General features: G+C 36.5%; 1 protein-coding gene across 2 annotated transcripts; it reads left to right on the top strand.

The window, feature by feature from the left end:
- The first annotated feature begins 21,732 nt into the window (after positions 1-21,732).
- Positions 21,733-46,794, top strand: SLC5A7 (solute carrier family 5 member 7). 2 transcript variants are annotated; one of them, XM_070511515.1, is made up of 9 exons: positions 21,733-22,192; positions 23,497-23,726; positions 27,991-28,104; positions 28,852-29,007; positions 33,039-33,187; positions 33,943-34,086; positions 39,114-39,267; positions 41,370-41,587; positions 42,632-46,794. In XM_070511515.1, exons 2-9 carry the CDS (start codon positions 23,549-23,551, stop codon positions 43,256-43,258), a joined length of 1,740 nt encoding a protein of 579 aa, XP_070367616.1. In that variant the 5' UTR covers positions 21,733-22,192; positions 23,497-23,548; the 3' UTR covers positions 43,259-46,794. The 2 variants fall into 2 exon arrangements, with proteins under 2 accessions (XP_070367616.1, XP_014693968.2); XM_014838482.3 differs by lacking the exon at positions 21,733-22,192 and having other exon boundaries at positions 23,370-23,726.
- The last annotated feature ends 25,295 nt before the right edge of the window (positions 46,795-72,089 follow it).

Genomic DNA, 72,089 nt, shown 5'->3' with positions numbered 1-72,089 from the left:
ATCCATGTTGTTGTGAATGGGAGGATTTTATCTTTTTTTATGGCTGAGTAGTATTCTATTATGTATATACCATATCGTCTTTATCTAGTCATCAGTTGATGGGCGCTTAGGTTGCTTCTGTGTTCTGGCTATTGTAAATAATGCTGCAATGAACATAGGGGTGCATGGAGCTTTTGGAATTGCTGATTTCAGTTTCTTTGGGTAGATACCCAGTAGTGGGATGGCTGGATCATATGGTATTTCTATTTTTCATTTTTTGAGAAATATCCATACTGTTTTCCATAGTGGCTGCAACAGTTTGCATTTCCACCAGCAGTATATGAGGGTTCCTTTTTCTCCACAACCTCTCCAACATTTGTTACTTTTTGTTTTGGTTATTTTTGCCATTCTAACAGGTGTAATGTGCTATCCTAGCATAATTTTGACTTGCATTTCCCTCATGATCAGTGATGATGAGCACCTTTTCATGTGTCTATTGGTCATCCATATATCCTCTTTGGAGAAATGTCTGTTCATGTCGCCTGCCCATTTTTTGATCAGGTTGTTTGATTTTTTGTTGTTGAGCTGTGTGTGTTCTTTATATATTATGGAAATTAACCCTTTATCAGATAGATGATTTGGAAATATTTTTCCCAATTGGAGGGTTCTTTCTTTGTTTCAATCCTGTTTTCCCTTGCCTTGAAGAGCTCTTTAGTCTGATGAAGTCCCATTTGTTTATTCTTTCTATTGTTTCTCTTGTCTGAGAAGACATGGTGTCCTAAAAGATCCTTTTACGACTGATGTCAAAGAATGTACTGCCTATATTTTCTTCTAGAAGTCTTACGGTTTCAGGTCTTACCTTTAGGTGTTTGATCCATTTTGAGTTTATTTTTGTGAATGGTGAAAAAGAATGGTATATTTTCATTCTTTTACATGTGGCTGTCTAGTTTTCCCAGCACCATTTGTTGAAGAGACTTTCTTTTCCCCATTGTATGCCCTCAGCTCTTTTCTCAAAGATTAGCTGTCCATAGATGTGTGGCTTTCTTTCTGCACTTTTAATTCTGTTGCATTGATCTGTGTGCGTGTTTTTGTACCAGTACCATGCTGTTTTGATTACTGTAGCTTTGTAGTATGTTTTGAAGTCAGGGATTGTGATGTCTCCAACTTTTTTTTTCCTCAGGATTTCTTTAGCAATTCGGGGTCTTTCGTTGCCCCATATGAATTTTAGGATTCTTTGTTCTATTTCTATAAAGAAAGTCACAGGGATTCTGGTTTGGATTGTGTTAAATCTGTAGATTGCTTTAGGTAGTATGGGCATTTTAACTATGTTTATTCTTTAAATCCATGTGCACAGAATGTCTTTCCATCTTTTTATGTCGTCATCAATTTCTTTCAGGAAAGTCTTGTAGTTTTCATTGTATTGGTCTTTCACTTCCTTGGTTAAATTTACCCCAAGGTATTTTATTCTTTTAATTGTGATTCTGAATGGGATTGTGTCCTTGGGTTCTTTTTCTGTTAGTTTGTTATTAGAGTATAGAAATGCTACTGATTTTTGTAAGTTGATTGTATACCCTGCAACTTTGCTGTAGTTTTTTATTATTTCTAGTAGTTTTCCAATGGGTTCTTTGTGGTTTTTCTATATATAAGATCATGTCGTCTGCAAACAGCAAGAGTTTCACATCTTCCTTGTCTATTTGGATTCCTTTGATTCCTTTCTCTTGGCTAATTTCTCTGGCCAAAGCCTCCAGTACTATGTTGAATAAGAGTGATGAGAGTGGAGTCCCTTGTCTTTTTCCTGTTCTCAGAGGGATGGCTTTCCGTTTTTGCCCAGGGAGTATGATGTTGGCTGTGGGTTTGTCATATATGACCTTTATTATGTTGAGCTACTTTCCTTCTATACTCACTTTATTGAGAATTTTTATCATAAATGGATGTCAGATCTCGTCGAATGCTTTCTCTGTGTCTATTGAGATGATCATGTGGTTTTTGTTTTTCATTTTGTTAATGTGGTGTATCATGTTGATTGACTTGCGGATGTTGAACCATCCCTGTGTCCCTGGAATAAATCCCTCTTGATCATTGCATATGATCTCTTTAATGTATTGCTGTATTCTGTTTGCCAGAATTCTGTTGAGAATTTTTGCATCTATGTTCATCAGTGATATTAGCCTGTAGTTTTCCTTCTTTGTGTTGTCCTTGTCTGGTTTTGGGGTTGGGTGATGTTGGCTTCGTAGAATGTGTTAATACTAACTTAATTTTAATAATTTACAATAACGTTGATCCTATATAGCTTCATTCCATTCCTTTTCTCTTGTACTCCTATTGTGATAGAAAGTACACTTTATTTATTGTGTGCCTATTAACACAGCTTCATAATTGTTGCTTTATATACTTTTACACAGATAGGAGAAAAGAGTTACAAACGAGGTACATTTATTCTCTCTTTTATATTTATGTAGTTGTCGATACCAGTTATTTTTATTTATTTATGTAAATTCAGCTTAATGTCTTGTGTCTTTTTATTTACTATTTTAGAGCAGGTCAAATAGTGACAAAGAACTGAGTTTTGGAGGAACTCCACAATGTTCTGCCTATTCAGAGGCTACTAGGCTGTTCATTTTCACCATAATCATAAAACTATTGTATGAAAGGCTACCATCAAGTAGGCGAGAGACATTTGGACTAGAGAAAGTTGAAAAGCAAGAAAGCTTGCTGTTCCTACTGAGATTTAGCCAATTTTCTTGGAAAGATACTCCCCAGATTGTTGGTCAATTTTCAGAGTTCTGAAATAGTTTACTTGGAGAATTTTTCCCAATGTTTTTACTGATTTTATGAGCAAAAGAATTTTGGAAGTCCTTGTTCCACCATTTCTTCTGAAGTCAGACCTTTGTTGTTTTTTGACTATATTTTTATTTATTTTCTTAATTGTTGTTTAGGAATTACAATAAATATATTAATTTTTCACTATTTACTTCAGATTATTACTAACTTCAGTCCAGTAAAATACAGAAACATTGCTCTAATATAGTGCTGTTTTCTCCCTCCTTTGTGCTATTAAAGTCATAAATGTCTTTCTATATATTATAAACCCAACAATACAGTTTTATAATTGTTGTTTATGAAATCTAATATATTTCAAACAAGAGAAGCAAGGAGGAAAATATCTTCAGATTATCTTTTATAATAATGTACATATTTACCATTTTTGGTATTCATTTTTCCCTTGCATTCAAGTTTACCATCTGATATCATTTCCTTGTTTCAATATAGCCCCATTCCCTCCAGCCAGCTTTATCAGATTATAATCACATATATTACTTCTTTATATGTTGAAAGTCCCAACAACACAATTTTATAATTATTGCTTTATACAATTGTCATTCTTAATAATTACCTATGTAATTACTTTTACTAGTGCTATTTGCTTGTTCACATGGATTTGAATTAAAGCTTTCCATCATTTACTTTGAGTTTTATGAACTTCTTTTAGTACTTTTTAAGGCAAGTTGACAAGCAACAAATTTTCTTAGTGCTTATTTATCTGGGAATGCCTTTATTTTTGAAGGATAGTTTTGCTGGATATAAAATTCTTGGTTGAAAGTATTTTTGTCAACCTGCACTTTGAATATGTCAAACTATTGTCTTCTGGAATAATTTGTTTCTTACGAGATAGAGTCAGCTATTAATCTTATTGTGGATCAATTGTACACAACAATTCGTTTTTCTTTTGTTACTCTCAATATATTTTCTTTGTTATTGCTTTCATCACTCTGATCAAGACGTTTTTTAAGGTTCAATTCTTTGTATTTATCCTATTTGGACTTTGTAGGGCTTCATGACATGTATATTAACGTTTTCAGTCAAATTTGGAAACGTTTTGGACATTATATTAAAGTACGTTTTCTGCTTTCTCCCTCTACTCTCCTTCTAGGAGTCTCATTATGGGTATATTGAGGTCCCTGGGGCTCTGTTCATTTTTCTTCACTTTTTCTTTCTGTTCTTCAGTGTCAGTGTCATCTTGTATTCATTTCACTATTTAAACAAGATTTCTCATAGTTCTTGGAATGTATTTACAATATATGCTTCAAATTCTTTGTCTACTAAGTCTAACACCTGGCTCTCCTCAGAGACAGAATATATTGATTCCCATGTGATTTCTTGTGTATAGGAAACACTTTTCTGTCTTTGCATGTTTCACAATTTCTTTGCTGATAACTGGACATTTGGGATAACATTATTGTAGTGGGTCGAACAATGACAAAGAAATGGACCTCAGAGGAACTCCACATGTTCTGCCTGTTCAGAGACAGGTATCTGGATGCTGATGCCCCTAGAGATGGCTATTATTGATGGTCTTATTTGTTTGTTTAATGACTTGTTCAAATTAAGCCTGTGGAGTCTGTTTCTCCACAAGGTGTGACCTATCATGACTCTACTTTAAGCTTTAAAAATCATTCTTATTTTTATTCTTAAGATAGCTTTCTAAATGTCACTTTTTAGAAAGGCCTCTAATCTTAAGTCAAATCATAATAACAAATAATGCTCTGTGTAAAGGGCAAATTTCTCTGCCTTCACAGGTAATTTTGTAATTGGGATAGCAGCTAAGAGTAAAAGAAAAAGTCATTTGATTTCTCTATCCCAAACTGTTTTTATTTTTTTTCTTTTCTTTAAATAAACAGTCTTGAACTTAGTTCTAAATCAGCATTGTAGCATCTGTCTTGACTTACGAATATGATGAATATATAACAAACAGCAGAGCCACAGATCCCCAAAACATATACAGCAAACACCGACAGAATTGAAGGGAGAAATAAACAGTTCTATGACAATAGTTGGAGACTTCAATAACCCACTTTCAATAGTGGCTAAAACAACCAGATTAATAAAGAATAGAGAACTTGAAGAACCATATGTGAGTCAGGCCTAACAGACATAGTCAGAACTTCCATATACACTCTTCTCAACTGCACATGGAGCGTTATCCAGGATAGGACAAATGTTAGGCCACAAAAAAAGTCTTAATAAGGTTAGAAAGATGAAAATCATTTAAAGTGTCTTTTCTAATCACAATGGAATGAAAGTAGAAATCAATAAGAGAAGAAAACTAGAAAACTCACAAATATGTGGAAATTAACATAATCTTAAACAACTATGAGTTAAAGAAGAAATCAAAAGAGAAATTAGAAGGGGCCAGCCAGGTTGCATAGTGATTAAGTTCGTGTGCTTCACATTTGGGTTCTGGGGTTAGCAAGTTTGGATCCTGGGCACAGACCTGTGCACTGCTTATCAAGCCACGCTGCGGCAGGCATCCCACATATAAAATAGAGGAAGATAGCCACAGATGTTTCTCAGGGACAATCTTCCTCAGCAAAAAGAGGAGGATTGGCAGTGGATATTAGCTCAGGGTTTATTTTCCTCAAAAAAACAAAAAGGGAAATTAGAAAATAATTGGAGACTAATAAAAGTGAAAACACAATATCACAAAACTTATGGGATGCTGAGGAACGACATCAGCAAAATGGTGGACTAGGAAGCACCAAGCTTATGTTCCCCCAGAGAAACATAAAAAAAAAAAACCAGAAACTCTCTGAGCCAGTTTTTCTGAGCTCTGGAAAACAGTCAAACATTTAGAGCAACCAAGTAAACACCGAATCAAGAAAAAGCCATTTGCAGAATGGTAGGAAAGTTTTATGGTGTTTTTATTCTCCATTCCTTCGCACACACACACATCCTCATGCAGTGGGGGTCAGGGTCTTAAACAGGCAGCAGCCCAGTTTCCAAGTACCTTTGAACCAGAGGGAGAAGAGTACATTTATTTGAAAATCGTTGTCTACATCTTTTCTAACCCATCCGTAGGATACCTGAATTGTTGATGCAAGGTGCTTGTCTTTACTTATTGTAACTCAGAATGCAAAAGAGAAAAGGGGCAGTCACTAATTGTAAAAACTACAAGATAATTACAAACCCACTGATGCCTGGGGCAAGAGGCTATCGGTGGAGACATACAACAGACCATCTGAGATTGGAGGAGAAGCAAGGATGAGATGCTTTAAAATTGGGACATTCAAGGGCAGCCATGTATATGAAAGAATTGACAAAGCTAAGCACATGCGTAGACAAAAGACAAGATGCATTCCCAGAAAAGCCCTGAGAAGATCTTAAGCTTTCATCTCAGGCTGATCACTAGGCTCAGAGCAAGTCAAGCTAAGTGGCGAAGGAGTATACCAGCACAGAGAAAATCTACAGGTAGCCATTCTCTCTCTCCTTTCTGTCTCTATCTGTCTCATTCTCTCTCTCTCTTTCTCTCTGTCTCTCTGTTTTTCTCCTTGATATCTCTCGTTTGTTTGTTTCTTTGTTTCTGTTCCTGGCATTTAAGGAAATCTCTGTCAAAACATTAACTAAAAATGAGCTAAAGGAACAGAGTCTTCAGTTATCACACACAACAAGGAATAAGACTGTACAAATAGTTTGGAAAACTCTCCAAAAAATTGACCACTATAAACTTGAACAATCAGAATAAACAGTAAACCTTAGGGAAGGGGGAGAATCTAATTTCCAGTTTCCACATTCCAACTGTCAACAAAAAGTCACAACACATATAAAGAAATAGTAAAATGTGGGCAATTCAAAAGAACAAAATAAGTTGACAGAAACTATCCCCAAAGAATCCAAGACATCAGACTTGTCAGACAAAACCTGTAAAACATCTGTCTTACATAGGCTCAAGAAGTTAAGGAGAAAGATGTGAAAAGAACTAAAGGAAACCAGGAAAATTATATATGACCAAGATGAAAATATCAACAAAGAGAGGCTGGCCCCATGGCTGAGTGGTTAAGTTCATGTGCTCCACTTCGGTGACCCAGGGTTTCACTGGTTTGGATCCTGGGCACGGACATGGCACCACTCATCAGGCCATACTGAGGTGGCATCCTACATGCCACAACTAGAATGACCCACAACTAAAATCTGCAACTATGTACTGGGGGAATTTGAGGAGAAAAAGAAGAGAGAAAAAGAAGATTGGCAACAGTTGTTAGCTCAGTTGCCAATCTTTAAAAAAAAAATCAATAAAGAGATAGAAATTCTAAAAAGCAGCTAAACACCAACTTGGAGCTGAAAAATATAATAAGAGAACTAAAAATTCACTAGAGGAGTTCGATAGCAGATTTTAGCAGGTGGAAGAAATAATCTGTAAATTTGAAGACAAGATGTTTGAAATTATCAAGTCTGAAGAGAAACAAAAAGAATGAAGAAAAAACATCATCATCAAGTGGACCAACAGAAGCACTGTGGAAATCTAGAAGAGAAAAAGAGAGACAAAGGGGCACAAAAATTATTTCAATAAATAATGACCAGAAACTTCACAAATTTGACATTTATTTCTCACAGTTCTAGGGGCAAGAAGTAAAATCAAGGTGCCAGCAGGATTGGTTTCTGGGGAAACCACACATCTTTTTTCTGTGCCCTCCCATGACCTTTCTCTGTGCATATGCGGAGAGAGGGCCCTACTGTCTCTTCCTCTTCTTGTAAGGACACTAGTCCTATCAGATTAGGGTTCCATCCTATGATCTCATTTAATGTTAATTCCCGCCTTAAAGACTTTATCTCCAAATATAGTCACCTTGGGGATTAGGACTTCACATATGAATTTTGGAGGAACACAATTCAGTCCATAATATTCCACCCTCTGGCCCTGCAAAGTTCATGTCTTTCTCACGTGCAAGATATATTTATCCCATCCCACTGCCTCAAAAGTCTTAATCCATTTTATCATCAACTCCAATTCCAAAGTCTCATATAAATATTGTCTAAATCATGTCTGAGTGAGACTCAAGGTATGATTTATCCGGAGGCAAAATTCCTCTCCAGATTTGAATCTGTGAAACCAGACAAGTTATACAATGTTATGCAAGTTATTCAAAATACACTGGTGAGACAGGCAGAGGACAGATATTCACATTCCTAAAGAGAGCAGTTGGAAAGAAGAAAGGGGTGATGAGATTCAAGCAAATCCAAAACCTACCAAGGCAAATTCCATTAGATCTTAAGGCTCGAGAATAAACCTCTTTGGCTCAATGCTCTGCCCTTCAGGCCCACTGATGCATTGCCTCTATGGCCCTAGATGGTGGGTCCTTCCTCTCAGCTCTGCAGGTTGACCTTACCCCTGACGCACTGGGTAGTGACATTCTGGCCCACTGAAATGGAGGAGTTGGCCCCACCCTCTGAAACCAGATAGGAAACAGGCTTGCCACTTATTCCTGTGGTCAAAGAGCAGATTTGATGATCTGTGAATCACCTTCAAAATCATTCTTCTCTTTTCTTGAAGGATAACCCTTGTCCAAAGCCTCATAGTTCTATTGTCCATCCTGCAGCATCCCAAGAGTCCAACAGGCTTTCTTCATTCTGTTTCATTGTCTCTACCCTCTTTAATCCCAGCTAATAGTGTTTGTACTGAAATAATCCGATCTCTATTCTTGGCTTCAACTGAGACGGCAGATTAAATCCATGGGTAATATCTTTACAAACTGACTGTGCAGCCATACTCTTGGTGTTGGTTCCACAACATGGGTTCTCATTTTTGCAATATGAATAAGCTGAGAATTTTTCAAATCTTCAAGTTCTAGTTCCTTTTTGTTTAATAATTCCTTCAATTTATCTCTTTCCTCTTGCATTTTAGAATAAGCAGTAATGAGAAACCATGCTGTGCATTCAACACTTTGCTGAGAAATCTCCTCGGCAAAATATTCAATTTCATTGTTCACAAGTTCTACCGTCAATAAAATACTAGAACACAATTCAGCTGTGTTCTTTGCCACTTCACAATGAGAGTCACCTTCCCTCCAGTTTCCAATAGCACGCTCCTCATTTATTTGAGATCCCACTAGAAGCACCTTTAGTGTTCATATTTCTACCAACATTCTGTTCATGATGATATATGTATTCTCTAAGATGATAGAAGTTTCTCTATAGTCCTCCTTTTCTCTTTCTGAGTCTTCACCAGAATCACTTTTTACCATTCATGTTTCTACCAACGATCTCTTCAAGGCAATCTAGGCTATTTCTAGCATGCATCTCAAAACTCTTCTAGCCTCTACCATTACCCAGTTCCAAAGCCATTTCCACATTTTTAAGTATTTGTTAGAGCAGCACCCTACTTCACAGTACCAAAATCTGCATTAGTCAGCAGAGTTTCAATAAAAGAACCACAGACTGGGCAGCTTAAACAACACATATTTATTTTATCACAGTTCTGGGCAATGGAAGTCCAAGATCAAGATGCCAACAGGATTGGTTTCTGGTGAGGGATTTCTTTTCTTGGCTTGCAGAAGAACATCTTTTCACTGTGTTCTCACCTCACATTTTATCTGTGCACTTGCAGAGAGAGAGCTCTAGTATCTGTTCCTTTTCTTATAAGGACATCAGTTCTACCAGTTTAGGGCCCCACTCTTATAACCTCATTTAACCTTAATCATCTCTTAAAGGCTCCATCTCCAAATCGTCACTGGGGATTAAATCTTCAACATATGAATTTTGGAGAGACACAATTCAGTCCATAACAGAAGGGAATCAAACATGTCACTACAAAAACTCCACTAAACAAAAAGTGGGCAATAATGGAGGAAATGAGGAACAAAAAAGCTGTAAGACATAAACAAAAGAAATAGCAAAATAAATCATTCTCAAAGAATAGTTGGAGACTTTAATATCCCATTTTCAACAACTGTTAGAATAACCAGACAGAAGATCAGTAAGGAAATGAAGACTTGAACAACACTGTAAACCAATTGGACCTAACACACGTATACAAAACATTCCACTCAACAACAGCAGAATATACATTTTTCTCAAGTTTATATGAAATGTTCTCCAGGATAGGACATATGTTGGGCTACAACACAAATCTTAATAAGGTTAAAAATATTTAAATCATATAAAGTATTTTTTATAATCACAAAGGAATGAAATGAGAAATTGATATAAGAAAAAAAATGGAAAATTCAGAAATATGTAGAAATTAAACAACACCCAAATAAAAATACAATACGTCCCAGAATAAAAAACAAAAAAGATTAGAAATAATTTGAGATGAGTAGAAACCAAAAGATAACATACCAAGATTTTGGGTGTACAATGAAAGTAGTGCTCAGAGGGAAATTTATAGCTATAAATGCCTACACCAAAAAGTAAGAAATAATTCACAACAATAATCTAACTTTAAATTTGAAGTAATTAGAAAAATAACAGCAAACTAAACCAAAAGATAGCAGAAAGAAGGAAATAATTAAGATTAGAGTGGATATACATAATACAGAATGTAGAAAAGAATAGAGAAAATCAATGAAACCTAGGTTGATTATTTAAAAACATCAACAATGTGACAAGTTATAGCTATATTTGCTCTTAAAAAGATAAAAGACTCAAATTACTATAATCAGAAATAAAAGTGGAGACATTACCACTGATTATACAGAAATTAAATTGATTATGAGAAGACTATGAACAATTGTATACCAGCAACTTGGATAACCTACATAAAATGGACACATTTCTAAAAATACATAATTTACAAAAACTGAATCATGAATAAATAGAAAATCTGATTATGCTATAACTAGTAAGCACACTGAATCAGTAAGCAAAAAATTTCCTAATAAGAAAGGCCCTGGGTAGATGATTCCAGTGGTGAAATCTACCAAACATTTAAAGACCTAAACAATCCTTCCCACACTTCACCAAATAATTAAAAGATTCCTTACTCATTCTATGAGGACAGCATTATCCTCATACTAAACTCCAACGAAGATGCTATAAGAAAAGAAAACTATCAACCAAAATCCCTTATGAATATGATGTAAAAATATCAAACCAAATCAAAGCAAATGGAACTCAGAAACATATTAAAAGGGCTATACATCGTGACCAAGTGGAATTTATTTCCACAACGCAAGGAAGGTTAATTGTAAGAAAATCAGTTCTTTTAATATGCCACATTAATAGAATGAAAGAAAGCCTACACAATCATCTCAATTTAACATAAAAAGCATTTGACAAAAGTCACTATCCTGGGATGATAAAAATGCTCAAAAACTAGGAATATAAAAATTCCTCAACACAGTAGCAGACACATTAAAAAACCCTTCATTAATATTTCCTAGTAAAGACTTAAAGCTTTCCCCCTAAATCAGGAACATGACAAGGATGCCAACATTAACCATCACTATTCAACATAGAGTTGGAAGTTATAGTCAGAGTAGTTAGGCAAGGAAAAGAAATAAAAGAAATCCTGAGCCAACCCTGATAGTGGTTAAAGTTCAGTACACTCTACTTCAATGGCCCTGGTTCAGTTCCTGGCCATGGAACCACACAGCTCATCTGTCACTAGCCATTCTGTGGCAGCCACTCACATAGAAGAACTAGGAGGACTTACAACTAGAATATACAACTATGTACTGGAGCTTTGGGGAGAGAAACAAAAAAAGACAGAGGAAGATTGGCAACACATGTTAGTTCAGGGCAAATCTTTCCTAGACAAAAAAAAAAATGAATGGAGGATTGGTGACCTCTCTCCTCACAGATCTTCAGGAAAAACCGTTAGATTAAAAAAAACAAAAAGACAAGAAATAAAAGAAATCCAAATGAATATGAAAAAATAAAAGGATTTTTATTCTCCTGTGACCTTATCCTATATTAGAAAATCCCAAAGAACTCACACACACACTCACTTAAAGATAAACAAATTCAGTGAAGCGGCAGGGTAGTATAGCAACACACAAAAATCAGCTGTGTTTCTACACACCAGCAGTAATCAATCAGAAAAGGAAATTTATAATACAGTATAAAAGAATAAAATGCTTAAAAATAAATTTAACCAAGGAGCCAAAAGATTTATACAATGAAAACTACAAAATATTGCTGAAAGAAATGAAAAGAATCTAAATAAATGGAAAGATATCCTACGTTCATAGGTTAGAAGACTAAACATTGTTAACATGTCAATATTACCCAAAGTGATCTACAGATACAATGCAATCCCTATAAAAATTCCAATGGCCTTTTTTTTGCAGAAATGGAAAAGCCAATTCCCAAATTCTTATGAAATTACAAGGGACCCTGAATAGTCAAAACAATCTTAAAAAAGAACAAAGTTGGAGGACTGATACCTGTCAATTTCAAAACTTACTACAAAGCTACAGTTATCCACACACCGTGGTACTAGCATAAGGATAGACATATAAGATGAATGGGATAGATTTGAGGGCCCAGAAATAAACTCACATATGTATGGCCAATTGATTTTCAAAAAGATTGCTAAGACAACTCGGCGGGGGAAGAGTAATCTCTTCAAGAAACGGGTCTGAGACAACTGGATAACCACATGCAAAAGAATACAGTAGGATCCCTACCTCACACTATGTATGAAATTAACTCAAAATAGGTAAAACCATAAGTCTTTTAGAATAAACATATGGGTAAATCATCATGACCTTGGGTTTGGCAACGGATCTTTAGATATGACAGCAAAAGCATAAGCAACAAAAGAAAAGATAGATAAATTAAACTTCATCAAAATTTAAAATTTAGTGCATCAAAGGACATTATCAAGAAAACAGCCTATAGATGGAGGAAATTATTTGCAAATTGTATATCTGATTAGAATCTAGTATCTATGATACATAAATACAAAAAATACATAATACATAAAAAACTCTTACAAGTCAAAAACAAAAAGACAAACCACCCAATTAAAAAATAGACTAGGAACTTGCAAAGACATAGCCCCGAGAAGATTTACAAATGGCTAAAAAAGCAAACATGTAACGATGATCAACATCATTACTCATTAGGGAAACACAAACAAAACTACATGGAGGTACCATGTCACACGCCCACTACTATGTCATAACTGAAAAAAAAATGTGGAGAAATTGGAACCCTCATCCACTGCTGATGGGAATTTAAAATGGTTCAGCTACTGTGGAAAACAGTTTGTGCTTCCTGGCAAAGTTAAACACAGAACTATCATATGACCAGGCCATTCTAATTCTAGGTATATAAGAAAAGAATTGGAAACAGACTCAAACATGTACGTGTACATGAATGTTCATAGCAGGACTATGCACAATAGCTAAACAGTGGAAACAACCCAAATGTCCAACAACAGATGAGTGGAGAATCAAATCATGGTGTATACATCTAACTACAATAGAATGTTATGCACCCATAAAAATCAATGAACTACTGATGCACACTACAGTGTGGACGAACCTCCAAAACATTATGCTACAATGAAAGAAGCCAGACACTAGGTCATATTTTGTATGATACCATTTATGTGAAACTTCCAGAATAGATAAATCCATAGAGAAAGATTCCAGATTTCCAGTTGCCAGGGGCTAGGAGAAACGAGAGAGTGGGGAGAAACTGCCTGCTGGGTAAGGCTCTAGAGTGATGGAAATGTTTTGGAACAAGATAGAGGTGGGAGTTGCTCAACATTGTGAATGTACTAAATACCACCGAATTTTTCACTTTAAAGTGGTTAATTACATGTTGTGTGAGTTTTACCTCAATAAATTACTTTTGAAAAGAGAGACAAAGCCAGTATTGGGATATGAAAAAATTATATAAATAAAGCAAAAGTCTAGAAGATCCATATGGTCCAGGATACAAACTAAATTACTCAAAGTGTGAAGCAATGAAAAATGTGACCAATCCCTAATAGAACAGATAATAACAGGACAGAAACCCTGGATGACCCAGATGTTGCCATTAGCAGACAAGGATACTAAAGCATCTATTAATGCTTGACTACATAAAGAAAGTCTGTCATACTGATGGAAAAGATAGGAAACTCAGCCAAGATAACCATTTAAAAGGAACACATAGAAGTTCCAGAACTACAAGAGACAATATGTGAAATTTAAAAAGCACTGAATAGGGAAATAGAAGAATAGAAATGACAGTGACCATAAAGATGTATCAGTAAAAGTTAGCGAATCTGAAAAACATGAGGAAAAAAGACTGAAAAAATAAATAGAACCTTAAGAATCTGTGAGACGAATTCTAAAGGTCTTGTACACGTATACTTGAAGACACAGAGGAGGAAGGAAAAGAGTATGGGGCAGAAAAATATTTTTAAAAACAACAATATAAAATTTTCATATTCGTACACAAAAAATTAATTTGAGATAGATCATAGAACTAAATGTAAAAACTAAAATTATAAAGCTTTTCAAAGAAAACGGAAAATTTTGACTTAGGATGATCAAAGGTCTTAAGAGAAGGCATTGAAACTAAAGAAAATAATTAAATTAGATTTGATCAAAATTGAAACTTTCTGATCCTCATTAAGAAAGTAGACAGACAAGCCACACACAGGAAAAAAGTATTCACAGAACATGTGTGTGATAATGACTGGTATCCAGGATATATAAAGAATGCATAAAACTCAGTAGTAATAAAAACAAGTAACCCATCACAAATTCGAAAAAAAAATCAAATACACACTTCACAAAAGAAGACATACTATTATAACTAAGCACATGAAAAAGTGCCCAGCATTATTCACCATAAGGAAAATGCAAATTAAGCCCACAATGACATACCTATATAACAACCAAAATGGCTTAAAATTAAAATGAAAAATATATTAAAATTATTTTCTAACAAGATTGATAACACCAAACGCTGGCAAGGAAAATCTTATGCATTGTTGATGAGAGTGTAAAAAGGTACCACCACTTTGCAAAAGATCTGACATTTTTAAAAGTAATTTATTATTTATTTATTTGCTGGGGAAGACTTGCCCTGAGTTAACATCTTTTTCTGTGACCCAGAAATATCACTTTTAGGTATTTAACCAAGAGAAATAAAAACCTGTATCCCCAAAAACCTTGTTCATACTAACTTTATATGTAACAGTCAAGAATTGGACACACCCCTGGTGCCTATCAATAGGAGCATAGATAACCAACTGCGGTATATTCACGCAATGGAAAATGACATCCAAAAGAGGAACGAATTATTTATCCACTCAGAAACATAGATGAATCTCAAAAACAATATGCTGAGTGCAAGTATATACTGTATGATTCCATTTATATGAGGTTCTAGAATAGGCAAAATATAAGAAAAATTAGAACATTGCTTGCCTCTTAGGGACAATGGCAGAGATTGACTCAGAAGGAGTATAACGGACTTTCCGGGGACAAAAGTAATGTTTTATATCTTGATCAGGGCTTGAGTTACACTGTTATTTGTGTTTATCACAAGCTAATATACTCTTAAGATTCATACATTTCGTTACATGTAAATTTTACTTCAATAGAAAAAAAATCCTATAAAAAATTCTCAAACTCTAGTTAATGACATACTTGCTCAAGGAGGAACTGTACTTATACCATTTACTTTGAATGCATCAAGTAAGTGAGGTTAATTGATGAACAGATAGAGAGATGTACAGACTGATATAAGACAAAGAAATGTTAATGATAGAATCTAGGGGGTGGTTACACAGGTGTTAACTTTGATATGTATTTCAACTGTGATATTCATTTAAATAGTTTCATAATAAAATATTAGAAAAATAACAAATAGGAGAACTGCTACTACCAAGAACTATAGCAGTGGCTGCACAGAATGACTTTGGCACCACAACAGAGGGAAATCATTGACCCTAAAGTACATTATTCATCACTGTTAAAATTTTTTTAACTATGATGAATTTATACAATTGGATAATTCCTATGTTACTTCTTGTTTTAAAAGTATGAACATTTAGTGATCATACACCATTTATCACAAGGAGAAAAGAAAAAACTTGGCATTTGTTGGACAATTGCTTTTGATTCTAATTTATTTGTATCCAAGTGATTAATTCTAGTCATTGTTATTGTCAGCACACGGAGGTCTATTCTAATGTGCTCAGGTCTTTATTCATTTTGTGTCTCAATTTTTCCTTCTGTAAAATGATAAGGCTTTTCAGTTCAACTAAATTTTTGCTAGTAGATTCTAGGTATAGTGCTAAGTGCTGAGTATATAAAGATGAATGGAATATGATCTTCTCCTAAGAAGAGTTCATGGGCTAGTGGAGAAATAGATGTATGCTATGCAAACAATTGCGATGTAGAACTAAGTGCCGTGGGAGAACAGCCTGGAAGCGGGACACATTATCCAGTCTGGGCATAAACAGGGAATCACAGAGGTTCTTTTGGATCCATGTCTGAGCTGAATCTAAAAGAATGAAAAGGAATTAGCCTCATATAAGGTGGCCAACGTGAAGAGGGTGTTGCTGAAAAGTTGCTGGGAACTGTTGGTGAGAACAGAGTGTCAGGCAGAGGAAGAAGAAGCTGGATGTCTCTTCCACATGTGTCTCTATGAAAGTGGATTGTTGCCACTCCCCCCAGCCCCACCTACAAAGGCACAAATTGAGTTAGTAAAAAATTGGTCAAGAAGTGGAATTTAGACCTTAGTCTATGATGTGGTTCACAGAATTTATGAACTCCTGAAGTACCCCTGAGCTCATTAGTAAAACATTTCTCTACCATTAAGTAAGGAAATAGGCAGAGACATTTATTTACCACAGTAGTTATATAATTAACTGCCACCAGAGGCTGGGACATCAACAGGTTTCAATAATGAATCAAAGCAACAATAACAGAAGCTGATGCAGCAGCAAATGCTTACCAACACATACTGAGCGCCAATGGGAAAGTATGTGTTGCACTTGGTGTTTTAAAATATCCCATCTCAAGTAATCCTCGCACCCCTATGAGATCAACAGTAACTTTGCATATTTTTTATTTCCACTTTAAAGAAAATTAAAATTCAAAGCAGAAAACAATTTTCTGAAGATCCTATAACTAGCAAATATGAGCTAAAGTTGTCTGTTTTGACTTCAAAGCTCTCTCCACTCAGAAATGCAGCAGGATCCCCCAAACTTGGCTGACCATCAGAATCATCAGGGAAAGTCTAGGGAAAAAAAGGGAAGATTCCTCTTTCCTATATACCTGCAATGAATAAGTGGAAACAAATTAAAAACATAATATCCTTTACATTAGCACAAAAAATGAAATGGGTATAAATCTAACAAAATATACGCAAGACTTATATGAGGAAAACTACATAACCCTGACAAAAAAATCGAAGAACTAAATAAGTGGATATTTCACGTCATGAATAGGATAGGAAGACTCAATATCGTCAAGATGTCAGTTTTTCCCAATTTGATATATAGATTCAGCAAAATTCCAATTAAAATCCCAGAAAGTTATGTTGTGGATATTGACAAACTGATTCTAAAGTTTATATGGAGAGGCAAAAGACCCAGAATAGCCAACACAATATTGAAAGAGAGGAGTAAAGTTGGAGGACTGACCCTACTCGACTCCAAGACTTACTGTAAAGCTACAGCAATGAAGACAGTGTAGTACTGGTGAAAGAACAAATAGCTCAAAGCAAAGGATAGAGAGCCCAGAAATAGGCACACATAAACAAAGCCAACTGACCTTTGACAGCACAGTAAGGGCAATATAATTGAGCAAAGATAGTTTTTTCAACAAATGGTGCTGGAACAACTGGACATCTACATGCAAAAAAAAAAAAAAATGAATCTAGACACAGACCTTACACCTTTCACAAAAATTAACTCAAAATTGATCACAGACCTAAATGTGAAACACAAAACTGCAAAACTCCTAGATGATAACATAGAGGAATACATAGATAATCTTGGGAAAGGAGATGACTTTTTAGATACAACACTAAAGGCACAATCCATGAAAGAAATAATGATCAGCTGGACTTCATTAATCAAAAATTTCTAATCTACAAAAAATATTGTCAAGAGAATGAAAAGACAAGCCGTGAACTGGAGGAAAATATTTGCACAGTACACATCTAATGAAGGAGTTTTACCCAAACGATACAAAGAACTATTACAACTCAACAATAAGAAAACAAAAGACCTGATTAAAAACTGGACCAAATACATTAAAAGACATCTCACCAAAAAAGATATGCAGATAGCAAATAAGCATATGAAAAGATACCCCACATCATATGCCATCAGGGAGATGCAAATTAAAATAAGAACTCAATTCCATTACACATCTATTAGAAGGGCCAAACTTCAGGACACTGACAACACCAAATGCTGGTGAGGATGTGGAGCTGGTATGAATGCAAAATGGTTCAGCCACTTTGGAAGATAGTTTGACAGTTTCTTACAAAACTAAGCATACCTATACCATGCAATCCATCAACCACACTCCTTGGTAGTTCCCCGAAGGAGTTGAAAGCTTATGTCCACACACAAGCCTGCACACAGATGTTTACAGCAACTTTATTCATAATTGCCTAAACTTGGAAGCAACCAAGATGTTTTTTAGTAGGTGAGAGGATAAATAAATTGGTACAACCAAACAAGGGAACATTATTCAGCACTTAAATGAAATGAAATGAGCTACCAAGCCATGAAAAGACATGGAGGTAACTTAAATGCATATTACTAACTGAAATCTGAAAAGGTTACTGTACAATTCCAACAATATGACATTCTGGAAAAGGCAAAGTTATGGAGACAGTAAAAAGATCAATGGTTGCCATGGGTTAACGGGGAAGAAGAGATGAGTCGGTGGAGCATAGACAATTTTTAGGACAGCGAAAATGCTCTGTGTGATATTATAATGGTGGATACACGTCGTTATACACTTGTCTAAACCCATAGAAAGCATACCAGGAGTGAACCCTAATGTCAGCTATGAACTCCGGGTGATGGTGTGTTCATTGTAACAAAGGTACCCTCTGCTGGGGGATGTTGATAATAGTGAAGTCTACACATGTGTGGAGGCAGGGAGTACATATGAACTATGTTTGCTCAATTTTGCTGTGAATCTAAAACTTCTTTTAAAAACAATAATTCTATTAAAAAAAAAACTTCTGAACTCTTGCCCAAGATTTACTGAGTGAGAATTCTTGCTGTGGGGCTCAAGGATCTTCCATTTTGAAGCAATCTATGATTCTGAGATCACTCTGGTTTAGAAATGACAGACCACAACTGCAATTGAAGCTGAATGTAATCAATAAAACACTATGAAAAGTTCAAGTAAAAATTGCATGAGGAAACTGGGACATTATGAAAGAAAATGACTTAAGGAAAAGGAATCCCAAAAAATCTCATTATGCATTTTCATTCTTATCTGAGTCATGTTCAATATATGTATGCCAAGTGATGTCCTTCTCAAATTACCAACGTTGTTAAAAAAAAAAAAGATGATGCTGACACTATTGTTCCATGCATTATACTTCGAATAACAAGACTGTAGACTGTAAGCTTATTAAAGATGGGGCACTTTTTGCTCAGTCACAATTCCCGGCCCATAGTGGGTGCTCACCATGTGTTTGTTGAATGAATAATTCTCCCTGTCCTCAAAGAATATCCTAGTCTGATTAGGGCCTTCTGTCTGTGTTTTCCCTTTAATCTGTGTGTGTAGATATGATGCATCTTTCCCAGCGTTTACAACAATACACTGAAGCAGAGCTTTCGCCAGTTTGTTCCTTCCTTCCTTTCACTAATGATGGATTGCTTAAGGGCAGGGGCTCTATAATTTTCTACATGTTTCTCAGTACTTAGGACAGTGCTTGGAACATAAAAGGAACTTAGGAAATGTCTATTAAATAAATAAATGATTTGAAAAGGCAAAACCTGCTTTTTATCCCCGAAAGCTGCAATTGATTTCCCACTGAGATGTATTTCTCCAGCTCCAAGCATGATCATATATTCTCGGGAGAGTGGAGGAAGGCGCATGCTGAAGACAAAAGATGAATGGTTGTCTGGGAGGGTACCCGAAGGAGCAGAAATTCACAAGCAGCGTCATCCTTAGATCAGACCCAGGAGCTCAAAGGACTCAGAAAATGAGGAAATGTCTCCAGAAAAGTAGACTCAATACATCAACAATTGTTATTTTCAACCGGTGCTTTTCGTCATGAAGGACAGCTGCTCCGCCAGATCAGAATATTTTTGGCCACCTCCAAGGTCATTGTACCTTCCCCGATCTGGCACTGAATGTAGAGTCTGGCAAGTCTGGCTTCTTAAAGTGGATTAGGCAGGCCCCACAGAGAGCCTCGTGTCCTGGCTACATTCCTGATTCTTAGACCTAAAAGCCCTGGTGATATGTTTCTGAGGACAGTCACCTATTTCGTCCTTCTTTGGATATAAGTCCAGATTCCTGACCTTAGCCCTGTGCACTGTTTCATACACTGTCATTGGCCATCCCTGCCCTCCTACAACCGTAAGCTTTTTGTCATCATCACCTTAAACATATTCTGGCAGGAAAGACATAAATTAACCTGTGCCCAAAGCATAGAATCAGAAACTGAGTTATAAACTGTCCAAAACAAAATGAATGAATGAATGAATGAATCTCTGTTTAAAAACACTTGAATTATATGAAATTTTATTTCTGTTTTCCCTAAGTTCCCTAAAATTGCTTAAATTCATAACCTTTCCACGTAAAATGGAGCTATATTCAAAGGTTATCTAAGCCTTTTCCAGAAAAGCAATGAGCTAATCATATAAACCAGATGAGGGAACTGCCCCATGCGGGCCCTTCTCCCTGTCCTAAAGTCTGTTTGAACTCCATGGGCTTTCTTATCTCAAATAAAGTAGTTGGATACCATGATTGTTCACACAGAGAATAAAGAAAGGGAGTAGTGACAGAAATTTGAAAGTTCATTTCCAAATCCAGTGTGAGAAAATGGGGGATGTTCTGATATTTTGCCTAGAGAGAGGTGGACAGTAAAGAAATACTCTTACTTATTTTATCAGTTATTAAATTTTCATATTTCACTGTTTAATACACTGGCATGGTGGAATAGGGAAAGAAGTGAGAAAGTGGCCAGAGGGCTTGTGGCTTTGTATTTGTTACTCTTCTATACTTTCTCTGTCCATCTTTTTCCATAAATGCACATGAACTCAGACATATGTATGTAAATACACACAGATATCTATATCTACCTAAGATGTACATATATTAATATAGCTCTGTGGAAACATAGCTATAGATATATATATAACTATATCCATGGATATATAAATAATGTAGACATTAAATATAGGTATCTAGGTGAAGATAGATATTTCAAACTTACATAGCAATTTTTTGTAAGGGTGGAATAGGATATTTTGGTGGGCAAGCAACCTAGCAGGCTCTACAAGGAAAGCTATCTCATCTGCTAATGTGATAACTTCATTGTTATTTTCAACAACTCCTAAAGTCTTTCATTTTGATCTTATTTTTAAGTGGAAGGGGTATGAATTTAAAAATGACTTTCGAAAGCTTCCTGAAACGTCTCCTTCGGAGACCCCACCCAGGGAAGCCGACCCAGCCTCCAGCCCAGGCCTGCGGGAGGCATTGGGAGAGGGTCCCTCTGGTCTCAGTGAGAGAAACCTCGAGAAACATTCCAGGCAAAGTCTAGGAAGACAAGAACCCTGGATTCCTCCTCTCATTGGACTTCCAGCTGCTCCATTTGAAAACATAATTCTCTGAGACCCTCCCAGTCTCCCCATTCTCTGCTTCCAACCAGAGTCGTGGGAAGTCAGAATTGGAAATGACCCTAGGGAGTCTCGCCGTCTTTCCTGGAGGAGGGAAGCGGGAGTGGCAGAGACTTGCCCCGCATCCGTCAGGGACGGAGATGTCACCGTGGCGCTGGCCCAGAGCCCAGGCTCAGCCCCAGTTCCTCAGGCCCGCGGTCCCTTCGCACCCCCACACCTCCCTGCTCGAGAGGGCACTGTCTCCAGCACCCGCCCCAGCACCACTTTCCTCTGACGTCCGTCTCCCAAGCTCTGACGATCGCCCCCACCGGCCGTCCTTATAAAGGGGACTTTTGCCAATACTGGGATCGATCACCGCCTCGTCCCGCGCCCCGCGCCCTCCGCCGGCGCCCACACCTGTCAACTCCGCGCGCGCCCAGGTTCTTGAAGACACTGGGCGAGGAGCAGTCCAGAAACCGACCCCGGTCCCCTGGCCCTGCCCCTGCCCCGTCCCACCTCACCCTTGCGCGCGCGCGCACACACACACACACACACACACACACACACACACTCTCTCTCGACGCTGCACCCTTGCAGCCCCCCCATCACCGCAGTTCCCGGGGACGGCGGTCCCGGGAGGAGCCCGACCCGGCGGAGCGCTTCGCTGCGCGGCCACCTCTCCAGGTAGGAGCAGAGCGGGCATCCCCGGCGCGTCGGGGCCCGCTCCCTCGGGGACGCGGCGGGCGCCGAGCTGGGCGTTTGTAGAGCCGAGGGACACGGCTCTTTTCCCTCTCCGTGGGGATGCGCGGGCGGGGGCACTGTCAGGCACTCATGGCTCTTGGGATGCTAGGGGCTGGAAAGTCTGGGCTCAAGAGGGACCAAGTCCTGGCGCAGGAAATGGGTAGAGGGGACCGGGAGGGACAGCGCGGGGCCAGGGAGCACTTGGCTGTGGCCAGAGAAAGAACTTTCCGGCTCAGTTGCTCACAAAGGCAGAACCCTTCCAGCCTGCCTGTGCTTCTTTTGCTTCCCCCTGAATCCAAGGGAGGCTGGTTCTTTTGCCCAAGGTCTCATTACCCACCTGCGTGAACAAATATCTGAGTTTCCCCCAGAAACTTGTGTCAACTGAGGTGCATGAAATAGCCGTGGTCACAAAGGGAAAAAATAACAGAGAACAAGAATTCCAAAAAGTGAAGGCATGAGAATTTGACATGTCACCTAAGTGTCTTGTTTTTAATCCCTTTGACTCTCTGTTATGTTTTTAGGCAATTCTGTATTTTTAAACCGTTTTCTTGTATATACCATTGGCGGCAGGGAATAAAAGGAACAAAGGACAGCAGATGGGGAACAAGAGTTGATCGAGAGGGTGGACCCTTTACACAGCATAACATCTTTATTTGCTGCAGTAACTTGAGCTACAGGCACTTGTTGAAAATTGGAATTGATGTGTTTTTGAAATAGATTTTCCTGAAGCTTTTTTCTCCCGGATATTTGCATGTCACGTTACTGTTGGAACTGCTCCCTGAAATTGTTTGAAAGGAGGGATAGAAGAATGAGTGAATGAATATGTTAGAATTCGCAGAGTGGCCTTTTATGATACACTTACATTACTGAATAATTCTAGATCAAATAGTAAGTCAGTTCCAAAAGCAAGCAGACATCCTCTTTGTAGGTGATTCCTTGGCCAACTTACTGAGTTAAGATACAAGATTAAATTTAAATTGAAAGAATTTATTAAATACAAAATGATCATGATTACATTTGTTAAACAGAATTTCGGATTTTTTTCTGTTTCAACTCAAAAGAATGTTAAATTGTGAAGTAGAAATATAATGATACGATGGGCACTTGTTGGCAACTACTACTTTAATATACAATTGCAATGTCCTTTTTCTTTAAGTGGCACAGGATCTCTCAGGAGCCAGCAGGTTTGTTTCCGGCTGCCTGTGCATGCTTGGCTGCTTTATAATGCATCACTGTATTTTCTTCAGAAGTCTTAATGAAGTAGCCAGCTGTGAAAGAATCCAGACCCCCCAGATAAAGATGACATTCCATGTGGAAGGACTGATAGCTATCATCGTGTTCTACCTTCTGATATTGCTGGTTGGAATATGGGCTGCCTGGAGAACCAAAAACAGCGGCCGGGCGGAGGAGCGCAGCGAGGCCATAATAGTTGGCGGCCGGGACATTGGCCTGCTAGTGGGCGGATTCACCATGACAGGTAGGTTCCGACGCTGCCCGGTCCTCCTTGGCTTCTCAGAGTAACAAAGCAAGTGTTGCTTTTTGTCCTTTGGGGATTCTGTGTGTTCACTACTTACATATTTTTTAAATAATTTTATACCTATTTAAAACAAAAATAAAATGATTTCAACTCAGTAGTACTTGAACAAAATGATTTTATAATAAATCACTGGACAGAATATCAATGAGACAGATCTGAGCTCTCTAGGCTGTTTAGTGGGTGTAAACAGAATTCAAACAAAGAGGTGGCAGAAAGTACAAAAATCTCTTGGTCTTACAAGTTATGTCTCTGTTAATGTGATAAAGTCAGTGTCTCATCGTGTTCATTAATACGGGCATGACGTTGCGACTTAAAGTTGTCTTAAACGATGAATGCCAAGGAACACTGGCTAGTGATGGCTTTAAACCTGAATAAATCAATTTGGAGGCAACACAATTCCAAATTGATTGATACCCTGTTCTGAAACCTAATTCTACCAGGTAATAAACTGATTTTCTCACAAGAAGACAATCACTTGTTAGAAATCCACAGCACTGAAAAAAGAGATTTCCAGGAAGCTTGATATAAAAGGAAAAAATCTAAAGTGTGTCCTAACAGAACAGAGTGTGGGCTGACCCCTGGGCCACCATCTGCAGATCTCTCTCATTCACACCTTCTCTCTGCTGGGAGGGCCATACTCTTTCCTCATTTGCCCAGATGTGGTTCTGTTTAAGTGGTGACTTGTTTCTCCTTTATATTCTTCTTGGTTGTTGAAAATATTTCTGAAAAACAAGAATTTAAAATTATATGTTTAGTATTATTTGATACATATTCAGTAAAAACACGCATTTTGTTTTAGCGTTTTCTTAGGTTTTCAAGCATTAGCAACATAACCAATTAACAGGAGCCCTGAGTGCCCATTTGAAAATGTCCTGTTGGAAATCATATCCAAATGATGCCCAACTTCAGTCCTGAAGTGTTGTTTAAAAAGGGTTCACTCTGGATATGAAATAGCTTACAAACCAGTCTGGAAGGACTGCATCCCTGTTTGGGCATCTGAAACCCACAATGCTGTGGAACAATTTATGGACTATAGATTTTATTTTTCAGATATGTATGTTTTATGTTTGTTTAACTCTTCATGAACTGTACAGATTTCATTTGATCTTTGTGAAGATCTTCCGTTTGAATTTGCGCTCCATGAAAGGGCTCTGGGCTTAAGTGAAGACTAGGAGTTACATGGTTAACAAGGAGCAGAGCCAAGGCCTAACCAGTGGTCTCCTGGCAGCCACGCCCAGGTCCTCCACAGTGTGCACATGCGGCCCTCCGCTGGTTTCACTTTACTTCTGTATAAAAGTACACAGTTTGTAAAGAGGTCTCTTTTTTACCATCTCTCATTTTTTCTACATACATACATATACAGAACAAATTGTATTTTGCAAAATATTTTCTGTGATGCCTAATATACAAAATTACATAAAAAAAAGCATATAAAGAACAAGAGTCATCCATAAAGCTACCACTTTCAGATAAGTTTACTGAAATGTTGGTGTAGATTTTCCAATGTATTTTCTTCTTACCCACCTATTGATGAATAGTATGCACAACTTCATATCTTCATTTTCATTATAGCACAGACATTTCTTCCTTCCTCTCAAGATCCTGATGTGATACTGGGATCTGAAGTGGTTTAAAATATCGTAACTATATTTCCCTCAGAGAGATATAGAGAAAAAAATGAGAAGAAAGCAAAATAAAACAACAAAAGTTGTTGATGTCACTCAAAAAGCTGTTGAAAAAATAAATACACTGTTGTACATCAGCATATTTTGTTCATGTAAATTATTATAGTTATTACTATAATTTAATATTATATTTATTATGCCCATAAAGGTAATATTTCAGAATTTGTTCTTTCATCATTTAGAGAGATTTTTCCAATCTAATAGGCTGTTAAAGTATTTAGAAAAAAATTGAATTATAATATTTCCTATAAAGTGACATGATCTAGCTCAGTTTTTAAAGATTTTTTTTTAATCTCTTAGAACTGAAAAGAACCTTGGTCAATATCATAATTTATTTAAAATCTGAACAATATTATCTAAACCTTGTCAGATTCATTGATTGTATATATTTAATAAAGAATAAAGACTGAAAATAAAAATGCATATGGGTTAAAAGAGTTCTTGTTCTCATTCATGAATCTGACATGACATATACAAACATGCAGAGCAAATTCTGGTATAGAAGGAACTAGATTGATAAAAATAGAGGAATTTTAATCATAACAAGTAACCAAGTCTTCACCTTTATATTATAATATTTGCAATCATTCAGGCCCCATGTTCAGTTTGGATGAGGAAGAGGAGACCTACACAATGAAAACTGATCCCTCGTAAGCTGTGTGCTTGTAAGACTGTCAGATCATTTATGCAATGAAATGTTGTGGTGTGTTGTTAGCAGTTCCGGTTGCCCAGCAGGAAGACAAAGTCTCAGATCCTGAACCTGTGAGAATTCGTCCTAGTTACACACTCAGTGGGGGGAAAAGAACCCTTTTTAAAATTTCAGCGGGGCTTAGAATGAGAAAAACAAATAATAGCATTTGTTACTTATTAATACCCATGTGAAAGCTACTATGAAGATGAGATTGACTGATAAATACATATTTATCCACTTTAGGATTTTGTGTATAAACTTCCCAGTTGAATATACTTAAAATTTCTGTGCAGGAAAGTCTTTTCACATGTTAACCTTTTAAAAATAGTATTAACCCCAAAACATTCTCTATTCTTTGCTTTGTTTTTCAATTGAAAGCCAGATAAATTCTGGCACGAACACAACAGAAAAGCTTGTCTTTGATAATTTCATGTACATATTATTGGTTTTACTTACGTTCTAAGTATAAGATTTTAGAGAATTTTTCAGTCACATTTTATTCCCAATGTGATGATACAGCCCAGAATTCAGTCTCACATCTGATAAGCTTCTTGCCAGCCTGTATCCCTCATAATTCTATTATACAGTTCTAAGTACACAAACTGTACTTAGGGATTATTTTAAATATTTTTATTGTACTCTTAAAATGATATAAACTGTGAAGATTTAAGTGTCCCAGTAATCCTAGTTTTTCAGCAAGAACCAAATATTATATTGTCTTCTTGGAGAAAATGGTAGATTTTATAGATCATTCTTGGCTCAAACTTGTTTAACAAAATGTGTTTTCCTTGGTCCCTTGACCTCCCTCCTTTAGCTATTATGCTACAGAAATTTTATTAAGTAAATCTGGAGAAGACATATTTCTTATTATTCTCTGTGATATATCAAATATCTTACTAAAAGACCCAGATTAGAGCAAAGAATTGCAAGTAGGTATGCAGTGAACATTTTAAATTCTTCTGATCGCTAGTCTAGGCCCTACCTGGATGCTGAGGAGTTAGGAAGACAGATGGAAAAGATAATTTAAACTCACTGTAGGACACCTTGGAGTAAAAATGTCATCTCTCTCTTCCCTTCACTCTCCTGGCAATTTAAAGTAGTAGTATCACTTAATTATGATGCTCCACAGATTTGCCAAGGTCCTGTGTACCCAGAGTGTTTAAGACATGACTCTACTAAGGAAAAGCACACTCACGGACACACACACACACGCACCCACATACGTTACTCCCTGAGGAGAATAGTCACGATCACTGTGTAAAGATCAATACAATTAAAACAGAAGGCCTTGAAATAAAGACACTTGACCCCATGTTATGAAGGCTAGGGAAAAAGTTGTAGTATTATTGAGAATAGAAATAGTCATATAATATATTGTACATGGTTTCATTTATTTAAATAATATCATTTAAAATTGTTGATGACTAAATGGATTTAGAAAACATCTGGGGCCTCACTGTCCAATAAAAACATAATGTGAGCCACAAATGTAATGTTATATTTTTTACAAACTACTTTAAAAGACATGAAAAGAAATAGATGAATTAACGTAAATAATAGAATGTATTTAATTCAATACATTGAAAATTTTTTCATTTCACCGTGTAATCAACACAAAAAAATTATTGAGATATCTTACATTTATTTTCCATACTAAGTCTTTGAAATCCAGTGTGTATTTCACACTCATAGAACATCTCAATCGAGACTAGCCAAGTTTTGGGTGCTCAATAGACATGTGAGGCTAATGGCCACTGTGTTAGACAAAGCAGGTCTAGGGTATGACGGGTATGGCAGTGTCTTTCCCTCGCTTTTCATTCTATTTCAGCCACCTGGGTTGGAGGAGGTTACATCAACGGGACAGCTGAAGCAGTGTACGTACCAGATTACGGTCTAGCGTGGGCTCAGGCACCAATTGGATATTCTCTTAGTCTGGTTTTAGGTAAGTGAAAGTTTAAACCTCAATGACCCACTCAGTGAACATTTAGAAAAGGAGTATAACAAGTGAAGTAACAAGTCAACCAATGTGAATGACTACTGTGTAAAAGCGTTACCATAAATCTCTAAGTAGCTGTTACAAGAAATTAGTAAATAGTGTAACAATAATGCGTAGATTATTTGATCTCTTGACTATGGAATATGTAAAGAAAGTCCCTTGATCTTGTGACTTAATAGAACAGTGAATTTCTTAACAGGATATTTTTTCTTTCAAAAATAGTGTGAATATATCATTAAGAATGAATTCACTTAAATTGTATCAGAATTTCTTTTTGTAAGTCAAGCTAATAAAAGGTCAAGAATATTATATCATAGAGTTCCTTTTTTTTTGCACTTAAAATACTTTTGTTGGATCTTGCCTTTATTCAAAATGTCTAAGTGCTATGCTGGATGTTACAAATAAATACGTCAAGGCATTTTAGTGAGTGCTGTGCTGGTCCATGTGTTTAATCTGCATGCCTCAGATATACCAATTCAATTGTCCTTTGGATGCATACAGTGATAAATGTCTTAAGAAATTTTTATTTGGCTGCTAAATATTTCTTGGTTCTGTACTCATAGGGTATTTCAGGTTGGTTCCTCAACATATACAAGTGTTCTAAAAAATCTGTTTCCCTTCAAAAAGGTTGGCAAACACTCTTATATTATGCATTTTTTATTTTCTCATAAACACTTGTTTGATTTCTTTTAGGTGGCCTGTTTTTTGCAAAGCCTATGCGTTCCAAGGGATATGTGACTATGTTAGACCCATTTCAGCAGATCTACGGAAAACGCATGGGTGGGCTCTTATTTATTCCTGCACTAATGGGAGAAATGTTCTGGGCTGCAGCCATTTTCTCTGCCTTAGGTAAGGACCAATGAAATATTGTTCTAGCTTCATCTCTCTCGTTGACTGAACAGATACACAACTTTACAGGCCACCCCCAGCCTCCCTCACCTGGATTAATGCAACCATCTCCTTGCCCACTGTTCTGCCCTCTCCCTGTATTCTCTACATGGTAGCCCGACTCTTCCTTCTAAAATGCACATCTGATCATATCTCGTTCCTGCTTAAAACCTAACTTTTTAACTGGGCTCATAAGGTCTTTTATGACTTGGGCTATGGTTCTCTCCTCTCATCATTCCCCATGCCTCCTTCCTTCTTCCAGAACTGTAGTCCTCCTCTCTCACCTCTGACACTTAGCAAGCCCAGGTGCCCTCTGCTTTGGACTCATCTCCCCTCTTTCCTCTCCCACATCTGCCTAGATAACCAGGAGTATCCTTCAGATCTTCTAATAGATGTCACTTCCTTAGAGCAGTCATCCTGAACCTCCTGGGTGTCTTTCCTATGGGCTTCATTAGGCACCTGGAATTTTGTTCTCATTGGACTTCACTTTGTATGATTAAGTGTCTGTTTATCTATTTCATGCTCAACCTCAACCTTTCTAACCTCAAGAAAAGAATTATAAATTTCTAGAAAGCAGGACTTGTGTCTTGTTAACAGGTGTAATCCTATCACAAGTGAATGAATGATCTACAGCTACAAAGAAAACAAATGTTGTTTCTTTTTTCCTCAATGTAGTCCCATTATATTGTGAAGTATTGGGTTGTGGACATCTTTAGGGATCTAGAAAATGAACTTAGACTCTTTAGAGTCTGACTTACTAGCAAGATCAATTAATGCTAAGGACAATCTGTCCTTGGCCCTTGGCTTTTCCGCCCATTTATAAGTTTTAGGAAAAAGAGATTTCAGTGGGATGGTGGGAGATCTTTAGGCTCATTACTCTACTTTTTGGTCAAGGAGAAATCTAAACTATCCCACTGAGTGCTGAGTTCCTTCTTGAAAATCAACAGAGCTGGAGGTTCGGCAACCTTCCTCAGTGAGCTATATCAATGTTTTGCGTCCAGGCACTCACACATGTTACTCTCCATCTCTTCTTACAAATGGAAATGAAGAGCTTAAGTGTACAGCCAGACTTTGGGCTGAACAAAAGTAAGATGAGATGAATTTCTTCTATGTTGTATGTTCCAGACTACAAACTTATCGTCTGGTTTAAGTATTATCATCAGACCTGGCCTCTGTAATATCAGATAATTTATATATACTACATTTTACTCCTTTCTCTCTCAAAATCCTATATAATCTTATATTATTTTCTTGGTCTCCAACTGTAAAACAAGGGAGTGACTTGTTGGAGAAAAGAAGAGAATTTCATAGTTATAAAATACTCTAATAACTCAGTGAAAAATGTTGCACTTTCCTGGTGCTAGATGGCAATACTCCACAATACTCCACTGCATTTATATCTTAATGAAATTATCTGTAAAAGTACACCTACCTCTCCACCTTGCTCTCATTAGCTAAGAAGCAATGGTGGCTTATATTGCTTTCAACACCAGAAAATTTTTGTTTTGAGAACAAACTGCCTGCTGAGATATCAAAAAAGGAGTAGGCTGAATATCTAATAGAATACAAAATGTTCACTCTCACTGAATAAAGATCAATTTATGTAACAGAGCCCTGAAGGGAGAATAGAATTAATAAGCTAATATTTCTAAAGTATTTTGGAAATATAAAACATAATAGCTAAACTCTGAACTTTGTTGCAATAGTTATTTTTGTATATAATTCATGTGTGTCTATGCCTGTGTATGTCAATATATATGTAAAATATATTAATGCCTCTCTCTTTCTCTCTCCACATGCGCGTGTGCGCGCACACACACACACACACACACAAATATGAGGCAATATATATGAAGACATTACTGATATTGCTTGATATCCATGCTCTGGTAAAGAGAATGTGTGTATATTTTTAAATTAACACCTCCATTTTCTTCAGAAATAATAGTTGGACATAATTCAAAGTTAGTGTTTATTAGAAATAATTTGGGATACTTCAGAATAGACAAATATAAGCTCTATTACCACCCTACTGTGAATGTGTGTGGTTCACCACTGAAACACAGAAGAATTTTAAACTATCTTCTCTGTATAAATGGATAGCATCCTTACAACTTTTTAGAGAAATGTGTATTTACACTTCTAACAGCTCAAATTCGGTGAATTTTTTGTAACTTTATTTACAGTATATTTATGTTAATGACTGCATCAGTACACTAATATTTCACAGCAGATCTGGAAGTAGAACTTTGATTTTACTTACTACAAATGATTTAATTATTTAGAAAATATTTTAGAGAAAAAATTTATCTCATATTAATAGTGACAGAAAAGTGGGTAACTTTTCTAAAACCACTGAGTTACAACCAAATGGCAGCATCTACTAGGACCCCCTACCTTTAGGATCCTAGTCCAGTGATCTTTCTTCTATAATATACAACCTCCCTACCTTTTGCAGGTGTAGGATTAATAGAAATTTCACTAATGTGTGGAAAATTAAGCAGGACTCAAAAGAGATAGTTGAACTTTGATAATTCATGGAATATACTTAGAAATGTTGTTATTAAAGGAGAGAAACTAGACTAAAAGAAGAATGGCAAAGAGTTGCAACTAAAGTTTCAAGATGAAGTAAATAATTTCTGGAAAAAAATAACTTGTCAAATATCTGTACAACAGATATTTGTACTACAATAACTCAGTCAGTTACCCAAAGTCACTTATAAATAATTGACCTCTTTCCTCTGTCTTCATCCTCTAACTCCTTACCATGTTTTTTCCTTTATTAATTGAAAGTAATTTAACTGTTACCAAAGCCAAAGCATTAAGAAAAAATTTCTTGTTAAGTATTTTGTTGTGTTATCTTAGATCAAAATATCATTTACTGCTCTTTGTGATAAATTTTCATCACTGGTGGGTCGCATACACTACTAGTAGCATGCAGCTGAGGAGTTGTAGTAATATGTAAGATTGCAACTGATAACACAAAAATCACAGATTTATTGCATGTGTGTTAGCATTCCTAGCATTGCCGTGTTTAAGAATATGAAATATGAATTATATAGCTCTCAAAAGCACTGGGAAGAGGCTTTGTAAAGCAAATAGCAAATTCTGAACTGCCAGTCCAGGAACAACAGGGGTCCAATTGTCCAAACCATAATATTCTCACTGGAAATTTAGACACCAACAAGCACAGTGAACAAAGTCATAAAGTAAGAAAATATAAATTTGATTTCTAAGGCAGATTGAAAAATTTGTTGATGAAAATTCCTTAAAACTATAATGCTTAAATCTAGGGCTCTTCCATACGTTCGTGTCCTAGGAGTGAGCCTGGAATGCTCCACCACTTAAACAAAATAAAAGTGATCTTTTACAAAATAAGAGGAAAAGTTGCTAGATACAATTTACCAATTTTGTTATTTTCTCCTATAAATTTGTCTCAAACATTGGTACTTTATACCATCTGTCATATACAAAAGCTAGCATGGGTCAGAATTAATGCAAAATAGTAAGTGAATATTAATTGTAAAATGTAGAAATGGATGAATATGCTTATCAAAAAGGCTTGTATTTCTCATGGATGTGCATAAATATATTGCATATATTTAATTAAAGTTTCAGATAGTTGGTGGAATTATTATAAATTCTCACAGTCATTAAATTTATCATATTTCATGAAATTCTGTAATCATATCATGGATTTCAGGTGTCCCCATGTTTACAATAAATAGGTTGGCAAAGCACTAATTTCAAAAAGAAAGAATATTTTTAAATATACATTTATATACACATAAATACACATATGTAAGTGCATATTCAATTTACTGAGATATAAAAATTTCAGTATGAAAGTTTGCTTTAGCTTTATCATCCAATACGATTCATGTGACATAGGAAAATATCTGCTGTCACTGAAAAAATATATTTTTCCACAGGAAGTGGAATCCAGTTGAGTACGTTGACCACAGCGTTCTCTTGTTTTTGCTTTCTTCCAGGAGCCACTATCAGTGTGATCATTAATGTCAATGTACACGCTTCTGTCATTGTCTCTGCACTCATCGCCACTCTGTACACCCTGGTAGGAGGTCTCTACTCTGTGGCCTACACGGATGTTGTTCAGCTCTTTTGCATTTTTGTAGGACTGGTAAGTGGGGCCGTTCACAGATGTTCTTCTTCCTTCCTGTCTGAGCCAACTTACCGCTCTTCCTGGCTCTTCCCTTCAGCTAAACTCTCTATTCACATAGGATGTTAAAATTCAGAAGAAATTCTACTAAAATATTTTTTTAAATTCAGAAGAAATTCCACTACCTTCTGTTTGCCTAAAAAAGAAAATACAGATCTCTTAGTTCACAATACAAGGTTTTCTATCTTTATGTCTCCCACTTCTCTAATCCACCCTCAAGCCAGCAAACCCTGTCACTCAGCAGATGTGTGCGCACACATGTCCATATGCCATATATTCTTTTGCTCTCTGTCTTGATCCACCTAGACCATCTCTCCCTGCAATTCCTTCTTCTTCCACCTATTGGAAGGCTCACCCTTGAATGCTTATTTCGCTACCAATTTCTCAATCAAATCACTCCTTATTTTGGGGAATGGATATTTTTTCCTAATTCAAAGAAAAAGTAAAAAGTTTATAAATAAATATATACAGTGTTCTCAAATTTAATGTTTTCTTCCCAGAGCATTGTGGTGATTGCTCCTATAGTTGGTATAATACAGTGCAATTAAGCACAGAAGTATATAATATGTTACTTTAACTTTTCTAAATCAGTACTGCATGGTGTCCTACAGAGAACGTGATTCCGGGTTCTTCTGTCTGAACAAGAGGAACTAAAACCTTACATACATTAGTTAAAAATAATAGCCTAACATTCTAATGTCACTCTTTGGTTACAGTGGATCAGTGTCCCTTTCGCACTGTCACATCCTGCAGTTACTGACATTGGGTTCACTGCAGTCCATGCCAAATACCAGGAGCCTTGGCTTGGAACCATTGAATCATTTGAAGTCTACACTTGGCTTGATAGTTTTCTGTTGTTGGTGAGTGATGCTTTTACCTGAGGAATGCAATCTAATTGTTCCTGAAATCAAATGCAATTTCAATAATTTAAAGTTTATATGTAAAATTCACCTACTGTCCATTTCCGAGTTGAATACCTTCTATTGAAAGGATGGAGGCACTTACTGACTGTGGTAGCTGACTAGTGAAATAAGGAATAATGTTCATGGGGTTATGTGTGGTGTTTTCTCATTTGTGTTGTACTGTAAGTTAAGGAGCACCATGCCCTACCCCGAGATACCTACCCTCATCTGAGAGTCAAGCCATCTAAAAATTTTAATTTGTATTTTGGACCAATTTCTTCTGAAATAAGTAACTCATTTAGTCTCTAATTACAAAGTAAGTAAATTAGGGGATGCCATAAGGCCTTATGTGCATGAGATAAGTTGGGAAAGGAGGTATCACTCAGGAAAGATGCCAGGAAAGAAACCCTGGGAAGTCAGAGGCAGCCTGAGACCATGAAGAACCTTGGGGGAAAGGGCACAGGCCGTAGATTGAGGGAAGGAAAAAACCCAAAAGAACCTACCAGATTCTATGATTTTGCTAATTAGAAGGGTTATACATACAAATAAAACACTGTATTTGACTTCAAAGGAAGAAATAGATTACTTTTTTTTTAATTAAAATTAGGTGAAATTGTTTATTTTTGTTTCCTCTTTAGAGGGTTCGCAATATTGTGTGATTTAACTTTGTGTTTGTGCCACTTTGCTAAATTTTAGCACTAAAAGTAGAAGTATCTCTCCCAGGAAAGAAAACATAAAAACAAATATTTCCAGTGGCGAGTAGGAGAGCTTCTTCCCCAAGGATTGTTAAGAAATGCATTGGCTGAAATTTTTCTGGAATAATTTACTATTATGAATTGAATAGAGAAAGAGATTAAATATTGGATGTGTATATAATTATACCTGCATGGCAGGTATTTTTATGGTTATATGGAGTAGATGATGAGACTCAGACAAGTTAGGCAATTTGTTAATGATCACACCATTGTCTAAGCTAGAGATCGAAACAGAGAATCAAGACTCCAAAGTCCTTTCCTCTATACTCCACTTTAGTTCTCGGATTTACTGGCCTTCAAGATAAGGCATTGTACCCCATAATTGCTAAAGTTTCTTCCATCTTAAAAAATTGTATGACCAAGTCATGTTCATTATTCAAATCATAAAGTAAGTTGAAATGAAATAGTAGATGTTTAATGAATGAATGAGTAAACTGTAAAAGTAAACCCTGAAATGTTTCGCCATTGGTGTCTCATCTTTCAGTTGTTTCTCAAGCATATCCTCCATGTAAAAAACCCACCAAGTCTTGCTAATGATAACATCAAAGTATCTCCCTGTCTCGCTCTGTACCAGCCCACTGTCCCTATATTGTCATTATATTTAAGCTGACAGCATTCCTCACCTGGCCTATTGTGCTAGCCCCTCACTGGTCTCCCCACCAGCAGCCCCCCATAACTCACTGTTCCAAACCTATTTTCTACCTTGCCGTGGAAGCTTCTGTTTGTCAATGGAGGTCAGATTTTACCTTACTCAGAAACCTCTGATAATATGATGATCTAAATGTCTAAGGGGATTGATATGTAAATTATGATATATCACTTCATATAGTCATTGATATTATTGATAAATATTCATTGGCATGGAAGATGTTAGTAATATATTGATTTACAGGCTGCAAAATAAAGGAAAAATTTTGGAAGAATATAGACTTGAGTCGTGGAATTAGGAATTTTAGAATTTCTTCTTTTAACTTTGTTTTTGTTCAACTTAAACTAAAAGTATAGACAACAGTTCAACCATTTCTCCCACCACTCACCTCTGGCAACCACCAATCTGTTCCCTGTACCTGTACCTCATTTATTTTTAATTTTTAAATTTTTGTTTTTAGATTCCACATATAGGAGAGATCATATGGTATTTGTCTTTCTCTGTCTGACCTATTTCACCTAACAAGTGTGAGGTGGTATCTCCTCAGGGAGATTTTGATTTGCATCTCCCTGATGATTTGTTATGTTGAGCATCTTTGCATGTACCTGCTGGCCATCTGGATGCCTTCCTTGGAAAAACGTCTATTCAGATTCTCTGCCCATTTTTCAATTGAGTTGTTTGTTTTTGTGCTATTGAGTTATATGAGTTCTTTATATATTTTGGATATTAACCCCTTATCAGATATATGATTTGCAATTATTTTCTCCCATTCAGTAGGTTGCCTTTTCATTCTTCTATGCTTTACTTTGCTGTGCAGAAGCTTTTTTGTTTGATGTAGTCCCACTTGTTTATTTTTGTTTTGGTTGCCTTTGCTTTTGGTATCAAATCCAAAAAATCATCGCCTGTGTTTTCTTCTAGGAGTTTTATGGTTTCAGGTCTTATACTCAAGTCTTTAATCCACTTTGAGTTAAGTTTTGTGTGTGGTGTAAGATGACAGTCCAGTCTCATTCTTTGTGTGTGGCTGTCCAGTTTTCCCAGTACCATTTATTGAAGAGATTGTCTTTTCCCCCTTGTGTATTCTTGGCTCCTTTGTCATAGATTAATTGACTATATACGCATGGGTTTATTTCTGGCCCCTCTATTCTGTTCCACTGATGTATGTGCCTATTTTTTATTCCATACCACATTGTTTTAAGTCCTATAGCTCTGTAATATAATTTGAAATCAGGGAGCATGATTCCTTCAGCTTTGTTCTTATTTCTCAAGATAGCTTTGCCTATTTGGGATCTGTTATGGTTCCATAGGTATTATAGGACTATTTGTTCTATTTCTGTGAAAAATTCCTTCAGAATTTTGATAGGGATTACGTTGAATATGTAGATTGCTTTGGGTGGTATGGACATTTTAACAATATTAATCTTACAATCCATAAGCACAGAATATTTTTCCATTTATTTGTTTCTTCTTCAGTTTTTTTCATGAATGTCTTACAGTTTTCAGCACGCAAGTCTTTCACTTCCTTGGTTTCACTTCCTTGGTATTTCTGGGTATTTTATTCTTTTGTTGCAATTGTAAAGGGGATTTTTGTCTTCTTTTCTCTTTCTGATAGTTCATTATTAGTATATAGAAATGCAACAGATTTCTGCATATTGATTTTGCATCCTCCAACTTTACTGAATTTCTGTTTCAGAAAGTCGGTTTATTAGAATAATAAACAAAAAATCTGTTTATTAGTTCTAACAGATTTCTAACGAAGTCTTTAGGGTTTTCTATATATAATATCATGTCATTTTCAAATAGTGACAGTTTTAGTTCTTCCTTTCCAATTTGGTTGCCTTTTATTTATTTTTCTTGCCTAATTGCTCTTGCTGAGACTTCCAATACTATGTTGAATAAAAGTGGCAAGATTGGGCATCCTTGTCTTGTTTCTGATCTCAAATGAAAAGCTTTCAGCTTTTCACATTGAGTATGATGTTAACAATAAGTTTATCATGTATGGCCTTTATTATGTTGAGTTACATTCCCCCTCTACTCACTTTGTTGAGGGTTTTTATCATAAATGGATGTTAAATTTTGTCAGATGCTTTTTCTGCATCTGTTTAGATGATCATATGACTTTTAGTATTCATTTCGTTAATGTGGTGTATCATGTTGACTGATTTGTGGATGTTAAACCATCCTTGAATCTCTGGAATAAATCCCACTTGATTACAGTATATGATCCTTTTAATGTATTATTAAATCTGGTTTGCTAATGCTTTGTTGAGGATATTCTTTTAACTTTTTTTTTTTTTACTTTTGAACGTGTGTGTTTTATATAAAAAGGAAATTATTCTAGAATCAGTATGTGACAAGCACTCTGCTTGGCAGAATTTAGAGCCCAGTTATAGAGAGAGGCAATTAAAGAAACAACTTAAATATATTGTGATATGGGAAGCTCATTCATCAGTTCACTTATTCACATGATATACATGTATCGAACACTGACTCTATGCCAGTCAGAAGACTGTGGCAGTAATCCACAGGAAAGTGTTTTCTCAGCCTCCTCTCTCATCACTCCCACACATCCTGACCTCTAATTATACCAAATATGGTGGGCTCATAGCTGCCTCATTGTTTTTTTCTTTCTTTTTCATATTAGATTCTCTCCCTGCTACTCTCTTCTCTCTCCATCTCTAGCTGGTGACACCCTCTCAATGCCTGAGGACTGACTCAAATATCATTTCTGTAGATTTTCCTCATCACCATGCGGTTGTCCTTCCTCTCACCTTTTAACCTCCCTCCATCATCCCCAGATAATTGTTTCTCATTTTTGATCCCATACATATAGCATGCAACAAATTATATTATAGTTCAATGTCTCCAAACTTTTTTGATTTATATCATCAGTAAGAATTTTAAGCATACCTCCAATGTAGATGTAATTTTCAATTGCTTATATGTACTGTACTAACATGGTATGTAAATTAAGAAAAACAACTATATAACATTTAGGTATGAGGTAAAAATGAGCATAAATAGAAATTCTAATGTTTTCTTTGATGCCCCAGTATAATGTCTTGAGTATTCCACAAACAAAATGCATTGATTCTCCCAGTGGACAGTTAGCTCCAGAGCAAGAACTATGCCTTATTCATCTTTGTGCTCTGACAACCATTGCATTGCCTGGCACATGACCAAAGTCCAGAAATATTCATTGAGTTGTATTGATTCAGATTAAACTTCATACTTTCAGAATCTTAATTTTTTGTGACTATTTTATGATGGTTAGAACCCGCACATGGGAACAAATCAAAGGCTTCTGGTAGTTGTAATGCACTTAAAGTATGTAAATTAAGGAAAAGAAAAGATTGTCCTATGTAGCTATGTAAGAAAATAACTTGAGGAAATTCTGCACAATTAAAAGGGTGACAATAATATAGTGATAGCAGTTGAGATGAGTGGCATGTAAGACCATTTTTGTACTTTAGAGCTGTACTTATGACTATTCTGAATGTTATTGTAATAAATTTCATTTTAAAAATACCTAATAGATGCTATTTGCCTCCAACTCATTCTGAGTCCCTATGATTCCCATGCAGATATTGGGTGGAATCCCATGGCAAGCCTATTTCCAGAGGGTTCTCTCTTCATCTTCAGCCACCTATGCTCAAGTGCTGTCCTTTCTGGCAGCTTTTGGGTGCCTGGTGATGGCTCTGCCAGCCATACTCATTGGGGCCATTGGTGCATCAACAGGTAAATATCTTACAGCTTCACTAATTGACCCACTTAAGCTTCATCGAAGTTACGAATTACCACCCAGCTGCCCTTCCACCCCTACTTTTCCTCTTATCCCCACATAGTTCATTGTTTCTCATCGTGCTCACATATACACCTTTGTTATAGCATTCAACAAATAGTGTTATAGCTCAGTAGTCTCCAAACTTTTTTTGGTTGCTCACTCTTCCAATAAAATACCTGTGAGCACACACAGCCCCTCCAATGTTGGTATATTTATCAATCATGTATATGTAATCCTATCAGGAGTGGTTCTCAGCCAAGGTGCACGTTGACATCACCTGGAGAGGGAGAGGGACTCTTTAAAAAATATCTATTTCTGGCCTACACCACAGGGATTTTATTTTAATAATCTAAGATAGAACCAGAGACCAGTGCTTTCTCAAGTCCTCTTGCTGAGTCAAAGTGCAGCAGAGTTGAGAGCCGTCAGCTTAGAAGTTTACCTGCCATCATCATGACCACCTCAGGAGCACTTTGAACTTGAGATTTCTGCTTTACATTTTTGATAGTTTGTTAATTAAGAGTTTCTTTCTTGGAGAAATCAATCTATAAGTGTGTAGTTAAAGATAAACTAAGATACTAAGTCACTTAGGGAATAACTTACTCAAAATTGGTAAAAACAGCATTATGAAATGCGTATTTCCAAGTTAGGCTCTATGAAGAACATTTTTTAAATCGCACCCTTATTGTGATTGAACTTATTAATTGTTCCTGACCCTGTGTTCCCATGCTATACAGCTTTTAAGAGCATTTCATGAAAATACACCACATTAACCCAAATTCAAGGAGGCTAGGTAGAGATGATTGCAACAGATTAGAGAAGTTCACCTCTCACTCCGTTGTATTTTGTAAAGATATTCCAGAATGATGTTCACCTGGCTAATTTGACTTTCAATTAGTAGAGCTATTCATTGGGTTACTTAATTTTTAAAAGAGTAGTCATGGTTCATAGCATACATTCTCTATTCCAGTTGTTCATCCGTGACATAAGCACTTAAAAAGGTGGCTGACAAAGGTGATTGTGTGCCTTTAAATAAAAGATAGAATTTATGTCACAGTCAAAAAACAGATCTGGTTTCAGTAATGTTTCTGTGTGTGTGTGTGTTGTAGGACAAGAGACTTAAAAAACAATTTTTTTTAGATCAGGTACACATTCTTGGTCAATATTTCTGCTAACAACATCTCAGTTACTGCTGTAAAATTGGCTACATCAAAGCGTGGCTTTGAACAATTGTAACGGAAAATGAGGGAAGAAAAAAATGGTAGGATCTGAGGAAAACCACTCTTATTTGGTCTTGTAATCATGGCATTAAACAAGAAACTATAGTAATGTACATTTAAAGGTTCCATTGTCTTCTTTAGCACGTGTTCGCATAACTAAAAGGTGAAGAAGCTATGCATTCAAAGATAAGCTTATGTTTCACATCTTTTTACCACAGAGTCCAAAAATGTCCTCAAACTTTCAGCCCCATACCTGCACTTTTTATTCAAGTCAAAGGGACTATCCTTTATGTATCATGCTTCCCATTTCCAGTAAGTGGAATTTGATGCAAGAAGGAACTTAGTTGGGAGAAAAACAATGATGAGACAGCTACAAAACCAAGTTTATGTACAGGAAGAGGTTGGGTAAGATTAGCCCCACTACTGTCTTTATCCATTTATACATGTACAATTGAGGACTAAGGAATGAAAGAGTAAGTGTCCTCTCACATCCCCAAATGGTTGGAGAAATACTCTGTGCTTCAGTTTAAGAACGTTTCTTTTCTATAATTCTTCACCACTTTCTATGTAATGCCACCATTCCAGAAGAGAAATATATGTGTGTATATCTCACCAGCACATTCTGTGCAGGTCCTGTAAATAAGACTAAATGCAACCAAAAACCATTAGAACTCAGAACATATAAGACAATTTCACTTGACCACTACATGGACTTCCCATCTAATTGGACTAATTCGTACATTCTGAATTCATTTTAAAAACTACCTAATAGGATGATCCCCAGAAAGATGAAGAACGTATGTCTCCTTGGTTGTTGTTTTGTTGTTTCTATTCAACAGACTGGAACCAGACTGCATATGGGATTCCAGATCCAAAGAGTAATGAGGAAGCAGACATGATTTTACCACTTGTTCTGCAGTATCTCTGCCCTGTATACATCTCTTACTTTGGGCTTGGGGCAGTTTCTGCTGCTGTTATGTCATCAGCAGATTCTTCTATCTTGTCAGCAAGTTCAATGTTTGCTCGGAACATCTACCAGCTTTCATTCAGACAAAACGTAAGAACACATTTTTTAAAAACGTATCATTATTGTTATCGTTGTTGCCATCATTATATTTATTGTGTATGTAATATTATTTACTGATTAATATTCTATATTAAAATCTGACCCTACTTTGATTAAGCACACAAGGTTAAATAATGATGAATTTTATTTATGCTATAAATAAATGTTTTTAATGCATGTTATTGTTCATGCCAATACTGAAGGGAAAAAATCAATATAACTATTTCCCAAGAGGTACAGTCATATTGCTATAATTTAAGCCTCTTGTCTTTCTAATGAAAGAGTAATGAAACTCACAATATCTTAGAAAAACTTTGAGTTTAATTAAATACGATAAGAAACTTGAGAACTCTAGTGTAAGCAGAACATGGTGAGTAAGTTGTTTCGTGGGTATTTGTGTAACATCTATGCCTCTGCTTGCTTGAACTCCCAAGTCCAGTTTTGTCAGAAAATAGGCTCTCAATTTGATTTTCCTTATTGAATCAAGTGGGTGCAGAGCAGCATGCTGCTGTGGTCGCTGAGGAGCCAATAGCCTTGACTAAAGCTTTGCCTTACTCTAGGTTTTCCAGGTCATAGGTAACAAAATGGTTCAACTTTTGTTTTAAGGTGTTTGGCCCTAAAGATGGGAGGGCTCCTATGAAGAGAGGCAGCAAGGAGGAGCTATGGCTCCTTACTGCCACATAACAACTATTCCTTAAAATGTAAAGTGAGCAAAATTCAGCCTTGCATTATTACTCCTCTATGACAACACGTTAGCTCATCTCACCACTCCTCCTGCACATTCAGGGGAAGGCACAGGTGGTCTGTTCTTCCTGCACATGGTTCAGAGAATCCTCTCCCAAAGGCCTCCCTGGGAAGCCACCTAAATTGCTTGCTTCTGATGCTGTGGTTTAGGTCAGCTTTTCCCATGGGTTGAGCCATTTGAACTAGGGAAATTCTCTAGAACAGCTTTGAAGCACCAAAATGCATCTCATTCTTCACCTAAATGAGCCAACACATTGTGTGAGAAGCTGACACTGTGGCAATTTCTTGCAGGCATCAGACAAGGAAATCGTTTGGGTGATGCGAATCACAGTGTTTGTGTTTGGAGCTTCTGCAACTGCCATGGCCTTGCTAACAAAGACTGTGTATGGGCTCTGGTACCTAAGTTCAGACCTCGTTTACATCATCATCTTCCCACAGCTGCTCTGTGTGCTCTTCATCAAGGGAACCAACACATATGGGGCCGTGGCAGGCTATATTTCTGGCCTTTTTCTGAGAATAACTGGTGGGGAGCCATACCTGTACCTGCAGCCCTTGATCTTTTACCCTGGTTATTACTCTGATAAGAATGGTATCTATAATCAGAGATTCCCGTTTAAGACCCTTGCCATGGTTACTGCATTCTTAACCAACATTTGCATCTCGTATCTAGCCAAATACCTATTTGAAAGTGGAACCTTGCCACCAAAATTAGATGTATTTGATGCTGTTGTTGCAAGGCACAGTGAAGAAAACATGGATAAGACGATTCTGGTCAAAAATGAAAATATTAAACTAGATGAACTTGCACCTGTGAAGCCTCGACAGAGCATAACTCTCAGTTCGACTTTCACCAATAAAGAGGCCTTCCTTGACATTGATTCCAGTCCAGAAGGGTCTGGGACGGAAGATAATTTATAATGACCCCATCTAAATAAAATACTGCTTTCTCAAACAGCACGATAGCAGGCTAGTCCTGGAAGGATGGTTTGCAGCATATAAAACATGTTTAAAAAACCAAAAATGTTCAGGAGGACAAAAATGCCTATAAAAGTGCAACTGCACAAATACAAGCCAAGCTAAAGGAGGCACCTGTGAAAGCAACAGTTCTCTTCCTCATTGGTGTTTCTCATCCTCATTTGATTTTAACTCTAGATAGTTTTAACTATTCCAAAATGAATAAAGCCCCACTCAAAGAACAGCGGGCCAAGCAGAGCGTTTATCTTTATTGTGAAAGAAGGAAGTAGATGTGAAAGAGCTAAGGAGATTGGATAGTCTTGACCAGATCGTGTTTGCTAGTGCACTGGTGAATCCAATTTAATTCTCACACTGAGGCTGTGAGAATAACTCACCGTCACACCAAGGAATGGTGCAATGAATTAACCAGCTGATTTTCTTCTTTCATGTTCTTAATTAAAACATTTGCTGAACATGCAATTTGTTTTCTTTTAGTAGTGGCATGTATTATCCTGAGCACAGGCAAAGCTAACACACAAAATATTGTATAGTGGCATTTTTTATGTCCAGGTGATAGGGAAATAGAATCCATCTTTGCAGAGGAGCCCTGGGCTCCTTTGAGTGTCTCTACAACTACCAGATGCATTGAGAAGAGTACCTGGAGCATGGACAGCGTGATTATTAGACAACTTTAAAGCAATAACTCAAGAAGCCCGTTAAGCAGAAAGTTACAGGAAGAATGGTAGATTTTTATCCTCATCTAAAATGTATAAAGTCTTGCTTCATGCTAAAAGAAGTAATGTCTTGGCTTACTCTCTAAATTATTATTGCAAGTGAAAATGAGCCATGTTTAAGGTGAGGTAGCTACCCAGCACCAATTAAGATTAATGAGAGACAAGCCACGCCTCCTCATGGTAGTAAAACCAGGAAAACAAAACCCACTTAATTTTGGATATTCATTAGTGAGGATGATTTAGTGTCAAGCAAGATATTCTGTGACACTTTTTCACATAAGCCGAACTTAGGCACTGGGCAAATCATTACAAAAAGTATGTAGTGAAATTTAACATGCAGAAGAAATCAGAAAGAAAAAATAAGTCCTAAAAGGAAGAAGCCATTGATTTTTACTTTTGATGTCTACATAACTTTCATGAGGTTGACCATTAAACATTATTTTGCTTCTTTTCTGGAATTAAAATATATGTGTGTGTGTGTGTGTGTATATATATATACACACATGTAACGGTTTGTATTCATTCATGAATTATAAATGCTTTTCCACCAGTCACTTTATAGATATACCTGGAGCTGTGTCTACAAAAGCAGACAGAACTGATAAGCTGAAAAAGTATTGGAGCTTTTGATCCAATAAAAAAAAAGCAGCCTGAATTATTCAAACTAAGTCACTTTTTTCCAAAAATATTTCTTTTTTGTGATTCATACACAAAGTGAAGTTAACTCAGTGTTTGACATTAAGTATAAAAGTGTTTGGTAAGCTAGAATTCCTTTTCTTAAAAGTTGTAATTGTCTAAAAGCATCAAATAATACACCGTTTTTGTTATTAAGCATGAATTAAAGTAACAGGGTAATTTTTAAAATATGAAATTAAATAATTTTACATGTTGTAGTGTCCCTTATTTTTAAGGCTTTATCAAAACTTGATGGTGAATATGAAATTGCATTCAGAATCTTTAAGGAACATCATCTATGTCCAAATGAGAAGAGAACTCTTTGTACTCATCTATTTGCTCAGAATCTTTTCTATGCCAGTACCCTATGGAGTACTTGGAAGGAGCACATTTTGGGAACTAGTAAGTGTGAGAATCTCAAGATTCTTGGAAACGGATTGAGAGAAGAACCAGGGGCAGGAAACACAAGAAAAACTACAGAGATGGAAATATTTGACACGTAAAAGTAATTACTTGATGGGAGTCTACAGTTCCTGGCAAACACGATTCTTCAGCTGTGCCATGCTGTCCAGCACACTGTCTGAATGATTATTTTTACCCACTCCATCACTGTAAGTTTTTGTTTCAATCTATTTAGGCACGTGCTTCCATAGAAATGCATCAGCCATAATTCAATAGAGTACAACAGGGAAGTCTAATCTTCTTACAGACATTATATTTTACAATTTTGTTGTGCAACAATTGTCCAAACAGATCATATTTAAATCCAGTGAAAAAGAATAAATACTGGTAGTGAAAATTTCTTCCATCCCATTCATTTTATAATAATAGAAAGATAAAGGGGAAAAAATTTTAGTCTCCAAAATGTTAAAAACTAGATAAATTAAATAAGCTAACAAATAATGTTCTATTTTTATTTATCTCATTATTTCCTACCTACTCTTAAATATATAAAAAACTAGTTCAGTATAAAATCCACTAATAAATGTGCTAAATATTAGCAAGTTTTTTTTAAAGGTTGAAAATAGTTGAAAATAAGAAGGAATGAAAAAACAATCACAGGGTCTTTATTTAGGCACATTCACACACAAATTGCCCCCCAATTTCCAAGGAAGGAATGAAGTGGTGAAATGTAGGGGACGACGCTTTGTGCTCGTCCCTTCTCTGTTTTGATGTCAGAGGTGATGCAGACAGCTTTGTATTCTTCCGGCTTTGCTCAGCAAACCTAATTCCAAAAGCCCATTCTCAATGGACAGAAAACGACAGAAACGTTTTAGATACTGGCTATATTAACCTTTGGAGGCAATACCTGCGGATAAAGCATTAGAATAAAACATTTCATTTTCATACTTTTACAATAATTGTAACATGTTTGTCAGATAATGTTAGTATATTCACACGTACTTTTTCAAAACATCAAAAGCTTGGAGCCGGACTGAATGTCAGTAACGAGCACTCACTGTCAAAGTCCAGCTTTGCTGCTACACTTACAAGTGATGAATTTTGTGTGAATATCAGATGAATGTAAGCCTGAAACAAGCGAATCTAGTGCAATGGCTATTAGCTTTTTTATTTGGAAATAATGAATTAGCATTGCATTTTAAACATAACCATGACTTTTTCTTTTTTAGCCTTCAAGAAAATTACTCTGGAATAGTGTATAATTAATTGTAAGTTTGCTACTCAACAGACAGATACATATAATGGTTCTAAACATATATTTTTGTCTGTCAAAATATTATATAAATTATGATCAAAATAAGTAGATTTGCAACTATACATGTAAATGTTATAAATGTAATGGTATTGTATTAAATTGTGCTGGTACAATTCAGGATATCATTGTCTGGGTTTGGCTTTTGGGGGCCCTCTCTTAAAGCAAATATAAATGGTGCTTCAAGACAGGCATTCAATGGAATTGAAATAAACCATCTCAATTCCATTGAACATATGCAAATGTCAAATGGAAATGTTTCACCTCGCATAAATCTTGGGGCAACATATTGTATCATATCTTTAAAAAGATGTAAATTATTTTCCCTGGAAAAGAAGTTCTACCACTGCACACAGGCCTTTCTTTGAATCAAAGAAATAAATAGACATCATGTATATTCCATTGATATCAAGAAGATCTGCATCTTAAAAACCATATAGCTGTCTGATAATTCTTGATTTAGGATATACAACCAATCACTAAGTGACAAACTTGTTCTTATTGTGCTCTAAGTATAGGCTTCATATCTCTGACCTAACTCTTTCAAGGTGTCTTTAAAAGTGTAATTATATAGACTCTCAGAAGAACTTTGGCCTTCTACACCTTAATGATAAGCCTTTGGATGTGTATATGAAGTAGGGGTCTCGAATGAGCTTAATAATGAATGAAGCAAAGAATAAGTATTATGGCAAGAAATATCACAGTACTTTGTCTGCCATTACGGACACACTTTTAAAGAGCATGTATTTTTGCATTATCACAAATTTACAGTATGGAAGAAATTATTAGGAGCTAGAAAACAGAATGTATAGAATATGATGTTGCAAACTGTGTATGTTTTCTTCATTTTTAACCATTGTGTTTAGAGATTTTAATTTGATCATTAGCATTCTTCTAAGACAGATATTCTGAGAGACATCCAGGGAACTAAAGGATGATGATAAATGATGGGTTTTTAAAAAAGTTTTTATATGAACACCTAAAGAAGAGCTCCAAAATAGTAAAAACAGCCATCTCATGTTATTTAAATTCTCTAAAATCGAAGAGTTTGTGATAATTTTGTTATGATTTTTAGATGGAAAACTACGGTTACCTGTTTAAAAGAAGCACTGCATTATGTTTTTTGAAGCCAAAATGCAGTGTTGATTTATTAATTTTTGAACTAGAATCAGTTAAAACCATAAACCAGATGGGACTAAAGGCTTATTGATAGAGTTAGAGTAGTGGGTATTAATGGAAGGAATAATTGAAAACAGTCCCTTTGTAGTGCTACACAATGCAGCTGACATGAGCCACAACACACGAATGGCAGGAATCGGACTCGCTGGCTTCTGGCCTGAGAATGGATGTAGCTGGGAGAATTGTTGGAACTCCCTAGCTTTCTGCTTTATCTACGTAAGGCTTCTGAGTTAGATCATCTTTAAGGTCTCTTATATCTCTAAGTTTTTATTACATCCTTACTTGGAAACCTATTTAGGGAATTGTAGCATAATTTGGCAGACAACAGGTAAGAGTGTGAATGTGGAGTAAGACACATATGCCTTCATATAGCAGCTCTGCCTCAGATTGAGCGTCTCAACAGTCATATGATCTTAGCCAAGTTTCCCAAGTGAGGATTGTATTTGCCTGTTATTGGGCTTAAATTATATGATACATAAAAGGCTACATGATAGAACACACTTAAAAAAGTGTGAAGATCTAGAAATAGAAATAGAGCTCTCCAACTGGAAAAATCGTGACAAGACATATCGAACTATTTGGGAACTCATTTTCACTTTGAATCTTGTCATATTCAGCCAGTTTTAAGCATGGATCCTAAATTAAGGATGAAGAAAGAAGAGCCATGTTTTAAAGTACGTTGAGCTATAGGTCATATTTGCATTAGTTGAGTTTTCAAAAACCTAATTTAACAGAATTTTAGTGCTTCTCTGCATGTATCTAAGTTGTGGTCCATGTATGAACCTGGGCTTAAGTACAAGTGCCTGAGTCTGTGGGAAAGTTTACCTCATTATTCGTATTGGAATTTTCAGGCCATGCCATCTTCCAAGAGTAGCTGGTGCTGTAAGGAAAGAATAGAAAGTCTACGGGGGCGGTTTGTAGGTTTGGGAAAGCTGGTGAAAATTTTCCTTGCTTGCTTTGTGCATTTCTGATATTCCATTAAAAGACATCACATGATTCAAACAATTCTTTAAAAGGTAACAAAGATGATGGGAGATTGAAAATGAAAATTTTGTCATTTGAAAACCAATCAAAGCTGGACTTCAAAGCCCATAAATGTGTATGTTGGGGTGGGAGTGAGAAACAAAGTGCTGATGGATAACAATAGAAATTAACATGAAATTTCAAAACATCAAAGTCAAGAAAGTATTGCAAACCATATTACTCTATATAGGTTAAAATGTTCCAGACTTGGATGGCCATGGGCATAAAATATAAGCTATGACTTAAGTGCAGGGAGCAATCTGGGTCGAACCCACGCAGAGCAATCTCAGTCCCAACCACTTTTATTTGGTTCACAGAGCTTGAATAGACTCAATGGATGCCGCATGATCTATTTTCTGTTAATCAACAGTAAGTCAAAATTTAGCCTTCAGAAAAAGCTAACCTACATAGGCTTCCATTTTGTAACAACTTCCTTTTCATTTCTTTTTAGTTTTTATAGTAAAATTTTTACTAAATAAAACTACACCTAGTAATATTTCCCACATTTCATTTTTCAGAGAGAACCATAAAGCTCCAGAAAACCAGTTTATACTAGAGCTTTTAAGACATAATATAAAATGTAAACATCTGGCTATGGCCTCATACATATTTGATTCAGTCTTCTATTCTTTCTACATCTATTATCTACAAAGCAATTCTAAGATCACTGTTATTTAGAAAGACAGCTTAAAAAACTTTAAAATTAATTTTGGTTCACTCTACCTTCTAATTTAAGAAAATACTTGAGACTTTTAACAATGAAGTCTGAAGCAAAAGCAAGTTTTCAACATTCGTGTCGATGACCCCTTAGGGATTCTACTTTCTTACCTTCACCATCTCTGAACCAAGGAGTTAGGAGAAGTTACCTTCATTCCTGGTTTTGCTCCTGTTTGATCTTGGATAAGCTAATCAACCTTTCTTAGTCCCAAGTCATATTCTGTAAATGATGATCTTCAAGGCATCTCTCTGGCTTGGAATTTACCAATGACATGAGTCTACATCTCCCCTCCATACCAGTCCGGACATACTTCATTGCTCATTCTGGAACTATTCAAATTATTGAGTTTCTAAAGATCTCAAGTTTAACAATTGCAATTGTTGTGAACTGAAGCATTACGGGAGTGGTAAGAGAAAATTGCGGGGATGGTTCTGTTCTGTATCTTGATTTTGGCGGTGGTTACACAAATCCACACATCTGATACAACTGTGTAGAACAATGGGGAAACAAAACCTTCCTGGCTATCTCAGTGTTCCTGTGTGAGCCCAAGATTTCTGAAATTCTAAATACCATGAGAGTTAGCTCTGTAGCCATTTTTCTAGTTAATTGATCTGATCCAAAAGTGGAATAAAACTTCTGTTAAACCAAATGACTATAGCCTAGAGTGGGGCTCAAGACTACACCTGAGGGTGTTAGGAAGACTGGAGTGTTTTTTTCACTATGTATTTACATTGCAGAAGAATGAAACCCAGAAGTTGGAGAAGTCTCTAGGTCCTAACAGCCAAAACACATGGGACTATCTGAGTTTTGAAGAGATTTTACTTAAATACCAACAAGATTGGAATTAGGACCCATTCCCATTATCCTTCCCAGGAGACTCAAGAAGTAAGGGGGACAGTGGCCTCCTTTACCTCCATAAGCAAAGAAAAATCATTTTTCTTCATCTCTCATCTATGGAGTACCAGCCCTGACAGTCTAGTGTTTAAGATTTGGCACTCTCACTGCCATAGCCCAGGTTAATTTCCAGTCAGGGAACCACACCACTGGCCTGTAGGTTGTGATAGGGTGGCAGCTGTGTGTTGCTGTCATGCTGAAAGCTGGGCTACCAGTATTTCAAATACCGACAGGGTCACCTAGGGTGAACAAGTTTCAGAGGAGCTTCCAGACTAAGACAGACTAGGAAGAAGGACCTGGTCATTCACTTTCAAAAAAAGTTGGCCATGAAAACCCTAGGAATATCAGTGAGGCATTGTCTGATATAGTGCCAGAAAGTGAAGGGATGGTGCAAAAGACCAGGCAGGGTTCTGCTCTGCTGTCCACAGTTTTGCTAGGAGTTGATATTGACTTGACAACACTAACAAAAACATCTCTGGGGTGTCCGATGCCCACAAACACCATGTGCCATCAACCATCCCCATACCTGTCTGTGAGTCAAGTCCCCTTAATGACCACCTAATCTTGTTGCTTATTGCAACAATTGTGTCTTCTGCTTTCTGATAGTTGAGCCCCTCCACTTGGACTCTATTGTTTCAGGGTATTATCTTTTATTATCCTAACCGCTGTCAGTGAGCCCCTACTACCAGCCTCCTTGGCCTACAAAGGAAAGCACCACTGAATTTCCAGCACTATTTAGTATATCCACTCCAGTAAGCCCACTTTCAAGAATGTTTTAATCCCTTCCTCCATTGTCTAACATGGCAATTCTGGTATTTCAACTCCATTGAGCTAGGCCAAAACTTTGTTATGTTTCTACGAGTCATCCTACTGGTGAGTTCATACCACCTCCAGGATCTTTTGCCATGGTATAAAATCCTATATCAGATGAGTGCTCCCATCAGAAAGCTTTTGCTCTGGAAGAGGCACTAATGACCAAGTATACAAGATACCAGCCAGCTCTTGTCATCAGCCTCTCAAGTGCTGACATGGTGAGCACATGAATTAAGTGACCATGGTGGCAGAGATAGAAGCTATAGATGGGACTGTGAACACAAGCTGCTTCTTACCAAAGCTGATCTAGTTACTACTAGTCCAAGTGTCTAGTCTGCCAGAAACAGAGAGCAACATTGAGTTCTGATACAGCATCATTCCTTGAGCAAACTAACAGGCCATGTGGTGGCAAGTTGATTCAGTTGGGCTTCTTTCACTCTGGCAGAGCAAGCAATTAGTTGTAGTAAGAATAGCCTATTTATATATTCTGAGTAAGTGTTGGCTTTCTCGGCAGTACCACTATCTAAGGGTTTATAGTGTTGCTTCGCCTACACTGGAACCCCAATAACCTTACACTAAACCAAGGGACTTTCTTTACAGCAAGGGAGGTGTGGGAGTTGGCTCATGACCATGGGATTCTTTGGTCATATTCTATAACATCTGACCCAGAAGCTGCCTGCCTGTCAGAGAGTGGAACTAGCCTGCATAAGGTACAGCTGAAGTACTGCTTCAGAGGAAACACTTTATGGTAATAGAGTGCCATCCCATGGGATGCAGCATATACCTTGAATCAAAGACCTTTATATGATATTGTGTCCAGTATGGAAAATAAATGAGTCTGGGAACCAGGGGTGGGGAAGCAGGACTGCTTCTACCAACCATTACTCCTATTGACCTAATGGGGATTTTGTGCTACCCATCCCTACAGCTCAGAGCTCTGCATAGTTGTAAATCCTGACTCCCAAAGGGGAAACACTTCTGCCAATGGAAACAGCAAGATTCCCATTGAATTAAAACCACAGCTATCACCTGGGCACTTTGAGCTCCTTTTATCAAGGCACTATCAAGCATGAAGAGAAATCACCATCGTAATGGAGATATTGATCCTAATCATCAGAAAGAACTAGATCTGCTGTTACCCAATGAGAGCAGGGAGGAATACATTTGACATTCCAGTGATTACTTTGGTGCCTTTTGGCACTCCCTTGCTTACTTGTAGAATAAATGGACAAGTGCAGCAAATTGGCCTGAAAAAGGGCATGGTGGCCCACCCCTATACCCCTCAGGGATAAGGTTTGCATAAATCGCCAAGTTTGCCACCAAAACCAGCAGACTTACCAGCTGAGAGTGAAGGGAATTTAGAATGGCTATCAGAGAAGAGACAAGCAGACAAGAAGCATTACTTGTGGCCCTGATAACAGGCACAGTGGTGGAGGCTGCAGTTTATACCATTTGCTTTCCTCTTCCAAGTTTCTCCCAGGAAAAAGAGACCCACTGGAATCCTGAAAGAGTCACTTAAAACTTCTGTATCCCTAAGTAATGCTTGCCTACTCACTTCTTCCAAGTGGTCGTTCAGTCCATATTGGAGCATTCCAGTGAAGGATACTCACCAACTCTTGAGTTGACCTACCCAAATATTAGAAAGTTCCCACTATTTAACACATATTCATTTTATTGACCAAAATCTACATTTCTCTTAAGCTTGAAACAAAACTTTATCTATATAACAAAGTATAAGACTAACCTTCTTTCCCCACAATTTTTATTGAAAAAAGTAACAAGAGTCGCATCCCTTGCCACTCAAACAGCTACAGATGATGTTGTATGGGTAGTAACAAATAATCTGATTAACATAGTGAATTCCAGTCGTCTTTTGTTCTCATTTTTAAAAAAATGTAGCTAAGGTAGTAGAGGAGAGCTATCTAATAAAATGGCAATTCAGAATGAGAAGTCTTTGTCAAACTGTATTTAGGTTGAGTATTCCAATTACTGAATAATATTCCATTCAGAGGAAGTACAAATTCAAAATCTAATATACTTTAAAAATAATATAATTTTCCATCTTGAAGAGGTGACAAAGGCAAGATTCCACCTCTCCACATACAGTCAAATTTACCCACATAAATCCTCAAAACCCAACAGTGCCTGGTCCTGCCCTATCTCCTTTCTTTGTCTTTCTCCCCCAAAATTTCTGGCCAGTATCTCTCTGTGATTCTCTCTTGCCTTCTTTCCTCATCTATAGAGGGATTCAGCCATTTCTGTCTTAAGTCCTGTATCTTCACTCTGTACCTGGATCAGCAGAACAAAGGTGGCAAACCTACAAAAGCTGTCTTTAGAGCAAGTGAAAGGGAAAAGCTATACACACCTTCTGTTTTTATAAAAGTATATTTTCCTGGTATTGGAGCATATCAATTCTGTTAATATTAAAATAGTACAACTTTCTCATAGTTTCTAAAACCATATTTAGATATGTTTACAAAATTTAGAGCCAAAATAAACTAAAACATGAATAATGCTTTTAATTTTACAGGCTAAAGGCATTGCTTATCAAAGACTGCTGTCATCATGGTCAAAGGATCCATATTCTGTGTATTAATCTCTTCCTTTTCACTGAAAGAACAGCCTCCATGAGTGCATGAACTCATCCATCATTTATGTGGAAGTGACTTAGCTTGCCTGGCCTCTTGCCTAAAGAAAAAGGTTGTTAGTTTTAGATACATCTTACAAAGGACTTCAAATAATTCAGAGGAAGTGTCCTAATTTATTATCCTTATAAATATGTCAAAAAATGAATTGAATAGAGACGTGGAAGTAAAGTACAGGATTCCCTTTGTCCTTTGTAGTTCCCTTGCTGGGGATGTTTAAGCTAATTAAGGATACAGAAGAAACAAAACTATACACATCTTCCATTCTGATTCTTGATTATAGGAGCACTATGTGGGACCTCCCCAGCTAGAAAGAGTTCTCTTTAACAGGGAAGAAAGAGCAGGGTGAGTGACCAGCTTCCCCAGCATTTGAGGCACCATTTGAAGGACTCACTTAGAATTCACCCCACCACAAGACTGGTAAAGCCAAGACAAATAGAGATAGCTAGGAACAAGGAAGAAAAGCAAGGGCTACTGGTATCAGCCATCCTGCAAGATTGACTGAGGTTCCCAGGAACCTGCTCTGCAGAGGACACCTGCTGCTTTCACCTTTGAAGAAATCCATGGCTAGCATAGTAGCCATGGACCTCCTGCAGATTTCACCTGGTTTTCTTCCCACAGGTATTTGCAATCACAGAAGCCAGCTGCCTGAATCCGTCCTTGCTCCCTTACACTTCCACCACACTGGAGCCCAAAAACCACATCAGCAGCCAGCCCGGGCCTCTGCAGCTGTGTGAGTACAAGACGCCAGCCTAGACTCCTGAAGCTGACCCCTACCTTCATGAACATGCTTAGGGCTAGCCCCTCCAGCAGTGTACTTGGACACCACCAACCTAACTTCCACCACCAGCCTATACTGCCATGTGTGTGCCCATGGCAAGTTCCTATGGACACAGAAGTGCATCCCAAAAACTAAGGCCCCTGCAGATGCTTGTGGGCCCATATCTAGCCCTAGCTCCAGTCACTGGCCTACACCACTGGGTTAATATGCAGCAAGCCCCTCCAGCTGTGCACCTTCACACCCACAGCCCAACTCCCCACACTGTTCTCCACTGCCATGTGTGGACCCATGGAGAGACTGAAGCCAGAGGAGTGCATGCGGACAGGTCCCAGTGCATCCGAAGTTGGCCTAGGCCCTTGCTGATGGCCATGGCCTTCTCTACTAAATGTGTGTTTGCAACAAGCCTCTGCTACTACACAAGTACCTGCAGCTGGCCCCCTCAGCCAAGTATGTACACATTACCAGCTCCAGCCACCAACACTTTCTGCCATGGTTCCTAGCCACTGGACTGGAGAGGCCACTGAAGATCCCAATACACCTTGCAGCCACTTCAGACTCTCATAGTGGACCCCAGAAGCCTGAGCTAATGAGAAATCACACCATACCATGAGACATGGAGCCATCACATGGCCCTGCACTTGGGTCCCTGGACCACTAGACCCAGCATCATAGCACACTCCAGCATGCTCCCACTCACAGATGAAGGTCTTTCTTTATGAAAGTCAGTCCATAAAGTCTAGAAGAGATGACTCCTTCTTCACCTGTGAAGAAATCTACACAAGGTTGTCAGGATCATGAAGAATCGGGAAAACATGACACCGCCAAGGGAACACAGCAAACTTGTAGTAACCGACTCCAAAGAAATGAAGACACATGAGTTTCCCAACATAGAATTCAAAATAATTCTTCTGAAGATGCTCAGAGAGCTACAAGGGGACACACATAAACAATTTAACAAAATCACAGAAACAATACAAGAACAAAATGAGAAGTTCAACAAACAAATGGAAAATATAAAAAACACCCAAACAGAATTTTGCACCTGAAGAATACGACTGAACTGAAGAATGCAATACAGAGCTTCAGGAGCCAACTGGATCAAGCAGAAGAAAGAATCAGTGAGCTCAAAGGTAGGTCATTCTGAGTTATCCAGTCAAAGGAGAAAACAATAAAAAAAGAATGAAAAGGGATGAAGAAAGCCTACGAGACTTATAGGAAGAGAAACAATAAAAAGAAATAATCTTCATATCATTGGAGTCCCAAAAGAAAAAGACAGCGAAAAAGGGACAGAAAGCTTACTTAAAGAAATAATGGCTGAGAAGTTCCCGAACCTGGAAAGAGATTTGGACCTCCAAGTTTATTAAGCTAGTAGGTCACCCTATAATTTCAATCCAAAATGATCTTTTCCAACATGCAGTATAATAAAACTGTCTAAAATCAAAGACAAAAGGAATTTTTAAACCAGAAAGAGAAAAAAAATTCTCTGATCCAAGGGGACTCCCATAAGGTTATAAGCAGATTTCTCAGCAGAAATCTTACAGGCAAGGAGAGAAGGGGATGATTTATACAATGTGCTGAAAGAATAAACTGCCAACTAAGAATACTTTATCCAGCAAAGTTTTAGTTAAGAAATGAAGGTAAGATAAAACTTTCCCTGACAAACAAAAGCTAAGGGAGTTCATAACCACTAGATCTGCCTTACAAGAAATGCTAGAAGAAGTTCTTCAAGCTGAAAGGGAAAGATACAATTATTAACATGAAAATATACAGAACTCTGGTAAAGCTAAGCATACAGTCAGATTTAGAACACTTTAATACTGCAATATGGTGATGACAACTCTAATATAAAGACTAAAGGATGAAAGTATTAAAAATAGCCATGAAATAATGTTTTAAACAATATCCAATTTAAAATTATATGAATCGTGACATCGAAAACATAAAACGGGAGAGGGAGAGTAAAAGAGAAGAGTTTTTTATGGGACCAAAGTTAAGTTGTTATCAGCTTAAAATAGACTGGTATATTAATAAGATGTGTCAAGGAAGCCTCAGGCTTACCACAAAACAAAAACCTGTAGGAAATATGTACAAGATAAAAAGAAGGTAATCAAAGTATATGACTAAAGAAAATCATCATTTCACAAGGGAAGACAGCAAAGGAGAAAGAAAGAAAGACAGGAACTACAAAACAGCCAAAAGACAATTAACAAAATGGAAATAGTAAGTCTTTACTTATCAATATTTACATCAACTGTAAATGGATTAATTCTCTAATCAGAAGGCATAAAGTGTCTAAATGGATTAAAAAAACAAGCCCCAATTATATACTGCTGACAAGAGATCCACTTCAGCTCCAAGGAGACAGATAGGCTTGAAGAAAAGAGGTGGAAAAGATATTCTATGCAAATAGAAAACAAAAGAGAGGAGGAGTAGCTATACTTACATCAGACAAAATAGACTTTATATCAAAAACTGTAAGAAGAGACAAAGAAGATCATTATATAATGATAAAGGGCTCAATTCATTGAGGGAATATAACAGTTGTAAACATATATGCATCCAATATCAGGGCACCTAAATATATTAAGCAAATATCAACATATTTGAATAGAGTAATACACAAAAATACACTAATAGTAGAAGACTGCAATACCCCACTTTCAACAATGAATAGGGCAGGAAACCAAAAAGGAAACATTGGTCTTGACCTATAATTTACACCAAATGGACTTAATAGACATGTACAGAATATTCTACCCCAAAGCAACAGAATACACATTCTTCTCAAGTGCACAGGGAACCTTCTCTAGTATAAATCATATGTTAGTTCACAAAACAAGTCTCAGCAAATTTTAAAAGATTGCAATCATACCAAGTATTTTTTTCCTACCACAATGTTATGAAACTAGAAATCAATAACAGGAGGAAAACTGGATAATTTACAAACATATGAAATTAAACAACACACTCCTGAACAACCAATGGGTCAAAAATAAAATCAAAAGAGAAATCAAAACACATCTTGAAATAAATGAAAATGGAAATGCAACACACTTGTATTCCTAAACTTATGGGATGCAGCAATGGTAGTGCTAAAAGAGAAATATAAATGCCTATATTAAGAAAAAATAAAGATTTCAAAGTAACCTGATTTTACAAATTAAGGAACTAGGAAAATAGAAACAAACTAAGCCCAGAGCTAGCAGAGGGAAGAAGATATCAAAGATTAGAGCAGAAATAAATGAAACAGAAACTAGCAAAACAAAAGAAAAGATCAACAAAACTAAGAGCTGTTTTTTTGAAAACGTAAACAAAATTGACAAATCTTTTGCCAAACTTAAGAAGAAAAAACAGAGAGGACTCAAATAAGCAAAACTATGAGTGAAAGAGGAGACATTACAACTGATTCCACAGAATTACAAAAGGTTCATAAGAGACTACTGTGAACAATTATACACCAAAAAATTGGATATCCTGGAAGAAATGATTAAATTCCTGGAAACATACAACCTACAAGGTCTGAATTAGGAAGAAATAGACAATTTGAACAGACCAATAACAAGTCAGGATATTGAATCAGTTATTAAAAACCACCCAACAAAGAAAAGTCCAGGACCAGATAGCTTCCTGGCTGAATTCTGCCAACATTTAAAGAAGAATAATGCCAATTCTTCTCAATCTCATCCAAAAAATTGAAAAAGAAAGAACACACATAAACTGATTTTATGAGGCAAGCATTAGTGTGAAACCGAAGACAGACACGGACACTAGAAGAAAAGAAAACTACAAGACAATATTCCTGATGAATATAGATAGAAAAATTCTCAACAAAATACTGGAAAATTGAACCCAACAGCATATTAAAAGGACTATACACACATTGATCAAGTGAGATTTATCCCTGGGATGCAAGTATGGCTCAGTATATGCAAATCAAAAAATGTGATACATCAAATTACTAGAATGAAGGACAAAAGTCATATGATCATCTCAATAGCTGCAGAAAAAGCATTTGACAAAATTCAACATCTTTCATGGTGAAAATTCTCAACCAATTGGGTAGAGAAGGAACATAACTCAACATAAGGTCTATATATGAAAAATCTTCAGCTAACATCATACTCAATGTTTGAAAGCTTTCCATCTAAGATCAGGAAAAAGACAAGGGCCCTTACTCTCACCACTCTTATTCAACATTGTACTAGATGTTCTAGCCAGAGCAATTAGACAAGAAAAGAAATAAAAGGCATCCAAATTGGAAAGGAAGGCATCCATTTGCTGATGACGTGATTTTTTTTTTTTGAGGAAGATTAGCTCTGAGCTAACATCTGCCACCGCTCTTCCACTTTTTGCTGAAGAAGATTGTCCCTGAGCTAACATCTGTGTCCATCTTCCTCTACTTTATATGTGGGATGCCTGCCACAGCATGGCTTGATAAGCAGTGTTAGGTCTGCACCTGGGATCTGAACCAGCGAACTCCAGGTCTCAGAAATGGAGTGTGAAAACTCAACCACTATGCCACCAGGCTGGCCTCTCTGATTTTTTACATAGAAAATCCTAAGGACTCCATCAAAAAATTGTTAGAATTAACCGACAAATTCAGGAAAGTTGCAATACACAAAATCAACATACAAAAATCAGCGGCATTTTTATATGCTAATAATCAGATATCTGAAAAAGAAATAATGAAAACAATCCCATTTACATAAACATGAAAAACAATAAAATACTTAGGAATAAATTTAACCAAGGAAGTGAAAGATCTGGAAACTGAAAACTATAAAACATTGAAGAAAAAAATTGAAGACACAAATTAATGGAAAGATATCCTATGTTCGTGGATCAGAATTAATATTGTTAAAATTTCCATACTACCCAAACAGGTCTACAGATTCAGTGCAATCCTAACAAAATTCCAATGGCATTTTTCACAGAAATAGATAAAAATCTTAGTGCTCTCAGGGGACAGAGGCTGGTAGACAACATCTTTGCACTCTCCTTCTGCCTCACTTCAGCTCATGGGTATCTCCCAGAAAGGAGATTGAACCCTCAGCTGGCACCCCTATTTGTGTAGCTGCCACTCAGGGAACACTTCAAGGCTGCCTGGGTCTGGTGGCCTGCAGGTCTTATGATCACGAGTCCCATAGGGTTATAACCAATGGAGAAAGAGTTCTTAACCAATTACTACCCCCAGGGCACAGTAAGAGGCACTGAGTAAGGTATCCAGTCTTTCTGTGAAAGAAACCTAATAGTTTATCATCATAGCTGCAGCCTGAGAGGTAGGTTTCTAATTAAACACACATCTAAGGGCTGACGGTAATCCTCTCCAGAGACCTAAGAGGCCGGAGATATCTTTATGCTCTCCCTCTGCCAGGCTCCAGAGTCCTGGTACATCCCAGAGGGGAGCCCATACATATTTCTGGTGGCTTGGTTTTTATGTCTGGTGCCCCGGTTTTTGTGGCTGCTTCCCAGGAAATGCTCCTTGATTGCCTGGTTCTCGCGGCCAGTGGGGCTTGCTTTCCTGGGTCTCACAAGACTGTAACGATCAGAGAGACAGTTATTGTTGGCTACTACCCCCAGGGCAAAATGCAGACAGAAGTCTGAAATGCACCCTGTTTTGTGTTGGTCTCAGCCCATCAATAACCAATGTTGTGGCTGGACTGGCCCTTGTGGTTCTTATTATGATTGTAAGATGCCCTCAGCAATAACTATCAGAAAACATTGAAAGAGAAAATGTTTATTACTTATATATCCTGGAAATTACATGGCACACCTGGAGCCACACAGCAAGGTCGCTCATGTAGAGAGAGAGAGACAGAGAGTGTGGGCCTAGCATTCCATTTTATTGGGGTTGAGATTTGAGTGCAGGGTTTCATGGGCTTACTCTTTATTGATAAATTTAAAACATCAGAACAGGAAATTAAAGCATAAGGAAAGAAAAAAACAAGTGATCCAAATGACCAGTTATTGAAATCAACCAATCTCTAAAAGCAAAGTAGCCTGGTGGGGAGGGGTGGCCTGGCTCTTTATCTAGTTGTGTGATTGGCAATGTGTTTCTTCAAGATAGCCATCTCTGAAGTGGATGCCTATTTGAAGTGGATGCCTCAACAATCAAAGCATAAGTCAGGCACTTGCCTTACAAAAAAGAAAAAAACTGCGAGGGCTAATACTACACATCCTCAACCTTTCTGTGAAAGAGGCCTATTGCTGGTCCTGGAGCTTCAGCATGCAGGGGAGGCTTCTGGATTGGGACACATCTGGGAGGCTTCCAAGATGTTCTCAGGGAATAGAGGCTGGTAGATGTCATCTCTTTTTATGCTTCCCTTCTCCCATGCTCCAGGTCACTGGTATCTCCTGTAAAAGAGATTATACCATCATCCGGTGCCCTGATTTTTGTGGCTGCTGCCAAGGGAACATCTCTAGATTGCCTGGCTCTGGTGGCCACCAGTACTTATGCTTGTGGTCCCACAGGACTGTATACATTTGCATACTTTAAAAGCTGCTGCCTGAGGGCCTAGCTTCCAATCAGCCTGAATCTAGCTGCTGACCAAAATCCTCCTCTTTGGGACACTGACATGTCTTGGCACACTTTCAACTGGAGGCCACTAAAAATAAAATAGACTGCTTAGACAATCACAAAGCTGTGAAAGACAACCGAGGGCTTGGGCAGAGTTGAATGAGAAGTTCATGTCTTACATGAGGCCACTGTTTCAAGACTGGGAGAAGTTTCTGTCTTATCTAATGCATAGAAACCAACACAGAAAGTCAAGCCAAAGGAAGAAACAAAGGAAAAGTTTCCAAATGAAAGAACAAGATAACACTTCAAGTCATTAATGAAAAGGAGATAAGTGATTTACCTGATAAAGAGTTCAAAATAACAGTCTTAAAGATGCTAACTAGTCTCAGGAGAAGAATGGATGATCAAAGTGAGAACTTCAACAAAAGATAGAAAATATAAAAAAGTATGAAACTGAAGAATAGAATAGAACTGAAGAATACAATAACTGAACTTAAAAATACACTAGAGGGATTCAAAGCAGACAAGATGATACAGAAGAAAAGATCAGTGAACTCAAAAACAGGGCAATGTAATTTACCCAATCAGAGTTACAAAAAGAAAAATGAATGAAAAAAAGTGAAGATAGCTTAAGGGACTTATAGGACAGCATCAAGTGGACTAACATTCATATTATAGGGCCTCCCAGAGGGAGAAAAGAGAGAGAAAGTGGCAGAAAACCATTTGAAGAAATAATGACTGAAAACTTCCCTGACCTGGAGAAGGAAACAAACATCCATGGAAACCATGAAAGTTCCAAATAAGAGGAATCTGAAAGACTCATGCCAAAACACATTATAATTAAAATGTCAAAATTTAAGGATAAGGAGAGAATCTTAAAAGCAGCAAAAGAAAAATAACTTGTTATGTTCAAGGGAACCTCCATAAGACTATAGCATACTTCTCAATAGAAACTTTGCAGGCCAGGGAGTGGCATGATATATTCAAAGTGTTGAAAGAAAAAACTTCCAACTAAGAATATCTACCCAGAAAAGTTGTCATTCAGAACTGAAGGAGAGATAAAGAGTTTTCCAGACAAGCAAAAGCTAATGGAGTTCATCATCATTAAACAAACCTTACAAGAAATGTTAGAAGAATTTCTTTAATTTGAAGTGAAAAGGTAACAGGAAAGCATATGAAAGAATAAATCTCACTGGTAAAGGTAAATATATAGCAAAATTCAGAATAATCTAACAGAAAGGTGGTGGGTTAATCACTTATAAAACTAGTATGAAGGTTAAAAGATAAAAGTAATAGGGGCTGGCCCTGTGGCCGAGTGGTTAAGTTCACGCACTCTGCTGCAGGCGGCCCAGTGTTCTGTTGGTTCGTATCCTGGGCATGGACATGGCACTGCTCATCAAACCACGTTGAGGCAGCATCCCACATGCCACAACTAGAAGGACCCACAATGAAGAATATACAACTATATACTGGGGGTCTTTGGGGAGAAAAAGAAAAAAAATAAAATCTTTAAAAAAAAGACAAAAGTAATAGAAATAACTACAACTACAATAATTTGTTAGAGGATACACAAGATAAAAAGATGTAAACTGTGACAACAAAAACATAAAATGTGGGGGGAGAATAAAAATACAGAGCTTTAGAATGTATTCAAATTTAACTTGTTATCAGCTTAAAATAAACTGTTATAAATAGTCATTTTATGTAAGTTTCATGCTAACCACAAAGCAAAAACCTATAGAAGGTATACAAGAGATAGAGAGATAGTAATCTAAGCATACTACTACAGAAAATCATCAAATTAGAAAAGAAGAGAGCAAGAGAAAAAGAAAGAAACTGAGGAACTACAAAACAGCCAGAAAACAATCAACAAAATGGCAATAAATATATACTATCAATAATTATTTTAAATGTAAATTGATTCAATTCTCTAATCGAAAGACATAGAGTGGCTGAATGGATAAACAACAAGGCCATCTATATGATGCCTGCAAGAGACTCATTTCAGATGTAAATACACACATATACTCTAAGTGAAGGGATGGAAAAAGATATTCCATGCAAACATAACCAAAAGAAAGCTAGAGTAGCTATACTTATATAAGACAAAATAGACGTTCAGACAAAGACTATAATAAGAGCCAAAGAAGGTCATTACATAATAATAAAAGGATTGATCCAACAAGAGGAAATAACATTTCTAAATATTTATACACCCAACATAGGAGCATCTAAATATACACAGCAAATATTAAAATATATAAAGGGTGAAATAAACAGCAATACAATTATAGGACAGGACTTAATACCCAACTTTCACCTCTAGATAGATCTTTCAGGCAGAAAATCAGTAAGGAAACATTAACCTTAAATGACACATTAGACCAAAGGGACATAACAGATATATACAGAACATTCCATCCCAAAACAACAGAATATACATTATTCTCAATGGTACATGGAACATTGCCCACGATAGATCATAAGTTAGGCCACAAAACAAGTGATAATAAATTTAAGAAGATTGAAATCATATCAAGTATATTTTCTGACTTCAATGATATGAAACTGGGAATCAATTACAAGAAGAAAACTTGAAAATTCACAAATAAGTGAATTTAAACAATATTAAACAATAATTAATATTATTGAAATTGAAATTAAACAATATGCTACTGAACAACCAATGGGTTAACAAAGAAGTAAAAAGAGAAATCAAAAAATACCTTGAGACAAATGAAAATGGCATACAACATACCAAAACTTAATGGCAGAAAAAGCAATTCTAAGAGGGAAGTTCATAGCAATAAACGCCCACCTGAAGAAACAAGAAAATTCTCAAATAAAAACCCTAACTTTACATTTCAAGGAAGTAGAAGAGAAGAACAAAAGAAGCCCAAAGCTAGTAGGAGGAAGAAAATAACAAAGATCAGAGTGGAACAAGTGAAACGATGACCAAAAGGGCAATAGAAAAGATCAATGAAACTAAGATCTTATATTTGGAAAAAATAAACAAAATTGACAAATCTTTAACCAGACTTGCTAAGAAGCAAAAGAGGACTCAAATAAATAAAATCAGAAATGAAAGAGAAGACATTACAACTGGTACCACAGAAATACAAAAGATGATAAGAGATTACTATGAACAATTACTTGCCAACAAATTAGATAACCTAGAAGAAATGGATAAAATCCTAGAAACATACAACCTACCAATACTGAATCATGAAGAAATAGAAAATTTGAACAGACTGATTACTAGTAAGGAGATTGAATTGATAATCAAAAAACTCCCAAGAAACAAAAGTTCAGAACCAGACGGCTTCACTGGTGAATTCTATCAGACATTTAAAGCAGAACTAATACCAGTCTTTCTCAAACTATTCCAAAAAATAGAAGAGGAGAGAACACTTCCAAGATAATTTTACAGTCAGCATAACCCTGATAGCATAAGCAGCCAAGGAGCCACAAGAAAAGAAATTTATAGGCCAATATCTGTGGTGAACACAAAGCAAAAGTCCTTAGCAAAATATTAGCAAACTGAATTCAACAATACATTAAAAAGATCATATACCATTATCAAATGGGATTTATTCCAGAAATGCAGGGATGGTTCAACATCTGCAAATCAATCATGATGATACATATTAAAAAATGAAAGATAAAAATCATATGAATTATCTCAACTGATGCAGAAAAAGCATTTGACAAAATTCAACATCCTTTCATGATAAAAACTCTCAACAACATGGTTATAGAGGGACTGTAACTCAACAAAATAAAAACCATATGTGACAAGCCCATATCTAACGTTATCCTGAACAGTAAAAAGTGGAAAGCTTTTCCTCTAAGATCAGGAACAAGATAAGGATGACCACTTTTATTCAACAGAGTATTTGAAGTCCCAGCCAGAGCAATTAGGCAAGAAAAACTAAATAAAAGACATTCAAATCAGAAAAGAAGAATTAAAACTGTCACTATTTGCAGAAGACTTGGTATTATATATACAAAACATTAAAGACTCCACCAAAACCTATTAGAACTAGTAAACAAATTCAGTAAAGTTGTAGGTTACGAAATCAATCCTTAAAAATCTGTTGCATTTCTATACTCTAATAATGAACTATCAGAAAGAGAAATTAAGAAAACAATCCCATTTACTACTGCATCAAAAAGAATAAAATACCCAGCAATAAATTTAACCAAGGAGGTGAAAGACCTGTACATTGAAAACTATGACATTAATGAAAGAAATTAAGGAAGACACAAAAAAATGGAAAGATAACTTGTGAACATGGATTAGAAGAATTAATGTTATTAAAATACCCATACCACCCAAAGCAATCTAAAGATTCAAAGCGATCCCTGTGAAAATTCTAATGGCATTTTTTACATAAATAGAACCATCCTAAAATTTGTATAGAACCACAAAAGTCCCCAAATAGCCAAAGCAATCTTGAGAAAGAAGAACAAAGAGAGTGGCATCATACACCCTGATTTCAAAGTATATTATAAAGTTATCATAATCAAAACAGTATGGTATTGGCATGGAAACTGATACATAGATCAATGGAACAGAATAGAGAGCACAGAAATAAGCCAAAGTACATATGGTTAATTAATTTATGACAAAGAAGCCAAGAATATGCAAGGGAAAAAGACAGTCTGTTCAATAAATGGTGTTGGGGAAACTGGACAGCTGCATGCAAAAGAATGAAACTGGACCACTCTCTTATATCCTATACAACAACTAACTCAAAATAGCTTAAAGACCTGAATGTAAGACCTGAAACCACAAAACTCCTAGAACAAAACAGCCGGTAAGCTCCTTGGCATCATCTTTAACAATGATTTTAGGATTTGACACCAAAATCAAAAGCAACAAAAGCGAAAATAAACAAGTGGGTCTGCATCACACTAAAAAGCTTTTGCACAGCAATGGAAATCATGAACAAAATGAAAAGGCAACCTACCAAATGGGAAAACATATTTGCAAATCATATATCTAAAAAGGGGCTAATATCCAAAATATATAAAGAATTCTACAATTAAACAGCAAAAAGTCAAACAATCTGATTTTAAAAATGGGAAGATGATCTGAATAGACATTTTTCCAAAGATGATATACAGAGGGCCAACAGTATACGATAAGGTGCTCAACATCACTAACCATCAGGGAAATGCAAATCAAAATCACAATGAGATATCACCTCATATCTTTCAGAATGGCCATTATCAAAAAGACAAGGGGCCAGCCTGGTGGTGTAGTGGTTAGGTCTGCGTGCTCCACTTTAACAGCCCAGGGTTCATGGGTTCAAATCCCAGGTGTGGACCTAGCACCACTTATCAAGTCATGCTATGGTGGTATCCCACATAAAAAGAGGAAGATTGGCACAGATGTTAGTCCAGTGACAATCTTCCTCAAGCGATAATAAGAAGCTTGGCAACAGATGTGAGCTCAGGGCCATTCTTCCTCACACACACACACAAAGACAAAAATAGCAAGTGTTGATAGGGATGTGGAGAAAAGGGAACCCTTGCACAATGTTAGCGGGAATGTAAATTGGTGCAGCCACTATGGAACATGGTATGGAGGTTCTCAAAAATTAAAAATAGAACTACCAAATGATCCAGCAATTCCACTTCTTGGTATTTATCAGAAGAAAATGAAAGCACTAACTCAAAAAGATATATGCACCCCCATGTTCATTGCAGCATTATTTATAAATTCCAAGACACAAATGCAACCTAAGTATTCATCGAGAGATGAGTGGACAAAGAAATAGTGGTGTGTGTGTGTGTCTATATATATATATATATATATATATATGGATATTATTCAGCCATAGAAAAGAAGGAAATTTTGCCATTTGTGGAATGAATGGGCCTTGAGAGTATTATACTAAGTGAAATAGATCAGACAGAAAAAGACGAATAGAGTATGATCTCACTTATGTGGAATCTAACACACACACACAAACAATCCGAGCTCATAGATACAGAGAAAAGATGGGTGGTTGTCAGAGTTGGGAGGTAGAAGTGAGCAAAATGGCTGAAGGTGGTCAAAAGCTACAAACTTCCAGTTATAAAACAAATCATTCATGAGGATGTAATGTACAGTATGGTGACTATAGTTAATAATATTGCATTGCATATTTGAAAGTTGCCAAGAGAATAGATCTTAAAAGTTTTCTTCATAAGAAAAAACTTTTGTAACTATGGTGACAGATGTTAACTAGACATTGTGGTGGAATATTTTGCAATACATACAAATATAGAATCATCATGCTGTACATCTGAAACTAATACTATATGTCAATTACATCTCCATTAAGAAAAAACAATCCTAAATTTTGTATGGAACCACAAAAGACCCAAATAGCAATCTCAAGAAAGAACAAGGCTGGAGACATTATGCTCCTTGATTTCAAACTACATTATGAAACTATAGTGATAAAATCAATATGATACTGGCATAAAAACAGACACACAGACAATGTAACAGAATGAAGAGCCCAGAAACTGACCTACAAATGTATGGCCAACTAATATTTGACAAAATCCCCAACAGTACTCAATGAAGAAAAGATAGTCTTTTCAACAAATTGTGTGGGGAAAACTGGATATTCACATGCAATAGAAGAAAACATAGGGGAAAAGCTTCTTGACATTTGTCTTGGCAATAATTTTTTTGGATATGACACCAAAAGCACAAGCAATAAAAGCAAAAATCAACAAGTCAGATACATGAAACTAAAAAGCTTCTGCACAGCAAAAGAAATGATCAACAAAATAAAAAGGCAACCTTCAGAATGAGAAAAAAATATTCGCAAACCTCATATCTGATAAGGGGTTAATATCCAAAATATGTAAGTAACTTTACAACTCAATAGCAAAATAAAAACAATCTAATTAAAAAATGGGCAGAGGAATTGAATAGATAATCCTCCAAAGAAGACACAAAAATAGCCAACAAGTACATGAAAAGGCACTCAACATCACAATCACCAGGGAAATGCAAATCAAAACCACAGTGAGGGGGCTGGCCCCGTGGCCGAGTGGTTAAGTTCGCGCGCTCCGCTGAAGGCGGTCCAGTGTTTCGTCGGTTCGAATCCTGGGTGCGGACATGGCACTGCTCATCAAACCACGCTGAGGCAGCGTCCCACATGCCACAACTAGAAGGACCCAGAACGAAGTATATACAACTATGTACCGGGGGGCTTTGGGGAGAAAAAGGAAAAAAATAAAATCTTTAACAAAAAAAAACCACAGTGAGATATTACCTCACATCTGTCAGAATGGCTATTATCAAAAAGGCAAGAGATAGCCAAATGGCGAGGATGTGCAATAAAGGGAACTCTTGAACATTGTTGAAATGTAAATTGGTGCAGCTACTATGGGAAAAAGTATGGAGGGTCCTCAAAAAGTTTAAAATGGAACTACCATGTAATTCCCACTTCTGGGTAAATATCCAAAGGAAATGAAATCACTGTTTCAAAGAGATATCTGTACTACCATGTTCATTGCAGCATTACTCACAATACCCAAGACATGGAAGCAACCCAAGTGTTCATTGATGGATGAATGAATAAAGAAAATGTGGTATAGGTATACAATGGAATGTTATTCAACCTTTAAAAAAGTAGGAAATCCTGCTGTTTGCAACAACATGGATGGAACTTGAGGATGTTATGCTAAGTGAAATCTAAGAAAGAGAAGAGAGAGTAGAATGGTGGTTGCCAGGGACTGAGAGGTGGGGTAAATGGGGACATGCTGGTCATGGGGTACAAACTTTCTGTTATAAGATGAATAAGTTCCAGGGGTCTAAGGTTCAGCATGGTAACTACAGTTAACAATACTGTATTGTATACTTGAAAGTTGCTATGAGTAGTTCATTAATGGTCTCACTATAACAACAAAAATAATAACAACAAAAAGGCAATTATGTTAGATGAAGGATGTGCTAACTAACCTTACTGTGGTAAACATTTCACAATATATAACTTTTCAAATCATCATATTCTACACCTTAAACTTACATAATGTTATTGTTGACTACATCTCAACAAAGTTGAGGAAAAAACACAAAAGTGTTTTAAAAATGTAAAAGAAAAGCACCCCCAAAAAATGACTATAATTTTTCATTTTCCTCACTACATTACCTCAGGAATTTTACATATCTTCAATTATGAATTTATAACAACTAAGCTTCCTTCTATGTGATTTTTCACATGCATATACATATTTTCAATAAAAAATAGATTTATTTTTGCTTAAGCATCATTCATTCAGAAACAATGATAAGCATCATTTTATCGACAAATCAGCTTGCATCATTAAAAGAAAGAAAAGCTTCTTAACTGAGGAAAACTTTGGTTTTATTAAAATATTGTTTTAAAATACGGCTTTGAGGAATTTAGCTTATTTCCTTTACGTATTTTTATGATGCCTAGAAAGGTCTGATACTGTCCAGAAAATATTGTGAAAGGATATTCATTACAACAACTCGTACACTTCCCCAACTTATTACTAAATATGCAGATTATAAACACTTATTTTATGTATAACTTTAGTATCTAATAATATTGAGGAGATAAGAACTGGAAGGTTTAGGGGCCGGCCCCGAGACCTAGGATTAAATTTGTGCTCCGCTTTGGCGGCCCAGAATTTCACTGGTTCGGATCCTGGGCGTAGACATGGCGCTGCTTGTCAGGCCATGCTGAGGTGGCGTCCCACATGCCACAACTAGAGGGACGCACAACTGAAAATGTACTAGTATGTACTTGGGGGATTTGGGGAGAAAAATCAGAAGGAAAAAAAAGAAGATTGGCAACAGTTGTTAGCTCAGGTGCCAATCTTTTAAAAAAAGAAAGAAAGAATTGGAAGGTTTAAAATATCCCTTCTTAAAAAATTTAGTTTTTTGATCTGCCACTTAGTCAAAGAACTTAAAGTTATTTGTTTTAATTATTTGTCTTTCTGTAGTAATCACAGTGATTTTAAACTTGTATAGATAATCTTAACAAATGTTTGGTCTGTCTGCTAACCGTTTTGAAACAAAGGTTTATTTTAGGACATACATATGAAATGTGGGATTTTACCATTTATCTTTGTATTGTGCAATGCCGGTTTTAAATGAGAACATAAGAGCATTTAGCTTGTATGTGGAATCAAGAAAATTACACAATTTACGTTTTGTAGCTTGTGGACGCACATATAACGTGTTCTTATCAGAGCAGTGGAAACCCTACACTAAAAAACCACAAGGCTTTTCTTTCATTTCTTGACGTTTGCAAATTCTTCCAAGTCTCTCTACTTTGTCTTACTACTGAGGAAGGAAGGACTAAGAGGAAAGGAACTATAGGTTGTCTTATCTTTTCCATTCCTTCTTTGCCATCATTTTAGTCTAAGTGGTTGGCTAATACAGAGAAGTAACATGCACAGAAAGGATATGACAGGTTCCCTCAGTCATTTGTATTTCTCAGAACAATGTTGCCTTTTTCCACATCTGAAGCAAGTTCTGGCTTGAATAGATATCATGACCTCTCGGGTCTGTCAGCTTCCCTGCTTAGTCACAGAGGTAACATCCACCACTAAGTTACTTTCTGAAGTGTATTCGCCTTACGGTATGTTTCATATAAATGGAATCATACAATGTTTTATATTTTAAGATGAGTGATGGATTATTATTGCTCATTGTTGATATATATTATGTGTTTTTATATATGAAATAGTTCATAGTAAATAAATGAATAAAATTTAAAAAGTTTTCTTATGAGTTGAAAGTTTTAATTTTTAATAACATTTATTTATTTATTCACTTTACAATTTTGCTTCAATAATGCCTATTGGTGATGAATGCACTGTATACAAAGCAACTCATAACTTCCTAGTTTTACTGTCTGTAAAATGGTATGCTGTGAAGATCAATTAAGACAGTACTAAAAGTATGTGCTTTGTAAACTATAAAAAATCATATACGACAAGGCTCTTTTATTGGTTCTCTATTTTTTTCTTCAAGAAAAATGATTTTCAAACGGTAAGGCTGTAATAATATGGTTAAGAGCAAATTGGAAACCAGGAACTGTATATATATATATATATATATATATATATATATATATATATATATAAAATTTTCCTGCCTTCTGTCTAGAATTCTTATTTCATAAAGGAATATACTGCTTACTAAAATCTGAAGGGTTTTATACTGTGAGTCTTACCTTGGCTGCACATTAAAATTTCCTAGGAATACTTTTAAAAACCCAGAGGCCCAGTCACCTCTGCAGACCACACTCAATCAGTCTCCTACCTGGGCGACTCATTAGTCGAAAATATTTTCATTAACATAGTCACTTACTTTTGTAAGACTTGTAGAATAAATTACAACTTACATATCAATAGGCTCATCTTATCTTCAAGGATTCCAAAAGACTCGTTTCTAAAGAGGAAGTTCTTTGGAGAAAAACAGTCATCGGTGAAGCACCTTTAGTCTAGATACATTTTCTTTACCTGAAGCAGAGTGAGTGACAGTGACTCTGGTTGAATCTTGAGTGAAAGTGCTTGTTCTTTGACTGTACAACAGTTTAAGCCCTAAGATTAAATATTTAAATAAATAAATGCATATAATATATAAATATAATAATTATAATTTTATATACAATTAAATTCAGTTAACATTAAACATATATATATTTTAATGATTCAAAAAGGAAATCATTTTTGAGCCATCGACTATAAGCCTGTGCCCTCCCCTTCCGCTGGGCTCCTGCTTCTAGCTCCCTTTCCCAGCAGGAGTTTATGCAACTTCCCAAATGAGCCTATCAGGACTTAACCTCCACTTAATGCTAGAGAGGCCTGACGCTCGCATTTTGGTTGAAAAGAAAAAGAAAATTAAAGCTTGACTCTTTAGTTAAATCTTTAGAAAATACTATAGCTTCCTGCAGGCCAGCTGTTCAAATTTTAAAATCTGCTCTATTAAAATAGAACCCTGAAACAGATATCACTGCTTTGAGCTTACAAATGCCCTTAGTTCAGATGTTATTTCTTCCTAGAACATTTTTCTTTCATTTGTAGAGAGGATAAGATTGCGTGGCCAATAACCA

The sequence above is a fragment of the Equus asinus genome, chromosome 6 (genome assembly GCF_041296235.1).
Source record: "Equus asinus isolate D_3611 breed Donkey chromosome 6, EquAss-T2T_v2, whole genome shotgun sequence".
Lineage (NCBI taxonomy): Eukaryota > Metazoa > Chordata > Mammalia > Perissodactyla > Equidae > Equus > Equus asinus.
Note: the sequence above shows the minus strand (reverse complement) of the source record. Positions and strands in the feature narration are given on the sequence as shown.

Coding starts and splice junctions, on each gene's coding strand:
- SLC5A7 (XM_014838482.3), top strand. CDS start 23,456: ATGCTTGGCTGCTTTATAATGCATCACTGTATTTTCTTCAGAAGTCTT. Junction 28,105..28,851: donor TTCTCTTAGTCTGGTTTTAG/GTAAGTGAAAGT, acceptor GATTTCTTTTAG/GTGGCCTGTTTTTTGCAAAG. Junction 33,188..33,942: donor TTTGCATTTTTGTAGGACTG/GTAAGTGGGGCC, acceptor CTTTGGTTACAG/TGGATCAGTGTCCCTTTCGC.